Source organism: Lycium barbarum, chromosome 5 (assembly GCF_019175385.1).
Source record: "Lycium barbarum isolate Lr01 chromosome 5, ASM1917538v2, whole genome shotgun sequence".
Taxonomy (NCBI): Eukaryota; Viridiplantae; Streptophyta; class Magnoliopsida; order Solanales; family Solanaceae; genus Lycium; species Lycium barbarum.
The window spans coordinates 10,863,534-10,924,481 of record NC_083341.1 but is presented as its reverse complement, the minus strand read 5'-3'; the positions used below and the strand labels follow the sequence as shown (position 1 = coordinate 10,924,481).

Sequence of the window (60,948 nt, the reverse complement as noted above, 5' to 3'; positions counted from 1 at the left end):
AATGGAAATCTACCATCTTACGAATGGAGAATGTTCCATTCGGTAGGTATTTGGGTAGTTAATACCCCTTTTGTGTACTCTGTTTTGATTAATGAAAATGTCCTGCCACTGTGATGGGAGAAATAAAAAATAAAAATAAAAATCAATTCTAGACAATATGTACATAAAATATCTAATTTAGTGAAAAAATTATGGATTCACGTGCACCATAAATTCTATAGTAAATTCGCCCCCTGATATCGGGTGAGGAAAAACACTAGTACTACTACTACTCTTGACTGAGAGAGGGCAAGTAGTATTATTAGTACAACCTTTCTTTATTATAAAGGATGGAGTGAGCCTTGTAGACTGTCTATGAATGAAGAAGAGATGAACAAATGTTCTCCTGTTCATTATTGTTATTTCAGTCTTTCTTTGATCTAAAAAGTCTCTTCCTTTTTCATTTTTGCCTTGGGTTGTAATAAATTTTTTGTTTTACCCACATGAATAACAAAAGAAAATCTAGTTTTATGATTTTGTGAGAAAATGAAGAGATTATGAATAATCATAAATACTCCCTCCGTTTCAATTTATGTTTATCAATAAAATTATCAATAAAGTTTTAAAAATTTATATCAATTTATGTCACTCAACTTTAGTTGTTTATCAATAAAGTTAAAAAAGATTTTTCTCTCATTAAAGCCATTGAACTTTACCTAGGGTATTAGTTGTCTACGAGATCTAGCGAAAGTACAATTTCCAGAATAGGTTTATAATAAAGTGAAAGAGATTTCGAACTTGATAACTAAATAATTTCTTTTATTATATCAAAATGTTGGTGTATAAAAAAAGTCCAACATTTTACTTGATAATCTCTCAAATTCCTCCAATCCTCAAAATAAAATTAAAAGACTTTATAATTGGGGAGAGAAATTGACATTTGATTTGTAGATTGCTCTTGGCTGCCAATCCGCAGGAATGACATTATCAGCTTGAACCTGATGTTTATTCTGTGAAGTTAACCTAACAGAGAATGGAGGTTTTTGTGTGTTTGGATGAATATTTGCAGACCAAGTTGCTCCAAACATTTGTTGCATGGAAAGCCACTTATTGGAACTTGTTGGTCTTATCTCAACCGAAGAGAGTTCACCATCTCCATTTTCAGCTTCAATTACAATAGCAAAGAAATTAGGGTTGGATCCCTTTTCAACCTTAAACATAATATTTTGCTTGTAGTCGCATGCCACCCTGAAAAATCCCAAGAGGAAGTTAACTAAAGAATAATATATGGGTCAATAAGCTAGCTATATGAAAAATAAAGCAGGCAACTACTAAAAACACGCCAAAATCGATAGAAAATTTGACCAAATTTGGTTGACTTTTTGCTTTCTTCTGGCAAAAAGGTTCACAAATATAAAAAGTCGATCGACTTGGTCGGTTTTTAGTGTCAAAATCCCATAAATAGAAAGTCGACCGACACGATCGGTTTATTATTTGAAATAATTGAAAATAACTTTCAAAACCTACCGACGCGGTCAATTTTTGGTCAGATCTTCGGTCAACTTAGTTAAAAGAAAAATCGACCTAATTACCAATCCGAAAAAAATGAGCTTGAACAGTATAAATTAAAAAAATAAAAAGTCCTAAACTAACAAGCACCAATGATCTGGTGGTGAATAATATCCTACAAAATAAATAAATAAATAAATAATAGTACCTACCACAGTTAAGACGGGGGTTCAAACCCCGAATGTTGCTTTTTATAATTTTGTAATTTAATAATCGACCGATCGATCATTTTTTTGGTCATGTGTCAAAAAAGCCAATAAATTTAATATTTTAAAAAACAACTGAAAAATCGGTCGCTTTTTTTACCGACGAGTTCCTTTCCAACAACTCATTTTCGGTCGGGTTTTTCCTAAAATCGATTCTCAGTTAGTTTTATCACTCAGAGAAGACAAAAAAATTTCAAGATAGCAAACATTCTCTAGAATTTCTCTTGTAGTCTAACTTATTATAACACGTAAAATTACTTATATAACGCAATTTTTGTAAGTTAAATTCATAAAATAATGTACATTTTTAGTTTATTATGAAGAAACTCACTCACCTTTTATAGGAAATATCGATTCTTCCAAGTTTACGCAATTGGTCTGCTTGGCCAGATTTTGACATAGCTCCAAAGGCAAATCCACTTAAATCAAAGTGAACTGGATCATCATTGCATGTTCCTGGACACTCATCTGTAAGAGCTACTGTTATTGGATTACCTGAGCATTCTTGATTCTGATTGCATAAGACCTGAAAACAGTTCCATTCTTTACAAACATATAAATTGATACTCTGAATTTTAATAAGTACAACTATATTATGTGTTTTATTTGTTCTTTATGCAGTTTCTCCCCCCACCCTCCCCACCCCGTGTTTGCAACAAATTTTTGATGTGTGAAAAATAAATTGTAAAGCACAAATAAAATATGTTGAAATAGGAATTTTATTGATGAATATTGCGGGTACAAATTTGTTTGTTCTCTCGATTCTTCTCACCTAATATTTCTCCGTAATTCGAGGGTCGTTAGTAGCGTATTTCTCGAACGTAGGATGACTTCCTTGTGATGTATTTGATCTCCAAGAACGTCGGACAGAGATTTGAAAAAGACACTATTTGATGCCTTGATCTCTTGTGAATATCCACGAGTTTATGGGATATTCGAGATATTGATCTCTTTGTGTATATCCATCAGTTTATGAGATATTCGAGATATTGATCTCTTTGTGAATATCCATGAGTTTATGAGATATTCGAGAGCGTAAGTTAGGGTTTAGGGTAGAGTAGCCTCCAAGAAATCCTAACCGACCTTAGAGTTTGAAGTTGGATTGAACTCATCTAGTATAGTCCTATTTCAAATTCGGTAAAATTTTGTTGTTCACAAATTCCCCGTACTTCAAGGCTTGTCGAAGTGTAGACTTGCAGAAACTCAAATATGAGACTTGAAGTACCCATATTATGGAGCTTCCATCTTGGCGGTTTTGTGACTACATATTTTGAAGATTTGATTTGTGAGAGAAGAGATGAGGGCAGATTTTGTCCCACTGGGGGTGCCAATTTGTTTGCAACAAATTTTTGATGTGTGAAAAATAAACTGTAAAGCACAAACAATATATGTTGAAATTTATTGATGAATATTGCGGGTACAAATCTGTTTGTTCTCTTGATTCTTCTCTCATAATATTTCTCCGTAATTCAAGGGCCGTTAGTAGCATATTTCTCGAACGTAGGATGACCTCCATGTGATGTATTTAATCTCCAAGAACGTTGGACAGAGATTTGAAAAACGACATTATTTGATGTCTTAGCTTGATCTCTTGTGAATACCCATGAGTTTATGGGATATTCGAGATATTGATCTCTTTGTGAATATCCATGGGTTTATGGGATATTCTTTTTATTTATTTATTATTATTTTTTAACCCCTCCCCCCCCTCCCCCCCCTTCCCCCCCCCCCCCCTTTGCTCCCTTGGTGACTCGAACTCGCAACCTTCGGGTAAGGGTGTCAAGTGGGTCGGGCCAGCCCGAACCCGGCCCGGTAAACCCGGCCCACCACCGGCCCGGCCCAAGCCCACTAATAGGTGTAAGGGGCTGGGCTAGGTGGGTTTTATAAGGGGGCTGGGCCGGACAAGGTGGACAGCCCACCAGCCCGGCCCGCCATAAGCCCGGGTGATGGCCCACCGGGGCACCGGCCCGGCCCAGCCCGTCCCACTTCAAATTAAAAAAAAAAAAAGATAAGTATTACATTTATTACTAATAATAAGTATTTTAAAAACATTGTATCCCAATAAAATAGTTGTAGCTATAATTGTGGGATTCTTAAAATTTTGGAAGCAAATATATGAAATATTTATTAATTATTCAAATCATAGTTAGAATCTTACTTTAGTTAATTAAAACTTAACCATTAATTTTAACTCATGTAATGTGTCTCTTATTCAAGTAAGAACTTGAGAAAAATGGAGACAATAAAAATGAAGAGGAATCGAATTCGTTAATATTTAATTGCTACTAAATGAAAAATAATTTACCTCTGAAATTGCTGATGCGTGAAATAAATCAAATACCCCTTTTAAGTTACTATCTTGTTGTTGGCTTACACAAGTTCAAAAATATTTCAATAGGTTATACAGTATACTATATAATAATATAAACTATTAGTTATATATATAATAATATATTAATATATTAATATAATCTTATTAGTTTCAAATATTTTATATATAATAATAATTAAATATTTTTTAGCATATTGAAATGTCTCCACCGATGATGGAGACGTGACAATCTGCACATGACATTAGGACTTAGGATCAGATGAGATAATTAAATTAAGAACTTTGGTTTAGTATCAAAACTCATGTGCATTGTTCCCATTTAGTTCCCATTTAGATGAGTAGGAAATTTAGAGAAAGAGGAGAGTAGGGAATTGTGAGATAATATGGAGAAGAATGAATGGTATTTATAGTTTGAAAATAGGGCCAAAGTATAATTTAAGGAACTTGAAGGTTAAAATAAAGTTGACAACAACTAGATTTTAAAGTATTAAACTTAATAAATTTTAGCATTAGAATTTTTTTTTAAAATAATTAAAATCCGGCTCGGCCCACTAACTAAAACCCGTCCCGGCCCACTAACTAAAACTTGGCCCGGCCCACTAACTAAAACCCAGCTCGGCCCACTAACGGGCCCGGTTAGCCCGACGTGTAGCCCCTATCCGAGGTGGGCTGGGCCGGATACCCTTTCCCTCTCCAAGCCCGGCCCCCAACTCGGCCCGCTTAACTTACGGCCCGGCCCGGCCCCGACCCGGCCCCTTGTGGCCCACATTTAAATGGCCCGGCCCGGCCCGACCCACTTGACACCCCTACCTTCGGGTTGAAAGTGGAGGGCGCTTACCATCTGAGCAACCCCCTCTTGTCAGTTTATGGGATATTTGAGATGTCTTTCAAGGGAATATATGTCCCTTTATACAGATGTAAGTTAGGATTTAAAGTAGAGTAGCCTTCAAGAAACTCTAACCGACCTTAGAGTTTGAAGATGGATTGAACTCATCTTCTAGAATCCTATTTCAAATTCGGTAAAATTTCACTGTTCACACCCCCCACGCCCCAAAACATGATGTATATTGCATAATGACCATTGAAAAATAGTATGTTCTGAAATGTATGTCTTTGTTTATGACCACAAAGTGGTCCACTTTTAATGATAAGTCAAATTATAGTTTGCCAGGGGCACTAGGCCTAACCTCTGCATTACCGAAAAGACTTACTGCAAGACAAAACAAAAAATAAGTAGAGAATGGCTACTCCTGAAATTGGTGTCTTAACTCTATTTATACGTGTGTTTTTGCACAACCTATTGTTCGATTCGCCAGTGTTGTTGAATACAAAATATTTAAGTAAAACTATGAGTAAAGTTTGGACCTGATAGCATGAGCCACATCCTAAACCATGTTGGAACAAAACTTGATTTCCAGCAGTTATCATGGCGTTGTATGGAGCGTTTGCTACATCATCTTCCAGTCCACAAGCCCCACCTAAACACGAAAAAAATAATTATCGGTAATTATTTATTTTTTAAAAAAAATTATCGACCTGAAAAATAAAGCAATTACCTATTACATAACATGTTAGATTATACTGATTGAGCATAGGTATTTTACACCATTAGTAGATAAGTTAAATCCAAAAAAATAAGATGAAAAAAAATCCAAAAAAATAAGAAAAGAAAGGATCTTAGCTAGAGACTTTACCACTGCCAGCTCCAGTAGGATCTCCATACCAAGTTGCCACCGCTGATGAAAATCCACCAGTACTATCTAAACTAACATTGAGTAATCGGCAAGAACAAACACCAACCAAATTGCAGAAAAGAAAAACAAAAATGCAAATAGAAAGAAAATGAGGAAAATTAGAACCCGTGGCCATTAATAACTTAATAGAGTACCTTGCTATTTTGCTAATCGCTTATACAGATGACATGAAAATGGTTCTATTTATACTAGAAAAATTGAATACATGTAGAGGATTTTAATAAATAATGGGAGAAATATTTTCTTAACAATTTCTAGATTATTTTTTATCTGCACGTTGCGTATCCACTAATTTAGATTTTATTTTGGTATCTAGTAACAAATATCACTTAACAAATCTAATGAATATTTATAAACGTCAGATTCGAACTTTCTAGGTTGATTTTGTACTCCTAGTTTGTAGTATAAGGCTAGGATAAATGTAGATAGAACTAGTTTTTTGCTCATAGAATATTGGGAATGACCAATTCTTAACATAACCTAAGGTGATGGCTTTTAAGTAAAAAGAACAAAAGACTTAATATAAATTAAATTTAGGTACGTTTTATATGTGAAATACATTACAAAATTGTTGTGACCAATGCTTTCAAGGTTTATGCTTTTAGGTAATGAGTAATTATAAATAGTTTTTTCTTTTGAATTTGTAAAAACAAGATGGACTGAATCAAATATGCTTTTTAAACAAGGATAATATATACTACTATTAATTAAACATAATTAACGTTCAACATTACAAGATATTGGGTCCGTATGGACTGAAAACCTTTTGGCTATATAACTATATTAAAGCTTGAATTAATTAGTAGCGTACAACAGGAATGTTCTTTTCAAAAGAAATGCCTAACATGTCTAGCCAGAAGGCACCATAGGCAAACATTGAAGGAACTGCCATAAAGATTTATAATAAAGTAAAATTGAGAATTTCGATCTTGATATCTAAAGAATTTTCTTTAATATATCATATTGTTGGTATGCAAAAGAAGTCCAACATTTCACTTTGTAAACTCTCAAACTAAAGACTTTATAATTGGGCAGGGAAATTGACATTCGATTTGTAAATTTCTTTTGGCTGCCAACCAACAGGAATAGCAGTATCAGCTATAACCTGATGCTTATTCCCTGAAGTTAACCTAAGAGAGAAGGGAGGTTTTTGTGTGTTCGGATTAATATTAGCAGACCACGTTACTCCAATCATTCGTTTCATGGGTAGCCAATTATCTGAACCTGTCGCTTTTATCTCAACCAAAGAGAGTTCACCATCTCCGTCCTCAGCTTCAGTTACAACCGCAAAGAAATTAGGGTTGGATCCTTTATCAACCTTGAACATAATATTTTGTTTGTAATTGCACGCCACCCTGAAAAAATTCCAAGTAGAAGTTAAAACGAATGATACTAAAGTAGGTAACATGTTATAATATGTTAAGTTATGCTGATAATGTAATTGTTTTAGTTTGTTATGAAGAGACTTAATAATAACCTTTTGTAGGAAATATCAATTCTTCCGAGTTTACGTAGTTGATCAGCTTGACCAGGTTTTGCCATAGCACCAAAGGCAGTTCCACTTAAATCAAAATGAATTGGATCATTATTACATGTTCCTGGACACTCATCTGTAAGTGCCACTGTTATTGGATTTCCAGAGCATTCTGGTTTCGAACATGAGACCTGAAAAACAATTCCATATATATAAAAATATCATTATTTTGTAAAACGACAAATCATGAATATTGTATTTGCCACTGATATTGTATACAACAAATTTAAGTAAAAGTTATGAGAAATCACTACTAAAAAGAAGGAATTCGCAACGGGGAAATTCTGTACCTAAGCAACAAAATTTCCTTCACTTATCCTATTTAATTTAGCGACGGATTATCAAAAAAATTATGTTAGATACGAGCAATTTAACGACAGATTAGCGATGAGGTTCATAGGCGATTTCTAATTTTTATTTTGTAGTGAATGTGTGCACCTGATAGCATGCACCACATCCCGCGCCATGTTGGAATAAAGCTTGATTTCCAGCGGTTATCATGCCACTGTACGGAGCATTTGCGACATCATCTTCTAGTCCACAAGCTCCTCCTGGACGTTAAAAAAGATAATTACATGTAATTGTTCACAAACAAACGGTATTATTAACCTAAAAAATAAAGCAGTTTATCTATTGCACAACATGTTATACTATATATAAAAGTTAAATCTGAAAGAATATGAAAAATTCGATTTTAGAGACATTACCACTGCCAGATCCAGTAGGATCTCCATACCAAGTTGCTACTGCTGGTGAAAATCCACCAGCATCTAAACTACCATTGAAAAATCGGCAAGAAACTAAATCCGATAAAAGAAAAACAAAAATGCAAACACAAAGAATTTGAGGAATATTAGAAGCCATGACCATTAACTTAATTGAGTAGTTTAATTTACTCTTTTGCTAATTGCTGATGCAAATGGCATGAGAAATGGTTCTATTTATACTAGAAAAGTTGAATACTACCCAACTAAGGATATTAAAATGTAATTTTATGAGGATTTCAATGGATAATGGTTGAATTAATATTTGTAACAACTTCTTGTTTTTTTCTTATCAGCAGTCACCCATCCACTAATTTAGATTTCATATGGGAATCTTGTAACAGAATTAATCACTTAAAAGAATTAATGAATCTGTTAGAAACTTTAATGTCATAATAAATTGTAAAGAGTTTATTTAATTAGATTCAAACTTGCTAGGCGGGAAAAAAATTAACCAATCTCGTACACACGAGGATAATCAGGTTCCTTAGCTAAATTAGTTACAGACAGCTGAGACTTAGTTAATCACACAGTCACATTATAACATGTTACATAATTTGGCTGAACTGTATTGGATGGCGTAAATTTAAATTAGTTGAGCAAATCCTAAAATTACTTTACTACTATTTAGAAGCATGAGGAATTGGAGGACCAAGGGCAAAAATGTAATTTCAGAGCTAACATTTTGACAGTTTCAATTGTTATTGTGCTTGAAAGGTGTCGTACTAAAATGTTTTGTAGGTGTACGTTTTCCTTAATTGGACCAAAAACCCAGATGCCCATTGCACTGCACGTGGGTTCCATATTCTGTTCACACCTTGCAGCGTTTTCAATTTACTAATACCCACATGGCTATTTTACTGACAGTGTATTTTATGTTTGATAGCTATTTATAGTGTATTTTATGTTTGATAGCTAGTTATAGCAATAAAACAAACAAATACAGTACGTACTATGTAGTAAAACGTAACCAAAACCACTACAATGGATCTCCACCATTATTAGCGCAAATAAATGTTTCATTTTTTTTATCAAATAATATTTTATTTTATTAAATTATGAGTTACTTTTTTATTTGAATTATATATTTATTGTATGCAAATAAATACATTATGCACATTCAGATGTTGGAAAAAAAAAACAGTCTTAATCATTCAGATGTGCATTCAAATTCAAATGTCTTAATCTTAATGAAAACAAATGAAGCCGAATACTCACTACATACAATTAATGTAACATTTCTGATGAAGATGAGAATCAATTATTATTCTATAAAAATCTTTGCATTCTATTATTTTAATTTTTTAGTTAAAAAAAAAAACTCTTCTTCTTTTTTTATATTACTTAGGATAGTCCATTCGGTCCCAAAACAGGATTTTATACATAAAAGCAGTACTCATTAACTAATGCATAATAAAAGATACTCCCCCCCCCCCCCCCCCCCCCGTCCCCCCTTAGTTCAAAAAGAGTGTTCACTTAGCTTTTATGTTTTGGTTCAAAAGGAGTGTGCAAATGGTTAAGTGAATACTCTTTTTGAACCGAAGGAAGTATATGCAATCTCTAAAAATGTCTTTCCATGCTAATTTGCGTTTATTACAAAAGCTGAGCTATAGAATAACTTAACCAAATACCTTTAATTAATGTTATCGACTTGTTTCTTAATGAAAATGAATGCGCTAGAGTTAAAGACGTATTCTTTTTTAACTGAAGGTAGTACATAACACAAATTCTAGCACGGGCCAATAGCATCTAGTATGCAACAAAAAAACTAAATTAGATACTAAAAGGATAATAAAAAAAATAGCTAAACTTACGCCTTAAAAATCCCACCAGACTCTAAAAATAAATAAAAAATAGCATCAACCACAAAAATTGTACCTCTCTAAATATAAGTTCTCGCTAATTTCCTTTTTTCATAGTCCTTCAAATCGAACAGGCAGAAAATTCACAAGAAAGGATGAGTACTCTTCTTAAAGACGACAAAATTAGGCCCAGAAAAGTGTGCACATACGACACATTTTTTTGCGCAGATTTCCCTTCAAGCGCACCGGTCTTTAATTTTTGCTCCTCACATATACGGTCTTCAATTTATTTTTTTCCTTGTTACTGTTGGGCTTTAAAGACACTAAGTGGTGAGCTTTAAAGATGAAGTGTGAATTGGAAATTGAGGGAAATGAAATTTGAAAAAGTAACTTTTTCAAGTGAGCTTTATACCACGTTAGTGGTGGAAAGCAACATTTGTATGCTTATATGTAGAAGCATATCCGCTAACTCATAAAGAGTTGAGAAGAGGGGCTCCCCTCGTGCCGTCATCGTCGCTAGGCTCAGATATCAAATGAATTGATTGATAATCTTTTTGGATCAAAATTTATTTTCCATTTTCATTATTTAATTTTCCTGATATTAATTGGAGCGAAATTTAATTCTTTAGTTTAATTTTTGAGGAATTATTTCCCAACGGGTGTTTACGAATTTGAACATTTGCGACATAAATAAAAAGTCATCTTCTTCCCGAACAGGTACCTTTGGCACCTGTTAGTAGGCTATAAATTTTCAGAGGCGTCGCCACATTTTTTAATTTTTTTTTTTTAAATTACATAGGGGTAGGGAAAGGAGAAATGGGGAAGGGGATTACAGCGTGGGAATTCGAACTCTCACCAACAAGGTGAAAGTTCAGGTAGCCAACCAACTGAGCTACTAGATCCCTACTAGCGTCGTCTCATTTAAAACACAAAAATCACGAAAAATATACTCTCTGAAAATCAATCTTTTCATCCCCTCTTCTACATCATCTTTCAAAGACAAAAGTAAGTGTCATGTGATTACTGCTGTTTGTTGAGTTCACTGAAGTTCTACAATTTCGATTGCCAATATAGCATAATAGAGTTTTGTTATATCCTGGGAGGAATTAACACAAACATTGGGCAGTTATGAGGGGATTAAATTCATTAAGGAAACACAGTTTTCTGTGGGCTCGCAACTAAACTTTTTTTTAACTTTTTCTGTTTTACAGTATGTAATTTGATTACAGGGATAACATTTACTTATTTAATAAAAATAGTCAGATCAACTTCTAAAGGCATAATTTCTATAACATTTTTATCTTTGGAAAATGAACTTTTGTCTCGCTTGACATAAATTCTGTAGGAATTAAATTATGCAGCATAAGTTTTGTAGTATTTTTCAGATTATGTTGAATGCTGAAAGTTTTGCCTTGTCCGGCATAATTTTTTGTGCGGATGTTATGATATATATGCTGAAGTTAAAGGTAAATTATGCCTTGCAAAATCTAAAATTATGTCGTTATTTCAGATTATGTTGAGTGTTGAAAGTGTTGCCTTGTCCGACATAATTTCTGCGGACGTTATGATACATATATCGTAGTTAAACGTCAACTATGCATTGTGAAATCTAAATTATGCAGTACCAAAAATACTAAACAACAAAAATTAAAGACCACAAATTTAAGGAGCAAAAATTAAGTGAAACTTACACAAATAACTACCTTTTAATAGCTTCTAACAATTTATAGCTACAAGTTGAAAAATTACAATTCGTAACTGCTTTTGGCTGTATTTCCAGTAAATTTCGTGTTTTCGAAATACAGAGAAATACAGCGTCGATGTTGAGTAAAGAACGACTCCATTTAAGGCAATAAAAATCTTTTTCAAAGCAAATGGTAATTTGTATTAATGCTTCCATGAATCACACAAACCTTATGAGGTTCCATAACAGCTCACGTCTATCAATCAAAATCACTTCATTCAAAAGTTTTTGAATTCAAAAAAACTCAACAAAATCACTCCATTCAAAAGTTGTAGTATGCATATTGTCATACCCCATTTTAACCGGAGTTAAAGTAGAGTACAATATATTGGAGATTCCTATTGGTTTTATTTCAAGGAGTCGTCACCTAATTATTTATGGTGAATTAGGACACCTAAAGTTTATCAAAGTTATTTTCTAAAGTTAGCTCTGTTTTAAGGTCTGCGAAACTTAAGATTCTAGGTAAAGGTTCAATTAGTCTAAAGGGAAGGTATTAGGCATCCTTTGAGACCCATTAACAATGGTTAACCGACCGGACTTATAATTAATTAGGCTAAGTGTAAATATAGTATTATAAAAAAAACGTAGCTTTGTAATTATGTCTAAAGTTATAGATAGACATGTAAGAATGTGGTTTAAAATAGGATTTGTAGAAGATAATAATTTGTATAAAAGAGTACTTCCAATGCTATTTTGAAAACACGACTTATAAATGTTATTAGTGCTTTAAACGAAAGTGTAATAGTGTTGTTTAAAATAATACTTGTAGAAAAACATAATAATTTGCGTAAAAGAAGATTCTAAATGTTAAATGAGACTCAAAACATTGCTAAGGCTTTAAATGAAAAATATAGTAATGTTATTCGAAAAATAAGATTTGTAGAAAGTAGGATAATTTGCGTATGAATAATAGCCTTTTAAAAGATGATTTGACAAATGTGATCTTTAGATAAAATGATGTTATATGAATATGGTGGCATGGGAATACCTAGACTTATATTCTTAAATATGATGAAAAGGCCATAAGTTTCTTTCTATTTTTTATCACTCTTTGATTTAACCAATTTCGGCTAAAGAATATGTACAATTGGATGAAGCTTAAGAGAATGTTTAGAGAATATGCTTAAATTTATATATACGTATTAGTGATGTTTTGAAATTTCTAATACGGTAAGAATGAAAACATGATCTTAATTCAAAATATGTGTTTGTGGCTTCGCCCTTGAAAATGACATTAATATAGATAACTATTATAGGTACTATAAATAATTTAATATGAAAGAAGGAAATGAAACTAAGGAATTAATTATTGTTTCTTCCTACCCATTTTTGCTAAAATCAAACCCACTAACTCCGCTAAGGTTCACCTAATCTAAACAAATAAAAAACAAGTAAAAGTGTTAGTCATATAGTACAAATTAAATCCACGAAGTAAAATAAAATAGAGGAGTGAAATGATTTAAATGAGTTTAGCCCATTTAGGGCTGCTGCTGTTCACTGCTACTGTTATGGGCCTCGGCCCAGCAGATTTTAGTATGTCGCTGAGGATGGCTGACGGGATGACTCGAGAGAAGTTGTGTTGGGCCTTTAGCCCAATACTGAATGTGGAAGATGATGAGTCCCGAATTGGGACTCCATTTTTTCTTCAATGTGTACATGTAAAAATATATATAATAAAGATTAGAAACGTACATAATTGTTAAATAAGGCAAAACACATATAATATTAAACTTCCAAATATGCATGTCAACAGCAGGCATAAAGACAGTTGCTCAATGTGAGCCTAAATAGGAAACATTAGTATTAAGAAATGTATGGAGCTCTCATGGATAATAGCAAAATGTTTCATGGTTTTAAATATCACAACTTGGTTCAACCATCTCATAACAAAACCAGAACTTCCGGAAGTAATCAGAAACCAAAGACTTGTTAATTCTAAACATAAAAATCTGGAAATCCAGTATTAACTAGGCGTAGCATGTGTTGACACCCAATTTTGTCCCTCTTTTATCTAATTTACTCGAGCTTTCTAAGTTTGCTGACGAGCTAAATACTTTATTTTCACTACTATTAATATCGCTACTTTTATTTTTCAACATTATAAGTATTACTTTACCACAAATTTTAAATGATTCGTCATCATTTCATTTTTTCGGGTTTGGACTCGTTAAATTAATTATAGGACAACATGTTGTTAAATCCTTATTTTTTTTAAAATATTAATTATTAATTGTCTTCATATAGTATATATTGTACTAGTTGTTAAATTAGAAGCCCAACAATAATAAAATAGAGGATGAAGGACCAACAATTTTCAGTCAAATTAATGACTTAAAATACAATGTTATTCCCCTACCCAAATAATCAGCCCACATTTTAAATACCCAGCCCATTACCTATCGAAATAAATCAGCCCACTTATTCTTTTTGCCCTAAATCTCTTCCTCTCTCTTTCTCTTACTCTTTTCCGCCTCTCTCCCTCTTTCTCTTCTTTCTTCATTTCCTCCGCCTCATCTCCCTCTCTCTCTATACTCTCCCTTCCCCACACAACGCCGCCGCACCCCACACCACGCTCCCCTACCCCACCTCACTCCTCTCTCTACCCTACCTACGCTCCCCTCCGCTCCTCTCTTTCCTCACTCTATAAAGGAGAGGAGCAAGTCTGGTTAAGGGGACCTGAAAAAAAAATAGCTTGGATTTTCGGAGCAAAAACCAAATCAACTCAAACAAAACAAAAACAAGATCGGAGAGGGACCCGAAAAAATCCCACAGTTGCTTGACATCGATTAGAAATCTTAAACATTTCATTTTTTGTTTGCTGTGTTATTATTTCGAAGTCGAGTTATAAAACTCGAGAATTGAACACTGATCGGACACGGATTAAAACACTTTAATTTTTTGACTCGAGTTTCGAATCTGTCAATACGAGAGTAGATTCGAGGCCTCGACGCCCCATTTCACTGCGCCAACAAAAGGTCAGTGCAATCCTTCCTTCCACTTTTTGGTTCGCTTTGATTTCTGATGTCTGTTTGGATTCTCTGTTTGCATATTTAAAGTGATTTTAATTTCAAGTTGGTGCTGCGATAAAGTTTTATACCTGATGTCATAAAATAGGGAGTTATATTTATCTTTTGATAATGGTTGATGCTCATTGAGTATATTCAGTGTTCTTCGTTTGAAAATATGGCTTAAGGTCTTTATTTGATGTTCATACGAATTATTTTCTGTGGTTAGTGAAGCTTAATTTAATTTTTTGATCAGTGTAGCCCTATGTTCGTTTAGTGTATTAATCATGTTGTTGCTGATAGTTGGTTTAGATGAGACATCGAACCTGCTTATATGTATGACTAAGTGTATCAGGTATTAACTAGTAATGATAGTCTTAAAGTCATGTCGCTAGCTTACAGGTATGTCCTACTTTGAAGAGTATGATAAAATCATGTTCGGTTAACAATGCTTTCACGAACGCAAGTCTGGTTAAGGGAGCTGTTGGGCATGTTAATGATGTTATTACCCCAATTAGGTATGCGTATCTTGAGTTTAGTCCTGTCCGGGTTTTGTTTATTGGTCGAAAGGTCCAAATTTGTTTGCAAAAGGTTCTGTAGAATCAATATATGATCATAGTGGCCTAAAATGTGATTTGTGTGACTAAACTGATCCTGTATACTTGAGAATTAAGATCTAAAGGAAGTTGTGAGTCATCATATTGAAAAAATGAAATTTGCAAATGATTCATGCACAGTGTAATATCCTGTAATTCCCCTCTTCATCTCTGTTTGTCTATGCTTAACAAATTAGTCCTGAAATCCTTTGAATTGTTCCACACTTGGATGTTGGTTTGTTAGCAGTTAGCTTTGATTCAACCATTGCACTGTTTTAAAACATCTTACTCTACCTACATTCTATGTGTATCACCTTGTGTGTCATTGCATTATCCATATCATGTCTTCATTCGCTAAGCTCCTATTTCCTGTTAATAATATATCCATGTTCCATGGCTCGCCATATAATTCCCTGTAGTTCAAAATTTCTTTTCCAGTATTCTTAACTAATTCCATGGCTTGCCTTGCTTTGTGTTTGAAGTTTCTCTTTTGAAAAAATGATACTAATCTGCTGCACATCTATGCTGCCCTGTGCTACTGTTTCCTTCTGATTTTTGGCATAGCATTCCTGCCCCTTTGTGACTTGTTTTTTCTGGTGTCCCATTTCCTCTCCTGCTTCTTGTCCTAGTTAAGACACACTGTATGTTTGTTCTACGCAATCACATGGCCTCCACGGCATTCCATCTTGCTTAGTATTGTGACCTGCTTTTGATCATGCATCCTATGTTTAGAAATATTCTCCAATTGTTCTTCTTCTCTTTTGTTTCTCTGAACATAAACTGCTGAACCTTCTGCCCAATTCTCACGATTGTGGTTGTTTTACCTATATTCCAGTCCCTTCTCTTTGTTCCCTCTCTCATCCTCTCGAATGCTATATATTAGTTAATCTATCCTAATTATAGCAATCTATCATGTCTGTTTGTTTACCTTCTGAGCCTAATGTCATTATATGATAGCTCTTATGCTGGTTATGTTTAGAATAGAGTATGATCCTTTCCTTCTATTTTATAACCTAAATATATTCTCAGATATGCTTAATGATGATTTGTGCTTAAGCCTACTACTCTATTAAAAGCCGATAAAATAGAGTGTGGATTGTCTTGGAGTATTTTAACACCAGGTGCCTAATAGCTAAATGTATCTGTGTTGTTTAGTTTTGTTCAAAATCAAGTTTAGTATCAGTCCGCTGTTTAGAACACTAATTCCTTATCTTTTTTTTTTTTTTTCTCTTTTGATGTATGAATGAACCTGGTAGTAGCCTTCTTGTGTGACCTGAATTTGCTTTCAGTTAGAGCTTCAGCCTGTCTATAAGATGCTGCTTTCATAATGTTTTCAATCTGTCGCTTGGTTTGGAATCTGCTGAGTCCTGTTTTCATAGTATATTCAATCTGTCATTAAGTCTGAAATCCGTTGAGTTTTGTTATGTAAATAACGCTCAGTTTGCTCTTCCTTACATTCGCATGTATTGTCAGTACATATATGTGGTAGTTGAAGATTTATATTAGTCCTAATTTGCTTTAGTTTACATTCTTTCTTTTCGTGTTTGACAATCAGATTGCTTCTCTAATGCTTTCCCTGTTTTATTTTCTTTGTTCACATGGTGTATGGAGCCGCAAGGAGTCCCTCTATTAGGACTCGAGGCCACAACCTGCATTGCTCACACAATCTTCATCTATTGCCTACTGGGCATGGCTTAATCCAGCATTCTTTTGTGCGTAAACGGGATCTAATACGACAGTGGTGAAGCTGAAACCCATAGCAACAACAGCAGGCAGCAACATCCCAAAATGGGATAAACCCATTTGAACTCCGTTCTATTTCCGCGATTCTATCATCTTGGTGTATTTGTTTGTCTGACTAACACTTCCTTTTATTTTGTTTTTTCCTTAGCTTAGATGAATTGTAGGAAATTAGTATGGATAGTTTTAGAAGTCATGGGTAGTTAATTTAAGGAGAACCAACGATTAATTCCATAAATTTCATCTCCACTTTTTTTTATGATAAAACTACTTATAATACCTATACTGTTATTTCAATTGATTTTAAAAAAAAACAGCACGACTACATATTTTGGCTAAAGGAATCATAATCCATGCTTACTATCTTAGAAGTTTAAAACGTCACAAAGCTTATACTAACGTTAGCTTATTCTAAAAAATGAAAGGCAAACTAGTTTCAACGGATAACTCTTTCACTTTAGTTCCTTTCTAACATTTGAAATACATATTTGTTTAAAACAACCTTCGCACAATATATGTTGAACTAATAGTCTTTCTATAAAACTTTATTAAATAACTTTTAAATTTGTTAGTCATTTTCTTCAAATACATATAAACATTACACATCCTGTTTCTATTAACTCATTTATAACTAAACTCTTTTATACGACTATTACTTTTCGACAAGTTTTATTTTAAATAACATTCTATTACTATCTATAACTTTAGCAATACTTATAAGATATTTTTTTTAAATATTTAAATATTACATCTACATATTTAGCTTTAATTAATTAATCTAAGTCCGGTCGGTTAACCATTGTTAATGGGTCTTAAAGGATGCCTAATACCTTCCCTTTAGACTAATTGAACCCTTACCTAGAATCTTAAGTTTCGCAGACCTTAAACAGAGTTAACTTTAAACATAACTTTAATAAACTTTAGGTGTCCTAATTCACCATAAATAATTAGGTGGCGACTCCTTAAAAACAACAAACAAAAAAACAGGAATCTCCAATACGTCATACTTTTACTTTAACCTCCGGGTCAAAATGTGGTGTGACAGCATGTCAAAAGTATAGGGATCAGATTCTGCCTAAATTCTAAACACCACTTAAGACCAAAGCCAAGTTGGATCATCCCATAGGTAGAAGTTAACAAAAACAGAACCCGAAACCATCTATATGGAAATAAGCTTGTATGCGTAGATGTATACATTCAATAATACTTCAATCTAAAATGTTTAGATGCTGAACTTTCCAATGATCTAAGTGACACTATGCATATGGTTTTATCATCCTTAACACAAGTAGTAGTAAACTTGATCTATATCATGGGAACAGAATTCATGCAACCCAAATACACTTGAAGAAATCGCAGGACATAGAGGGGCAGAACCAAATTTTTTTAAAAAATGGTGAAGGATAGGCAAATACAACTCATACAGATTTTAGAGAGTTGAAAGAGGAGATCATGCAAAGTTAAAGTTAAGACACCCTTTCATTCTCTCTGAAACAGCACTGGATTTATACTTATTCCGCTGATCCCCACTGCTTAGAATACGCACTAGGACAATAATTTACGCTTAAAACTCATGCCTATACTGCTATTATTAAACAAACAAAAGAGGACCAGATTATCCACAAAACAGCATATGCATACTAAACTTAAGCCAAACATGAACTAAACCAATAACCAACACCAATTCACACAAAACAACCGTATTCAACAAGGATATTCATATCTGTAAATGGACATATTTAACAAACATGGAGATGAAGACATGACATAGAGTAGGTTGGTTACGGAAATGATTTTCGATCGCTTAAGTTAACTCATTTTGAAATCGTCATAGCACACAGCAGCCCAAAACAATGCTCAAAATCAATCACTATTCTTTTAACATGGAACGGACTCATATATACCTGTTGTAATCAGCAATATTCGCACACGCACAGATTGACTAAACCAGCTTACATTAAGAAATTGAGCTAAGGCTAACCCAAGATCGAAAAAAAGCGTAACTATCAATCGATATGTATTCTAAACCAACACCGTATAACCAAGTAAAATTGAAAACTAAACTAAGGTAAGACACAAACATATCAATGCTGTTAACTTTTAAACTGAAATTAAAAACGATTGCAACAACAGCATATATGAACACATCGAAACTTTTATTATTCGAAATAAAGCAAAGAAAAACACACTGACCTTTTGTGGGTGCAGTGAACGGGGTGTCGATGGTATCGAATCTACTCTCTCGTATGAGCAACTTCGAAACTAGAGTTGGGTGAGTCGAACCCCTTTGGTCACGGTCAAAGTTCGCCGGAAAAAGGGAAAATCAAGTTTTAAGGTTGATTGTGTCCCTTAAAACACTGAATAATTCCTAAAATCTGAAAAAATGGATCCCCCCCCCCCCCTTTTTCGATCTTTTCTTTTGTTTTCTCTCCTTTTCTCCCCCCTCCCCGTTCAACTTCGTGTTACATTTATAGGGTTTCGTTTGTGTACAAAAGGGAGTGGGGAGCAGAGGCATGGGTGAGTGGAGTGATGTCGGGTGAGTGGAGGGGAGCATGTGTGGGGAAAAGGGAAGAGGAGCGGCGACAGTGGGGAGTGAGACGAGGGAGATGAGGCGGATAAAGAGGAGAAAAGAGAGAGGGAAGGGAGGCGGAGAAAGCAAGAAGAGAGAAAGAGGAGAAGAGAAAGAAGTAGGGTTAGGGAAAGGAATTGGGCCGGACCTGGGTCGGGTAAAAAAATAGAATTGGGCTGGTCCGTTTGGGCTGGCCCATTAATTTAAATATGGGTTGAAAATGTGGGTTGGGTATATAAATGTGGGTTGTTTTGTTTGGGTAGGAAATAATATTGTATTTGTATTTTAAGCCATTAATTTGCTGAAAATATTGATCCTTCCTCCGCTATTTTAATTATTTCCGGGCTTCTAATTTAGTAACTAGTACAATATTTATTATGTGAAGATAAATAGTAATTAGTATATAGAAAGTAAGGATTTACAAAGTGTTGTCTTGTAATTAATTTAACGATTCCAAACCCGAAAGTGAAATGACGATGAACATTTAAAATTTGTGATAAATTAATACTTGTAATGTTAAAATAAAAGTAGCGAATATAAATAGCAGTGAAAATAAAGTATCTAGCTCGTCAATAAATTTAGACGTCCGAGTGAATAAAATTAAATAAAGGAGGGACAAAATTGGGTGTCAACACATATATACAATGAAATATAATAAAATACAGTGAAATACAAGAAATGCAAATCACTAGAGAGTAAAATCAGGACCTATTTATGGAATATCTTTTTTTTTAAATCTGGGATTCAATTTAAAACTTTCCATAAATCACGCATAACGGCTAGTCTTCCATAACAGCTCACGAATCTCTCTCAACTTTTATCACAATCAAAACTTTTTGAATCCAAAAACCACTAAAGATCTAAAAACTTCCAAATACAGAAAAATATACACTGGGATACAATAAAATATGGTTGATTGTTTAAGAAATATAAAGTTATAGTATGCATATATACAATGGAATATAATGAAATATATCAGAATTGTTTCATAAATTAGAAATACAAAATGCAGAAATACATTGAAATACAGTGAGATACAAAATCGTGAAAACAAAGTGGAACAAAAATAGGCTATATATTTGGAACATTCACTATATTTACGCCAAAAAAAAAAAGATAAATACATTGAAATACAGCGAAGTAATACACTAAAATATACTAAAAATCAAATATACTGTTTGTTAATACACAGAAATACACTGAAATATACTGAAACATTTTATCAAACACTTGGTGGGCTGAAACTCTACAACTCTCATCAATGGTGTTTCTATACCAACAACCTATTCTTTTGTTCCTAGATGATGCTACACCACCTAAGGAACTATTAACACTGTAATAAAACATGTTTCAGCTCTCCATTTTCTCTTATTCGACATCTCTATTTCCTTGGTCATCCAAAACAGAAATCCATTAACAACATTGTTTCTCCATGACCTTCATATTTTCTCTTTCCCTTCACTAATTTCATCAACTACTCACTTAAAAAAGAATTGTTAGTTGCTCAAATCTTCATAATGAGAATTGAAAAACGGATATGAGAATTGAAGATGTGATAGAAACTGATTTGAATAATGAGGAGATATGGGAGAGTGAAAAACGGATATGAGAATTGAAGATGTGATAGAAACTGATTTGAATAATGGAAGAAATTGAGAAAATTGGGGAGTTAATTGTCGTGTATTTAGGAAGAGAGATAAACATGTAGCGTGTATGTAGTGATATGGGGGCAACACAGTTAATTAGTAAAAAGTGGAGTAGCTATCAATTGTAAAATTTGAATAATATAGCTACTAAATTTAAATATTAAAAAGGACAGTTACTATCCATAAATAAGTCTTAGAGATAGCTACACCAAATAAATTTCCCAAAAATTAAAGACCAGCCTGAAATAGGGACATTTGTGCGAATGACCCCATACGACCTTACACGCAGTAACCTTGGGCCTAGTCCTCTTGTCAATTCACTACAACAACCGAAATTTTAAAAAAAAAAAAAAAAAAAGGACGCACGGATTTTAGTGACAGATGATACTATTTCTTAGCTAATGACATCAACATAACAACGGATTATGATTTTTTCACTATATAAAAAGATAATGAAAACACATGTAATATATCGATGAAAATGAATCAGTCGTTAAATTTAGCGCAAAAGTTTGCAACGGAATATCTGCACTATCATATTTATTGATTTTAACATTTTAGTATTTTTTTTTTAATTAATTTAACCCGAGGTTTGGGTTTTGAGCCATCAGATTGGAAACTTAAATTCTGGTTGGAAGCACTTCGATTTTTAGTGGATCCTATATAGTGGCACACGAACCCAAATTAGTGGGGCCAGTGATCAGTTCCCAACACCGGATGCATAATAAAGCGAGAAAAGAGCTAATTCGAAAATTTAGATGTTAGGAATTTAGATGTTGTATGACTTTCTCAATGAACTAGACATAGTTAAGTGACTTTATGGTTAAGATATAAAGTTAATTGACTTTCTAAGTGAACTAGCCATAATTGCGTGACTTTCTGGTTAGAAACCAAATTTAAGTGCCTTTCTGAGTGAACTAGCCATAGTTGAGTAACCATATGAGATATTATCTCCATTTAATATGCAGAATTTCATGGCAATCTAGTTTTGCTTTTACACCAAACGAAACAAGCCCTACCGATATTTCATATATATATTTGTTTCTTCTCAAAAACGAATACAATATCAGATCTCTCATCGATCTCTTCTTCTTCCTCAATGCTTTCAAACCATTTGCGAACGTGTTCTAGTGGAAATTAAAGTTATTCCTAAATTTGTATTTCGGTTTTGACTTTGTGAAATTTTGGAGTAATTCTACCATAACTCGGCAAATATGTAGTGGTAGACTTAAATTTCTTAAGGATACAACGACGAAACCATCAAAGTCGAAACTTTTTATTCCTCACAAGGCTAATTTTATCCAACAAATGAATTCTCCGTATAACTTTAAAATCATCATTGGAATTATTTCCTCTTCTCGAGCTGCTTCTTGTACTTGTTGATCCTTACTCCTTAGTACTTATGTTTTCCATGCTTTCTCACGTTGTGATATCTTTAATCGGAAATATAATTAAGTAAATAAAAGTATTTTATCTCTAACAACTAAACTTTGTATGAGACGGACACACACTTAAACATAGTATTAGAGTAGATGGAGGTATTGGATTCAAATCTCACCACTAACCATTATGAGAAAGAATTACCACGTACATGCATGACACGTGAGGGGGCCGACGTGTTGATATAATTATTAAGTAAATAGAATGTGATTTCTTTAACAATTTAAGCTTTTCGATCACATAGATACACACCAAGAAATATGTTGTAGATATAATTGTGATTTCTTTAAGGGTTCGTTTGGTTCAAAAACAAATTACGCTGGGATAAGTTATGCTGGGATTAATTACATTGAGATAAGTTATGCTGGGATTAGTTATTCTTGAGTTATTTTTTATTGACTGTTTGGTATATTGGACTAAAAGTATTATACATTGGATAATTTCTAAAAAGAAGAGGTTTCTTCCTTATCCCGAGATAACTTATCCTGGGATAACTTATTCCACCCTGTGGCAGGTATAAGTTATCCCAACACTATTTTTACTCCTGGGATAACTTATCTCATGATTACTAACCAAAAGAGGGATAAGAAATTGCTAAATTTTTATTCCAGGACTACTTATATTTATCCTTCGTACCAAACGACCCACAACAGTATAAGTTGTACACTTGATTGGTCGATGTTGAAAAGTCTTTGAGAATCTGGTTCTTTAAAGTAACAAATGGGCAGACGTGAAGAAGCAACCCAACTTCGGTGTGCTTTAGCTTTTATTGTGAAACCTCAGCTTTCTCTTTCTTGTTAAGTAAAACATTACTCCCTCCATTTCAATTTATGTGAACTTATTTGATTAGACACTGAGTTTAAGAAAAAAAAAAGAATTTTTGAACTTGTGGTATAAAATGAGACACATATATTTTATGTGGCTATAATCATTGCAGAAAGGTAAATTGTTTCCATATATGGAAAAGGATCATTCTTTTTTATGCAGACTAAAATGGAAATAGGTTCACATAAATTAAAACAGAGGGGATATTAGTTAGGCAGAGTTGTTGCAGGAGTTTGGCACGGAACAATTCACATTCTTCTTGGATGAAAAATTAGCCTATAACATGCATAATCCTAGATTCTTTCGTTTAATGTTACTCATGACGAATACGTTTCAACAAGATGGTCGTTGAAGGAAAGAAAAGAAATAACAAAAGAGATTCTCTACAGTTTGCTTTCTATACTATTATATCTATTCCCTTCAATTTAATGATAGGTTGAACGTTTTCCTGCCTAAGAAATATTCTGCTGTTAATATAGTTTGGGTAATCCTTGTCTCTTGAGCTAGCTTTTAGAGTTGAATTAGGTCTGAGATTCATTTGTTTACATGATATCAGAATAAGACTCATCCTAATTCTTGTTCCCCATATGAAATTGTCCACGCTCCAGATGTCCAGCTCTAGGTCTGGGGTGTGCGAAGAGTCCCACATCAGTCCTCTAAGGGATGGGCAGTTTCTTTAATATGGCTTGGACAAGCCGCACCTCTTGAACTAGCTTTTCTGATTCAGTTAAGCCCAACATTCATTTCTTTACCCAAAGTGTTTTCAATGTTGTAAAGAATCTGGCAACAAAGTCAATAATTTGAACTCCTTACCCAGTAATTTCCCCCTTAGAAAAAGTTTAAAGAACACTTTCTTTTTGGGCAAAACAACAATGCTAGAACAGGGGATTTAATCATAAATATGACAATGTTTAGCTTAGAATTGTTACAACTCTTGTAATTATATATACTCCTTTTGTTTCAATTTATTTGATATAATTTGACTCAGTGCAAAGTTCAAAATAAAAATGAGGGCTTCTAAAATTTGCGATCTTAATAATTATCATAATATGTGTGTGTTTGTAGTCTTAATTTTAAACATATCACACCATTTGAGTGCCTATAGAACTTCTCATTATAGAACTGTGATATTCTTTTTGGATCGTGTGAAAACAATGCCATTTAAAATGGGACGGAGGGAGTTGTATGTTCTTGAGTTAATCATCAGTTAAAAATTATTTAAAGTGTAAGTTCCAAATAGTCAAAATTCTTGATAAATTATCACTCATGATGCCAAAAAAAAAAAAAAAAAAAAAAAGGTGGTCCATATACTTCCTCAGAACTCTTTCCATTAGGTTCTGCATATGATTATCTTGAAAACCAATAACTTCTGAATTTATTCTATTAAGGATGCTATTAATTGACTGGTCCCAAAGTTAAAGAATCTATAAATATCCATTCAAAGTATTACCTTGTGCAATTTTTTCAACTGATACCTTTATTCCATTCATGAAAGTAAGTTCAATTTCACCTTTTACATGTTATATATATCTAATCCACTGACCTTTTTTAGCCCTGAGAATCTTTCTTTTCACAATCCATTAGTCTATAAATACACATATAATTCCATCACATTATTTCGTATACAGACAGTGAAATTAAAGCTATGGCTAATACTTGCAATTTTCCTGATATATACTCCTGGATTCAGAACTTACCACCATTTTCTCAATGGAAAACTGACACAATTTCAATTTGCATTTCTCCTTCATGTTCATCTCAACCTTCACTCAAACTCTCCGTAGCCAAAAATTACCATTTTTCCATTATTGCGGATTATAATCTTCCTATTTCCCTATGGACCTCGAAACCACTAAAAATAAAGCACCATTCAACAAAATTATTAGATGACGAGTCAGTATTCAGTCTCTTTATCAATTTCATTCAGGACGTCCTTCATTATGGCCGGAACAAAAATTCTTCGTCCTTCCTCAAGATTCCACGAATGGATTTGAATAATTCCGGTTTTAAGGAAATTTTCAACTTCTCATTTTTAACTCTGGCTTTCATAATTTGTATATATGAAGCGCCTGCTGATCTCAGGTCCACATGTATTATTTCCCTGAAGAATCAATTTTCATGTTCACAATCTAGGGAAGCGTCAAAATTGATCGTGAGAATTTTGGGAACGAATACTGAAGAACAATGGATGCGTTCAGTAAATTTAGCGATAACTAATTGGATCATAGAAATTCATTCTTCTTCGAATCATCCTATGAAAACGCCATGTCGGTTGTTTTCATACTCATTTTCGACACAAGGGCTATGGAAAGTCCAGTTGTATTGCCCTGTTATTGCAATGGAGGTTGAAACATCTACTGCTAGTAGTTTATCTGATGATTTGAGGTTTTCACTCAACTTTCACCAGCTTGAAGGAGTGATTCAATTGAATTATAAAGTTATAGTTCGAGAAAAGTGGATTGAAGTGATGGTGAACACCGATAATATTAGGTAAGTTTGTTTTCTTGAACTTGGAGGGAGTTTCGATAAACTTATAATCTTGTCAGATAACTTATAAGTACTTCCTGACTTATTTATGTGCCTAGTGAAAACCAAATTACCAAATGTACCAGAAGTCATAAATTGGTCGTTTTCAACTTTATGACTTTTCAACTTAAAAACACATTTATTTTAATCAGTAATTTTTTACTATTTTATTCCTATTTTTTTTTTTTTTTTTTTTTTTGTAATTTTAAAAATACCATTTCCAAAACAAAGCCTCAGGCGCCCTCGTCATTCAACTTCAGTCATTCATCCTTTTTAATGATGTTCTTTTATATTTATATTTACTGTAAGAAGTTTAAGGGCATCTCAGAAGAAGTGCATACTTATCAACATTCTTTTACTAAACACATAACTGTTTATTATGAGTTTGAGCGCACTTCTATCCAAATATGTAACAGCTGAACACTTAAAAAGTGATTCTCAACACTTGATGTTTATTGACTACTTTTAATCAGCTAATCCAAACAGTATGTAATTTGACTGAACAACCATAATCTCAATTCTTTTTTATGAAAAGAACAACCTAAAGAGTGAATTTTAACTTGATCTGAAAATGCATCTTCATGTAGGTGTGATGTTGTTAGGCTAGTGAATGAATCACTAATGGCAGAGAGAGGAGCTGGGATATCAGAGAAGCATTTCCCTTCAAGAATTTCATTGCAACTAACTCCAACACTTCAATCCAATGTGTTGAGCATATCAGTAAACAAATCCTCTGATAATCCCTTAAGAGAAATTAACATGGAAAAGACCATTGAAGCAGGATTCGATCCACCAAACTCCTACATGGGCCTAAAAGTCTCCGCGGGAGAGACAGTTGTTACGAGCATGAAGCCTTGGAAATTTGAGCAATCTGTTAACGGGGACGGTGCAAATTTGAATTGGTTTCTTCATGATGCGGGGAATGGGAGAGAGGTATTTTCGTCAAAGCCTTCTGTTTTTTCGCTTATTCAACCAAAGGCTTGGTTCAAGAACAGATATTCAAGTGTTTATAGGCCATTTACTAAGCAAGGAGGGGTAATTTTTGCTGGAGATGAGTATGGGGAAAGTGTGTGTTGGAAAATGGACAAAAGGGCTATAGGGAAAACAATGGAGTGGGAATTAAAAGGGAGAGTTTGGTTAACTTATTGGCCGAATAAACACATAACTTCTTATGCTGAGACTAGAAGGTTGGAATTTAGAGAAGTGCTTCATCTCAATCTTGCTTAGTCATATTTGTTGTATTGATTATCAAAATAATGCTTGTGTCGGGGTAGGCTATCTACTCACGTCCTCTTGAAGTGCGTTCCTTCTTTGGATGTTGTGTGAACGCGAAACACTTCGTACGCTAGGCTGTCCTTTTATTGATTATAAAAATGTATTTGTGTGTTGCATAGTCATATTTGTTGTATTGATTATAAAAATGAAGCTTGCATCAGAGTAGATGGTCTATATTACATTCCCTTGAAATGTAATCCTTCGTGTGAACGCGAAATACTTCGTGCATCAAGCTGCCTTTTTTATTGTTTGTCAAAATGTGTTTTGAGTGTGCATAGCTATATTTGTTGTATTAATTATCAAACTGTATTTTTGGTGAATTTTGCATGGTTGGAATCGTAATTCTTCTAAAAATTATGAAATATGGTTTCTACATTTATGGGTCTATTTTATCTTTTTAGTTTTTCTCCATGGAATGAATGAGACAAATGATATCCATTACAACATAAAAAAGTAACCATTTTCCTAATTTAATCATATCATCATATTATACTAAAAGTGAGAAGCTTCAACTTTCAAAGTTGGATTACAATTTTTCCCCTACACTAAATCAAAATGTAATTAAATATCTAAATATCATAATAAATCTAATTAAGTAGTTATTTTATTTACGTAAAGGCAATATTAGAAGTTTAGCAGTTGCACTTTATTTCTTTAGTTATGGCATTGTTAATTCCCTTAATTATTACTACTAATTAGTGCAAACGTTATTTACAGGCCACAACCTCTTACATTCTTATGTTATGTGGCATTGTATACATCATTATTATACAAAAATGAAAAAATACTCATAATTAGGATAAGCAGGCTTTTACTGCTCCTCGCACTATCTGCTATGACTAAAACGTTTCCATCCCTATTTAAGGTCTACATTTGTCAAGAAACTGATGAAGACTAATGGTCAGGACTATTAAGTAGCAAAATTGATGAATCTTTTATTTTTATTTTGTGGCTAAATTTGGCCGCATTAATATAGGTATGAATGAATTCTAAAGGGGCTCCTAAGTGAGCAAACGTTTTGCTTGCCCCACATTAAATAACTTTGGTAAAATAAATTTCATATGTTTTTAGCAGTTTAAAAGTTAGTTTTTGTTCATATACTCTACAGCTAAATAATTTGCTGGTAGAAATAGACGCACAGAGGGAAAGATAAAGAGGAAACTTTGAGAGTTCATACTAGATCTAAGTTTACTGACCAACAAGGTATGTGTTGAAATTTTCCTAAATTCATGATCTAACAAGTTCTCTATGCATATTGCCATGAATTCTCGAAGTTGGTAGTTATTTGTAATAGTTTTTTTGGGTCAAATGAAGCAAAAGTTAGTTTTGTGAAAGTGTAAGAGATAATTTTGTTCAAGTAACTTAATATAATAGATTAGATACTACTAAATGTGAATCCATGAAAAATTACTATCACAACATGAGTTAGTGAATGATTTTCAAATCAAAATCTCAATATTGTACTATATTCATTTTTCCGAGGAGAAGTGGTTTAGATAGCAGAAAGAACAAGAAAGAATTAAACTTTTTGTTGATTTGTGCCAAGTAATTAGAGTCCTGGCTAATTCAATTGTCTCTATATCTTTTTTTTTTTTTTTGGTTAAGGAATATATCAATTGTCATGATTACAAGATGGAGATTCTCCAAATATGAAATTGTACGTGAATTTTACTTTTCAAATCGTTGTCTTCTTGAGTTTTCAGATATTATTATTTTTTCGTAATTGCTTATTATCTTTTCACCTTCTCCTTTTGTGCTTCCTTAACTTCTTCTTCTTTTAATCCATCTTTAGGTATACATACACTAATTGAAATTTGTATTCATTAAATATTTTGGAGGTACATGAATCTCACATGATATTTTTTACAATCAATCCTATAAAAGGTATACTTTTTCGCAATTATTTACCGTCATATTCGTCGTTCTTAGAAATTTATTTACTTTTTAAAATTATTTTTGTCCCTTTCCGTTATTTTCTTTGTGTAGTAATCTGAAGATTACTTAAGAACAGTTCAAGAAGATGAACTTAGACAGATGAAGAAGAAATCTGAGAGAGTAATTGAAGGAAGAAGATGAGAGATTCTTTCATTAAGATAATATGATCTCATAATGATACAATGCTGTGAGATGTGTATATATACATACAAAGCTGAGCCTAAACGGTTGTAATAGAATTAAACAAAGCTAAGGGACTTAGACTAAAAACTGTCAAATGTAACTAACTTAACTAACTTCCTAACAGTGTATACCAAGTGTATATCCTGTGTATATATTTCGTATATCTGAGCTTATTCAACACTCCCCCTCAAACTAGGTAGTGAGAAAATGTCAATAAACCCTAGTTTGGACTTCAGATATTCATGTTGAACTCTAGGCAATCCTTTTGTGAGAATATCATCAGGCTTCTCATTTGTTGCAATATATTGAGTGGTGATCACACCTTGCTGAATCTTTTGTCTTATGAAATGACAATCAATCCCTATGTGTTTAGTTCTTTCATGAAACACAGGGTTGGCTGCAATTTGCATTGCTGATTTGCTATCACTATAGATGACACTTGGTTCAGAAATTTTAATTCCTATTTCCTTCAATAAGCCAAGGATCCAAGTTAACTCTGAAACTGTAATAGCCATACTCCTATATTCTGCTTCTGCAGAACTTCTTGACACCACTGTCTGCTTATTTGACTTCCATGAAATGAGAGAATTTCCCAATTTAATTAGAAATCCAGACACAGATTTTCTAGTTATTGGACAAGTAGCCCAGTCTGCATCACAATAGCTAGTGATGATATTGTTAGAACTGCTAGATAGTAGCAGACCTTGTCCAGGCTAATGTTTGATGCACTTTACAATTCTCAAGGCAGCATCCATATGTGACTTCTTGGGACTTTGTAGAAATTGACTAAGAGTTTGTACTCCAAATAAGATGTCAAGTCTAGTAACAGTTAAATACAACAGTTTACCAATCAACCTTTGATATGCTACTTGATCAGCTGCAGGATCTTCTTGAACTTCAACTCCTTCCCTCTTAAGACACTCATCATATAACTGAGAAGTTAACTTCACATTGGTGTCAACTGGTGTACCTGATGGCTTTGCACTTGCTAAACCAGCTTCAGAGATTAACACTAGAGCATATTTTCTCTGATGCATTGTGATGCCTTCTTTGGATCTGGCAAATTCAATGCCCAAGAAATACTTCAACTCACCAAGATCCTTCGTTTTGAATGCCATCTTTAGCGAATCCTTTGTTTCTTCAATTAATTGTAAGCTGCTACCAGTGACTAACATGTCATCCACATAGACTAAAATGAAAATAATTCCTTGATCTGTGTTCTTGATAAATAATGAGTGATCAAATGGACTTTGCTTGAACTGAAAACTGATCAAAGCTTCTGATAACTTAGCATTCCATTATCTAGGTGCTTGCTTTAAGCCATACAATGATTTGACCACTCTACAAATTGATCCTTTCTCCCCCTGACTGGCAAATCCCTTTGAAAGCTCCATGTATATTTCATCAAACAAATCACCTTGGAGGAAGGCATTATACACATCCATTTGATGTATATTATATTTTTGAGATGCTGTAATGGACAAAACTGTCCTAACTGTAACCATTTTCACCACAGGTGAAAAATTCTCTTGGTAGTCTATCCCCTCCTTTTGACTATATCCTTTAGCTATTATTCTTGCTTTGTATCTTTCCACTTCACCATTTGCTTTGTATTTTATCTTGTATACCCACTTACAACCTATTGTTGTCTTTCCTGGAGGCAAAGTAACAATATCCCAAGTCTTGTTATCTTCTAAGGATGCTATTTCTTCCTTCATAGCTTGAATCCACTTAGGATCTTTGCTAGCTTCTGCATATGTCTTAGGTTCAGTTGTTGAGGAGAAAGCAGCAATATAAGCTTGATATTTAGGTGCTAGCTTGTCATAGGTCAAATATTTGTGCAAACCATAAGGACCAGTGTCATGTATATTTAGTGAACAAAGTCCTTCATCCATATTGGTGGTTTCCTTCCTCCAGTGGACTGTCTAGTACTGACTTGTTGCTGTTGTTGAGGTTGGTTAGGCACTTCTGGAGCATTTTGAACCACATCTGGTAGTTGCTTGTGTAAGTCCATAACTTGTGGAACATGCACAGGTGATGGCATACTAGTTGGAACAAGATCCTGAACCTCTTGAAAAGTAGTAATTCTGTTGTTTGAACCAGCATTATTAATATCAAGTATTGAGTTGAACCAATCTCCCTCATGTGAATCTGAGCTAGTATCCATGAATATTGTTTGTGGTGTTGTATCTCCCTTATAAAATGGAAATATGTCTTCCTTAAACACAACATCCCTATTGACAAAAAACACAAAATCAGTAAGATCATCTAATACATATCCCTTTTGAAGTTCAGAATATCCCTTATGCACAACAGTTCTAACTCTAGACAATATTTTGTCATGTTGAGTCATATCCTTAGCATAGCATAGACAGCCATCACTCTTAGATGATTTAGACTAGGCTTTCTGCTGTAGAATTTTTCATATGGTGACACATTGTTAATCACAGAACTAGGCAACCTATTTATGATATAGGTTGTTGATATAGGCTGCTGCTACAACACAATGACCCCAGAACTGTATAGGAATCTTTCCTTGAAACCTTATTGCTCTTGTTACCTCTAGAATATGTGTCACGCCCCGAACCATGGCATGGGCGTAACACGACACTCGGTGCCTGACTGCATGTGACCGAGCGAACCACATGGCTTGTTGAACTATCATGAGGCATACATGAGCGGAAATATAACGTGAATACATGATGAGCCTTTATAAAACGTAGTAAGTCATAATACTTAATAAAAACACTTGTTCAAACATGAGTGCGGAAATAACATGAATGAGCCAAAAATGGCTATACGACTCCGAATGTCTGACATAACATAACTGACTTATCTAGCCTATGAAACTTCTATCATGAGTCTGACTGGAAAACATACTTACTGGGACAAGGCCCCCAGCATACCTTTAGATGCATAATTAATCATAAAATAAAAGTTGACTAAACCCCGAATGAGATGGGGCTCACCAATAAGCTGATACGAATGTTGTCCTACTGAGCAGATGTGTCGTCCTGTATATCAGTACCTGCATCGTGAAATGCAGGCCCCCGGGCAATAAAAGGGGACGTCAGCACATTGAATGTACTGATATGTAAAGCAACCGGAAGAAACAACAGGGGACATGGAATAACATGATAAGAACTGAAACTGGAAACTTGGACATGAACATGAGCATGAGCATGCGTACATATACGTATACATAACATGAGTAAAACATGATAAGTAGGGAGAGCATTTCATAAACCGACATATCATATCATATCATATCATATCACCACGTGGGTACGTGGAGTCTGGTACCTCGCCGGACCAGCAGAGCCCCTATACCTTGCCAGGGTATAAGGTAGTAATTTACCACGTGGGTACGTGGAGTCTGGTACCTCGCCGGACCAGCAGAGCCCTCATACCTTGCATGAGGTAGTAAGGTACCTGATGGATCCATTCAGTGTAAAATTAAGGTATCGTCTTATCTGGGCGGAGCGATCCTTGTCCTACGGTGGCTCCGTAGTTTCAGGCTATCTGAGCCTTCTCGGTAATTTGTGCAACTCCCAAAAACATGAACATAATATATTTGGCTAAGAAGCCCATGACTTTCGTGAATTTACTTGTACTTGTCTTGAAATCATGATTTCATGAAATGACTTGTAAACATGGTTTCATGAAATAGCTTGTAAACATGGTTTCATGAAATAATCTTGTAAACATGTTCTTGATTCATGAGTAATACAATAGTTCATAATCATATATTTGTAGTTGACTTGAAAACATGTTTATAACTTGCAAAATAACTCATGCAGTTTCATATGAACATAATGAGAACACATGAGGAAGAATTCATGATTCATGGATTAAGCTAGGATCCCTAATGTCCGTAATGGAAGATTAAGAAATACAATAACGAACATAGATACGGAATTCGTGTACATACATACATAATTACGGGCTACCAATATGTTGGGTTTAATGCCCTAGGATTTGAACTTCATAGATTTTACGAAACGGATCATGGGGAAGAACGTAGAGGTTCCCACATGTGGATGGAAGTTCTACATACCTTACTTCCCGCTTTTGAGCGTATCACAATGTCCTTCAATCCCTTCAACTTCAATCTATAGCAATACAAGCCATAGGGATTCTATATTAGCAACAATGTCCATGTTTTGTTCATCTAAGCATTTTATCAAACACTTAGTGGGCATGAAGCTCTATAACCCTCATTAATGGTGTTTTCTTCACCCAATCCCCATTCTATTACTTCTAGCTAATTCTACAATATCAATTAGATGTAATTAACATCATTCTTCATCAACCATATGAATACAACAATCCCAAGTCAACAATCCAACAACTCTAGCATAGTTCATATAATTCTCTTCATCAAACCCAATTATTATTCTTCCAAGAATTCATCAATTCACAACCATAAATGATTAGGGAGTAGAAACATTACCTTTCAAGAGTAGTAATCACGAAATCAACACCCCCAAGTTCGATCCTTAGCTTAGAATGACGGCAACAACTTGTACTACACTTTATCCTTCACGAGCTTCGGGATTCGGGGCCTTAAACTTTGTTGATTTTCTACTTTCTCTCTCTAATTTCACCTCTCTCTCACTTCCTTTCTCTAAAATCTGAAGTTATGGGAAAAATAGGGCAGCTAGGGTTACATTTCCCTTATATACCAAGGGGAAATGGGTTTGACCCAACTTGAAAACGGGTTGGAACCTTTCTGTCTTAAAACGTCCATATCTCTCTATCCCGATGTCGCCTGTGAACCCACAACCTATGGTTGGAAAGGTATTTCAATTATCTACAACTTTCGTTCTTTGAGTTTTCCCAAATTCCCAAGTTATGATAGGGTTATGGCCTCCCGAATTCAGGTGACCCGAAACGTACATACGGACCAAGATACGGTCACTGTTACGGTCCCGTAACACGAGGTACGGACCGTAACTTGGTACCGTACCTTGGTGAAAATTTCCAGTGAGGTTATGGAAATTTTCGGGACGTTACGGTCCACTGTTACGGCCCGTAACACGTGTTACGGTCCGTAACGTCACCGTTACGCTGGCAGAATTTCCAGCGATCAGGCTTCAGTAAAATGGGCATAACTCTTTGCACAGATGTCCGTTTGACCCCCGTAAGATACCGTTGGAAAGATATTCCAAAGGGCTACAACTTTTATCAAGGAAGGTTTCTCAAATTCCCAACGTAGTTTCATGAAATGTGACTGGAAGGCAGACGTATCAAAAACTTAGCCGATTCTATAGGATTTCAAGTGTCTTACTATTAGCCATATTGAGACGATCATATCTCCTTGCTCCGATCTCTGATTGGCATGGTCCTTATATCGTTAGAAAGGTATTTCTACGTATTACAACTTCATTGATAGTACCTTCCAAAATTCCAAACCGATCAAGGAGTTATTGCTGCCCGAACTAGGCCTATCAACCATTTTCGCAAAACGTTTAAACCTTCAATGTTTCCACTAGAACTCTAATAATATGAGCTTAAACTCAGTTCCAAGATGCGGGGTGTTACAATATCTCCCCCTTGGGATCATTCGTCCTCGAATGATGGGTCATGGTTAAGAATATGTCTGGACATGGCTTGACTACATGAATATAAGGAAACTTGACATGAAACATGGAGACTGAACTAACATGACATGGTTACATGGAAACGTGAATACTGAGACACGAACATGGGCACTGGATAGCTGACATGAGCGTGGATCATGTGACATAACATGACATGGGGCATGGAAACTGACATGACATAGTTTCATGAAAGTGTCAGTGCCTAAACATGGACATGAGTAGCGAATACATGAACTTGAGCGTGAAACGTGAGGCATGAATACATAAGGGACATTATAACCCTTCTCCAAAATGTCATTAAGCCATCATTATGTCGATACTCGTAATTCTTGCCCGACACGCAACATATACCTTGCTTTCCTTAACAACTTTCGTCTCCTACCTCAAATGTCTTTGAAATCTCATTTGGAATCATTAAATATTACTTCTTACTCGTCAACATGTCGTATACGTCATACCCTTCGTGGGTCTATTCGCGGTATGCTAACGGAGAAATTTCCTAGGTACAACATTCTCTCCCTCTGTTGGAACATACGTCCTCAGATGATAATATTCAGGATTCTACAAAAATTTCGCCAGAGTTTCCCCTGTAATATGGCACTACCAACTTGTCACAATAGCCTATAATATCATTGCCTCACAGGGCTACATCACAATAGCATTATAAATTGTCCACACACGACCAAAAGCATGAAAAGAAAGCTTACATACCTCAAAATCTTGGTGTTTCATCATAAATCTCTTCTGCGGGCTGAAACAAGTGCGGGTACATGGATTTCATATCCTCCTCGGCTTCCGATGTAGCTTTCTTAACTTTCTGACTGCTCTACAGGACTTTCACTGAGGCTACTTCCTTAGTCCTCAACTTGCGAATCTGACGGTCGAGAGTGGCTATGGGGATCTCATCATACGTCAAACTATCCTTAACCGTTATAGTATCAGTAGGAACAACCAACGACAGGTCTCCTACACACTTCCTCTATTTGGACACGTGAAACACGGGACATACAACAGCCAAACCTTGCGACAACTCAAGTTCATAAGATACTAGTCCGACCTTTCGTAGAATTCTGTACGGTCCAATATATCTGGGGCTGAGTTTGCCTTTCTTGCCAAATCTCATGACACCCTTCATGGGTGAGACTTTAAGGGACACCCAATCAACTAATGAAAATTTTAAGTCCCTTCGCCTCACATCTGTGTAAGACTTCTGGTGACCCTGAGCCATTTTCAAACGCTCCTGTATTAACTTAACTTTCTCTATAACCTGGTAAACCAAATCTGATCTTAACAACTATGCTTCACCAACTTCGAATCAACCAATTGGTGATCTACACCTTTGCTTAAAAGGGTTTCCAACAGTGTTATCCTAATACTAGCATGGTAGTTATTTTTGTAAGTAAACTCAATAAGAGGCAGGTGGTCATCCCAATTACCATTGAAATCAAGGACACATGGTTACTGAACTAAATGAATACATGACTACTAAACTGCTGAGATACTAAATTGAATGTCTATTGAACTGACTGGAGACTGGCTGACTGAATACTGAGCTAACTGAATACTGGATTAGCTGAATACTGAGCTGGCATGAATACATGAGTACTGGACTGATACCTGAGTACAAAGCTGACATAAATATCTGAGTATTGAACTAACATGAATATCATAACATGAGATCTGAATAGCGTATCTGTCTGACCATTTGTCTGAGGATGAAAAGCTGTGCTAAGGTTCACCTCCGTACCCAAATCCTTTCTGAAAGGATTTTCAGAAGTTCGCTGTGAACTGAGTACCAAAATCTGAAATAATGGACACTAGGGTCCCATAAAATCCGGAAATTTCATTAACATATGACTTGGCATAATCTTCTTGTTCAATCTGTGGTCTTAACTGGCAAGAAGTGCGCTGACTTCGTAAGTCTGTCCACAATCACCGAAATTAAATCTTGCCTCCTAGCTGAACGAGGTGGACCTGATACAAAGCCCATATTGATCATTTCCCATTTCCAGACAGGAATATCAACATTCTGAGTCAAGCCACCAGGCCTCTGGTGTTCGGCTTTCACCTGCTGACAATTCGGGCACTTAGCTACAAAATCTGCCACATCCTTCTTCATATCGTTCCCCCAGTAAATCTCCTTGATATCATGATACACCTTAGTGGAACATGGGTAAATGGAATACCTGGAATTGTGAGCTTCTGACATGATTCGCTCTCTGAGTCCATCAACATCTGGAACGCATAATCTGCCTCGATATCTCAAGGTACCATTATCTCCCTCCTGTTCAAAAGCTAAGGCTTTATATTCGTTAATCCCCTCTTTCATCTGCAACAAGTAGGAATCACCAAACTGCTTCTCTCTAACTTAAATGACCAAGCAGGAATGCCATGTTCTGGGCAATAACTCCACCCACTTCGGAGTCTGAAAGTCGAATTCCTAGCTTGGAGAAGTAGTGAAATTCTTTCACCTTAGTTCTCTTGTCTGCCTAAATCATGAGTTGTACTTCCCATACTTGATTTTTTTTTTTTTTTGAGATACTTCCTAAAATACTCATAGTACGGTGGTGCGCTAAGTCTTCCACGAGCACCTTAAAGATTAAAGTCTTGTGCAATGGCACTACCCGTATGACACATAACTGGGCATGATCTTATAGCTTTTCTGTGATCGCCTAATCGATAGTAATTGAACTTGACAATATTCGTTCGACGATCATTCTACTCAATTCGGATTTCCTCTAAGATGAGGCATATTCCTTATGGAGACTATCTCATTATGCCAACTTAACTGAACTGAGGTTCTTCATGTCTCATACTAACCATTCAGGTCTTCAATTATCTCGCTGGACTTACTAGCGATTTATACATCTCCCCCTTAGACCAAGGCTAACATCTTATACTTATAAATTTTTCTCTTCTGATGGGATTGCAATTAACATTCCTTATCTTCTGTAATTTCTTTGTACTCTACAACACTGACGATTTTTTTTTTGACTCACATCTGAGCAATTTCTCATGGGGAAAAACTAAATTTACTTACATGAACGGGTTGCTACTGTATTCATAACTGGCATACTCCATCTTAACGACTTAACTCTGCTCACACTGCAAATATTAGGACAACCCCTTTTTGACAACTCTTAAAGGCTATTCTTCTGTAGTTTGCTCTTTTACGGCTTAGCTGATTTCTTCTTCCACTAATCACTCTACTCTGAACTTAACTTAAGCCCTTGGTTTCTAACACACATTCGGATGTATCCGAACTGTCACCCACTCAAGGTGTTCATCTGAATAGGAAATCAAATTATATTTCTCAAGGTCAGCCGTACTCGTAACTTCATCAAATCTTATCATTACTGTTGACATGGCTTTTCCTGACATATTACGAACTTAAATCTTATTCTCCTTCTATTTCTAGGAAAAAATTTGGCAGAGTTTCCTCTGTATTTCTTACTATCCCAAAACCTGCACGCAGGAAATACCAACAATGCCTCACAAGGCCAACATATATACATATATCATATCATATCGTAGCCATACAGGGCTCCCAATTTCGACAACAGTATAAAAATGATGAACTTACCTCATATGTCCAACTCAAACTGTACCTGTTACACTTTCCTGTTTATTTTCCCTTTAAATCTTTAACTGCAGATGGAGTGGGTCCTGATGACTTCCGGTAGAAAACTTTCTACCACCACTCCCTTGAGATCCTCCATGATTTACCTTTTTCCTGTTGACTTAGCTCCTTTTCTAATTTCTCTGATATCCTCTCCCTGTTGTATTCCATTCTCCTTTCTCAAGAACATCATTATCATTCAACATACCATTCATTCCACTACACCCCCTCTCGGGCAACTTACATTGTATTCCACTTTCAATAGCACTTGAAGTCTCATTCATTACCAGTAAGTACTGCACAATTGTACCCCCTATGGGTAAACATCCTTACTTGGACCTTGAATTTTCTGTTCATCTCCTGCGCATTCGAAACTTACGTAATTCGAGAGGAAAAGAAGTTTCTTATTGCTCTAAGCATCATAGCACGATCTAGAGTAGAAAGAAATGAGACAATCCTGAATGTCTTGGTGGTCAACTGTTTATATGTGTGGCGCACACACACATATAAAAGTGACCCCGCTGGACACGGTTTCATAGACTCCCTAAGACACTTGAACCTAGGCTCTGATACCAAGCTTTGTCACGCCCCGAACCATGGCCTGGACGTAACACGGCACTCGGTGCTGACTGCATGTGACCGAGCGAACCACATGGCTTGTTGAACTATCATGAGACATACATGAGCGGAAATATAACGTGAATACATGATGAGCCTTTATAAAACGTAGTAAGTCATAATACTTCATAAAAACACTTGTTCAAACATGAGTGCGGAAATAACATGAATGAGCCAAAAATAGCTATACGACTCCGAATGTCTGACATAACATAACTGACTTATCTAGCCTATGAAACCTCTATCATGAGTCTGACTGGAAAACATACTTACTGGGACAAGGCCCCCAGCATACCTTTAGATGCATAATTAATCATAAAATAAAAGTTGACTAAACCCCGAATGAGATGGGGCTCACCAATAAGCTGATACAAATGTTGTCCTACTGAGCAGATGTGTCGTCCTGTATATCAGTACCTGCATCGTGAAATGCAGGCCCCCGGGCAATAAAAGGGGACGTCAGCACATTGAATGTACTGGTATGTAAAGCAACCGGAAGAAACAACAGGGGACATGGAATAACACGATAAGAACTGAAACTGGAAACTTGGACATGAACATGAGCATGAGCATGAGTACATATACGTATACATAACATGAGTAAAACATGATAAGTAGGGAGAGCATTTCATAAACCGACATATCATATCATATCATATCACCACGTGGGTACGTGAAGTCTGGTACCTCGCCGGACCAGCAGAGCCCCTATACCTTGCCAGGGTATAAGGTAGTAATTTACCATGTGGGTATGTGGAGTCTGGTACCTCGCCGGACCAGCAGAGCCCTCATACCTTGCCTGAGGTAGTAAGGTACCTGAGGGATCCATTCAGTGTAAAATTAAGGTATCGTCTTATCTGGGCGGAGCGATCCTTGTCCTACGGTGGCTCCGTAGTTTCAGGCTATCTGAGCCTTCTCGGTAATTTGTGCAACTCCCAAAAACATGAACATAATATATTTGGCTAAGAAGCCCATGACTTTCGTGAATTTACTTGTACTTGTCTTGAAATCATGATTTCATGAAATGACTTGTAAACATGGTTTCATGAAATAGCTTGTAAACATGGTTTCATGAAATAATCTTGTAAACATGTTCTTGATTCATGAGTAATACAATAGTTCATAATCATATATTTGTAGTTGACTTGAAAACATGTTTATAACTTGCAAAATAACTCATGCAGTTTCATATGAACATAATGAGAACACATGAGGAAGAATTCATGATTCATGGATTAAGCTAGGATCCCTAATGTCCGTAATGGAAGATTAGGAAATACAATAACGAACATAGATACGGAATTCGTGTACATACATACATAATTACGGGCTACCAATATGTTGGGTTTAATGCCCTAGGATTTGAACTTCATAGATTTTACGAAACAGATCATGGGGAAGAACGTAGAGGTTCCCACATGTGGATGGAAGTTCTACATACCTTACTTCCCGCTTTTGAGCGTATCACAATGTCCTTCAATCCCTTCAACTTCAATCTATAGCAATACAAGCCATAGGGATTCTATATTAGCAACAATGTCCATGTTTTGTTCATCTAAGCATTTTATCAAACACTTAGTGGGCATGAAGCTCTATAACCCTCATTAATGGTGTTTTCTTCACCCAATCCCCATTCTATTACTTCTAGCTAATTCTACAATATCAATTAGATGTAATTAACATCATTCTTCATCAACCATATGAATACAACAATCCCAAGTCAACAATCCAACAACTCTAGCATAGTTCATATAATTCTCTTCATCAAACCCAATTATTATTCTTCCAAGAATTCATCAATTCACAACCATAAATGATTAGGGAGTAGAAACATTACCTTTCAAGAGTAGTAATCACGAAATCAACACCCCCAAGTTCGATCCTTAGCTTAGAATGACGGCAACAACTTGTACTACACTTTATCCTTCACGAGCTTCGGGATTCGGGGCCTTAAACTTTGTTGATTTTCTACTTTCTCTCTCTAATTTCCCCTCTCTCTCACTTCCTTTCTCTAAAATCTGAAGTTATGGGAAAAATGGGGCAGCTAGGGTTACATTTCCCTTATATACCAAGGGGAAATGGGTTTGACCCAACTTGAAAAGGGTTGGAACCTTTCTGTCTTACAACGTCCATATCTCTCTATCCCGATGTCGCCTGTGAACCCACAACCTATGGTTGGAAAGGTATTTCAATTATCTACAACTTTCGTTCTTTGAGTTTTCCCAAATTCCCAAGTTATGATAGGGTTATGGCCTCTCGAATTCAGGTGACCCGAAACGTACATACGGACCAAGATACAGTCACTGCTACGGTCCCGTAACACGAGGTACGGACCGTAACTTGATACCGTACCTTGGTGAAAATTTCCAGTGAGGTTCTGGAAATTTTCAGGACGTTACGGTCCACTGTTACGGCTCGTAACACGTGTTACGGTCCGTAACGTCACCGTTACGCTGGCAGAATTTCCAGCGAACAGGCTTCAGTAAAATGGGCATAACTCTTTGCACAGATGTCTATTTGACCCCCGTAAGATTCCGTTGGAAATATATTTCAAAGGGATACAACTTTCATCAAGGAAGTTTTCTCAAATTCCCAACGGATTTTCATGAAATTTACTGGAAGGCAGACGTATCAAAAACTTAGCCGATTCTATAGGATTTCAAGTGCCTTACTATTAACCATATTGAGACGATCATATCTCCTTGCTCCGAACTCTGATTGGCTTGGTCCTTATATCGTTAGAAAGGTATTTCTACGTACTACAACTTCATTGATAGTACCTTCCAAAATTCCAAACCGATCAAGGAGTTATTGCTGCCCGAACTAGGCCTATCGACCATTTTCGCAAAACGTTCAAACCTTCAATGTTTCCACTAGAACTCTAATAATATGAGCTTAAACTCAGTTCCAAGATGCGGGGTGTTATAATATGCCTGTGTTTCCTCTCAGCTACACCATTTTGCTGAGCAGTGTAAACACAGGTTTTTGGTGTATAATTCCCAGTTTGAACAAGTTATCACATACTGCCTTAATGAATTTTGTGTCATTATCAGTCCTAATAATTTTAACAGTCTTATTGAACTGATTCTTGATTAAGCAGAAAAATTGTTGCAAGCATGCACAAACATCTGACTTGTTCTTTAGTAGAAATAACCATGTAAATCTTGAGTAATCATCTACAATAGTAAGAAACAATTTGTTTCCATATAAATTTGCAGTGTAAGAACAAAAACTACAAACTAAAATTAAAATGAGAAAGTTTTATATAATAAAATATTATAATTAATAAAAATACAAATAGCTTTCATGTTTAAAGTGTAGGAAAATTATTACTAGTAGTGGGTGAAGTGCAGGATTTTAAAATATAGAGGGTGTAAGTATAGAATTTCTATAGTATGGGGGTTATAAATATTTAATTTTATAAAATACAAGAGGTGTATTCAATAGTGAGTCATATAGGCGAGGTTAGTGGTTTAAAGTTAAACTTAAGAGAGTGTCTTATAACGGCCTAAATTTGACAAGAAAAATAAAGTTGAAGCCGAGTGAGCATACAACAACAACATATCCGGTGAAATCCCACAATGTGGGTCTGGAGAGGATAAAGTGTACGCAGACTTTATCTGTACCTTAGAAGCTGAGTGAGCATAATTCGCTCAAACAGCAAATTATGCTGGTCGAATTACTATTTTACAATCCTTTCATATTGATGGCCGGAGGAGTTGAAGCTTTTAGGTTGATAACCACTGGACATTACTACAAAAGAAAATTCTCAATCATCAAATGATCAAACGTAAAGGTAGCAATTGGACTTGTTAAGGTAGAAAAAGTGAACAACTGATAGATCAAGTGCGTTTTGATAAATAGTTGATAATAGTTTAGGTAGGAAACTTATGAAAAAAGTGATAATTCAGGTGTTTTTTATCATTATTTTTTTTTTTTAAGCATTTAACCATCCTACTTTATGGTTGTATAGTACTCAGTATAGTATAATGATCCGCATATACCTTTTCTTAATGCTGCTTCCTTGTATGATCATCGTTATATCTTTAATTTCTCGAAAGATTTCTTTTTCCAATTTATGCGGAGGAGTAATTCTTACTGTTGATTATTTTTCTTGTCTTACGTTGTACATTGTAAATAAGAGATTTTAATTTTGTACTAAAATCAATTACTAAACTCTTCTATGTTAATTGCACTCGAAACGATACACTGCTTTAGTCTGTGAATATGCTGGCGTAATTCTAACACAAATGATGAATTCAGTTTCAACTTTGGCACCATCATGACTATCAAGAAAGCAATAAGGAATTCAGTTCTAGGAAAAGAGGGGAAAATTGTAGTGAAGCAAAAAAATAGAACTAGTCTCAAATGGGATATCTTTAATTTCTCGAAAGATCTGTCTTTTTTTCCATTTTATACAAAGGAGCAATTCTTACTACTAATGATTTTCGATATGCAATGAATCATGCCAGGTCTCTTTCTAGTATATGCAGTTCATAATTGTAGTACTGCTTTTGTGGAATGGTCACCAAATTTAGCTCAAACTCAAACAAATTCTTCTGTGTAATTTCGCGCGTAACAATACAATTGCTTTAATTTGGGAATATGCTGGCTAAATTCTACGACAGATGGTGAATTCAGTGACAACTTTTGACACCATCTTGACCTGAAATTCTAGGAAAAGGGGGGAAAATGTAGTAGAGCAAAAACAATGGGAGGAACAGTATCACTTAGAATGACTAAAACAATTAAGTTGATTTCTCTAGGGGGATTTTGTTTTATGTTGCTTGTTGCAGTCCTCAACAGACAGGAAAGTCTACTGGAGGAGCCTCCAATGATTCCAGTTCACTAACTCCATTTTCTACGATGAACACCATTGCCAGACCCCATGTAATGTGAACATCCAAGTGACAGTGCATTATCCACGCTCCTGTTTAAGCTAATATTGTTAAGTTTGCACCATAGAAACGTGACATGGTATAAAAAAGAGTTGTGAATATTAGGAGATATAGTACTTGTTTCCCTATTATTTCTCTTACCTGGATTGTCAGCGACAAATCTGATGACTGTCCATCCATTAACGGGTACACTGGCCGTGTTTCTGAGAGGTGGATCAACAAGGTTGAATTTAGCTGTATCTCTCTTTGGATTAAAGTTACCGAACCCCTCTGCAATGATGTAAAAATCATATCCGTGAAGATGAATTGGGTGGTTTTCACCTGTGAAGATACTTGTCCCTTGTAACACAACTTGCACTTTTGCCCCATATTTCAGCTTGTACAACTTAGTTCCTCGAATAGGTTGCCACAGCGACCTGCTTACGTTTCCAGTATAATCAAATTTTGTAGGTGGCACAGCTGGGAAATCAGTTGAGAAAACACCAGGTATGCCCTGGTGATGGGCTTGTAGCAGCGAAAAGTTGGATGGTAGCACAAAAGAAACATTGTTCATACTGGCAGCGAATCGAGTTCCATTTGGACCTTGACAATTTCTGGAGCTTGCACCTCTTGGGCAGTTCTTGAGTCCCAGCCCGACTGTGAAGAATAGATTTTCATCGATTTCAGTGGGCACCTCAACCTTTCTTGGGCTTCTGAATTTGGTTGTGAAGGCTGTAGCAGTGACTGTGTCATTATATGCTGGTAAAGATGGGAAAACTGGAGTAGTCTTGGCACAATTAGAAGAACAAGAGGATGTCTCGTACTCGAGGATGGCAGTGGTTGTGGTATTATCAAACGGGGCGCCTTGAGCGCTTGCGTATGCACGCGCTGCCATGTAGTATCTGGCTGGTGGTTGGTCAGCTTTGATCAGGACATCAGTTGTCTGGCCTGGTCCGAGCATAAGGACTGATGTTGTGAAGGGTTTAACATAAGAAGCATCTGCTCCAACAACAGTAAGCTTGTGGTTGGCCACAGTAAAGAAAAGCTGTTGGTTCAGTCCAGCATTGATAACTCGAAGGAGGTTGGTTTTGCCGGAGTTCACATGGACTATGGTGGTATCTGCATAAATATGATCTCTATGAAAACATGTTCCAAACAGGTAAGATATCATACCATAGTTTAGTGAACGCTAGTATAATTTTGTTAGGCAGAAATTAGTCGTTTTACTATGTATAAACTTGCTTCCATAATTGGATCTTTTAACAGTATTAGATCATTTCATTGTCTTGAGCATCTGAAAAAAAATCTTTTTGCTTTCTGAAGTTTTCTTGACTGTACAAAAGAGTCGAGATGCAACATCTATAGGTCTTCTTAAATTTGTGAGTCAAATTTCTTGGTACCCTGTGTCAAGTATTCTGTGAGATTGGAGCTAACCTTGTTTGGAACACTTGTAGAGATCACCTGGTTGACCATTGATGGTGTATGCATCAGATATATTAGGAGCTGCCCCAGTTCTTGTAGCTTGTCTTACAACGTCAATAGGGTTTGCATCCCACCACTCACCTGATCAGCATTTCCGAACTATCATTTCAATGAAGTTCTAAGGGGAAACATAATATGAGTAAATGCATAACCTGTATTTTCTAAATGATCAAAGTTTGTGGTATTAAGAGAAGGTAGAAGTAGTACCTAGCAGAATTGGTGTTTCTCTTTTGGGCTTAGGAAATGGATAGTTTTCTCCTTCTTTTGGGTGGATAATTATAGCTCCATAAACAGTAGCCCTTAACGATGAGCTGTGGGCGTGCCACCAAAGTGTCCCTTCTTGTCCTTGAATTGTAAACCGGTAAGTATAGCTCTTTCCTGGTCTAATTGGACACTGAGTGACAAATTCTGGTCCATCTGCCCATCCTGTTCTCATTTGCCTAACCCCATGCCTTTTGAAACACAACAAAATAGTATTAAAAATGTAAAAGAAAGTCATGAAATATAATCATGTAAGATTTGAGTTGTGCATGCATGAATTTACCAGTGAATGGTGACATTGTATCGAGCTCTATTGACAACGTTAACCACCAGAGTATCACCATTATTTACTTCCAATGTTGGTCCGGGGAATTGTCCATTCACCGTTACGGTGTTTTGGGTTTTGCACAGCCTCTTCACTGGTGTTGCTTGAACCTGTTCCAGAAAAACAGAGGTCAGTATCTTTGGAGTTCCTAAAATTTACAAAATGTTAGCAAATAACAAAGTGAAATCTTGAATAGCTTACAACAAAGTCATGGTAATGAGTTTTTGCAGATGCTGCATTCACCAAGAGAAGCAAAATGCATATAACAAAGAAAGAACTCGAAGGGTTCGCAATGCTTTTGAAGGCCTCCATTGCTTTCGTTTTCTTAGTAGATATGCAAATCAGTGTTTGCTTATGAAAGATTATAGAGTTGAGGCTTTGCTTTTATGGGGGAAGAAGTAGAGGGAGAGGTTGAAAGATGTTGACAGATTATGTTCTCAAAACTTTGTTCAGCACAGTAGAACTAATTGGTTCACCAGCTTAACCTAAGTAGCAACAATTTTCATGAATAATACTTACATTATAAGTCTTTTTCTATGAGTTTGTTATAGTTTGAATATTCAAGGAAACATCATTTTTATGGTTTTTGCTTAACATTAACGATGTGCTGTTATCCAACAAACTGTAGTTTGTTGCTATGATTATATACCACCTATCTTCGTCTCTCTCACTGACTCAAGGAAACAATAAGCTTTAACCAAAAAGGAAATTGTATGTATTGACATCTCCAAATCAAGGAAGTGGTAAAGTAAAATTAGTTTTTAAGAAACGACAAAAAAAAATTGAAGGTTAGACTGATGAAATCAAGATTGCATTATTTGATTCATTCTGTTTTTGAGCAAGAGATCAACATATAATGCACAGTGTCTCTGTTCTAAAGTACATTATGTTGGAGTTCCACTTGTCAAAGCTTCGAGTGCACGAGTTGATCTCCGTTTAGCAAGGGTTATTTTTGTCCAAATGTTATTTCCGCGTAAAAAGTGCCTATAGCTCAGTTGCGTTTCAAATGGTGACAAATTATTAACAAGCGATCACCCGAGCTAATTTTAGTACTTATTTTTCTTTTGTTGGAGATGGACTCGTATATAGTAGAGGAGGTGAAAATCTTTTGGTGAAATTAAAATCCTACACCAAAAGTCACTGAATGGAGGATGATTAAAATCTACAGAAAGTGACAGTTTTGATTGTTAAAGACTAGAAATAAAATATAATAAGAACACAGAAATTGGATGAAGATAAAGGTAAAAGCAAAAAGTCTTCTTTTGTTTGGTGTGTCTATTAGAGTAATCCCTTAGAGATTTGATTGGGTATGAATTCTAACTATAAATTCAGTTAGAGAAAACCTACAAAAACAAACTTTGATTTGATTTGTGATGTCCTTATGTAGGGGTGAGTATGGTGGGGTGGATACCGATTACCATATCAAAATCAAAAAAAATTATACCGCGGTTTAAGTGTTATGGTATTTGGTATGCATTTTAGAAAATTTTGGTATTTGGTATGGTACTCAGTATTTAGAAAAAAAATACCAAAATATATAGTTACATATACAATTCATATATCTCAATATCATCATCATACTAGTAAATTTATCCGCGCATCGCGTGGTCATGAATGACCTCATCAAAAACTCTTTTTCTGGCACCCAAAATTCTAAAGTAATTACAAAGTACATTTTGTGAAATCTAAAGTCTTCTTTAATTTTTTTGTTTTCATTAGATAAACCAAACGTATATGTTTATACATTCAGCCTATATGTATTTTTCAAAAGTTAAATTAACATCACCAACATCTTTTAGTGAGATAAAAAGACATATGCACGGAAGCACAATAACAAAAAGGCTAAAATTAAAATCTCAAAATATCTCCAGTGTCATCAATAGTGTCCGTTTGTGTATATTGAATGATCAATTTGTCTCGTTTGGCTTATATTAGCCTATTTTTAACTAATAAAATAAATGAATAACTAATCAACTATGCAGTAACAAAATGTATGTCATATTAGTTAAAGCATAATTTACTTTCTAAAATATTTCATTCTTATTTTAGAAGAAATACTGATTATTTTTTAAAAGCTTTAGTGAACCAAAAATTTCACGACAGAGTGACTTAAAAGATTTTATAAAAAATAATACTCATAGAATTAAAGTAAAGAAGATAAAAGAACTTAACCAGTGGAAATTTTCATTGTGAGACCGCACCTTCTTACTCACCCTTCTCTCATTGGCAAGAAAGATACTTTCGATAAAGCTCATGAAATACATTCTAATCTAGTCAACGTGTATATTCGTTTACTTACAATAAGTTTATCGAATTAAAAAAATTATTTGAACAAAATTCACTTTTTTTTTTATTGGAACTAAATCTTGAAACTTTAAATATAACCAAATTAAGCTTGAATATTTTTCTCAATTAATTCTTTCGGTATAAAAGAAAAAATAATTTCATTTACCTTATTTTTCAAAGACTAAGACCCAACCGCAGCTTCTGCTATTTAAATAATGGCAATGAAAGAAATAGTCAACTAATGTCTAGCTGATGAGAGAATTTTCTTTTCAATATCACTATTTGTAATACTTACAAAAAATAATGAACAAAGAATAAATAGAAAACAAAATATCAAGGGGACAATATGTAGAGAAATATAGCAGAAGAAAAGTAAATTGGGGAGACCTTCTGCTAGACCAAGATTGTTAACTAAGATCGGAAGATTCAACTAAAGAAGAGGAAGCTATGGAAAGAAAAAGTTTACTTGAATTGGCTTGTATTAGTAGTATTAGCTTACAATTAGGGTTGATTACAAATGACTAAGGTCACCCCTATTTATACTTGTGTAGGGATGGTTCTAGATTTACTTCTAGATACCTCTATTAGAAAAATTTAGTCATCATTATCTCCTACCACTACTCTAGAATATCTTGATATTATTCTAGATACAAAAGGATCTAGATAATTCTATCCTCAACTATAAATATCTAAGTGTCTAGAATTTCTAGACATTTCCTAATACAATATATTTCAAAGATATTACATTATAACTTTCTAGAAACTCTTCTAAATATCTATGATATTTATTCTTCCAAAAAATTAACTTTAATTTTTCACACAATACATATCAAGTACGTTGTTTAAATACCTAAACTATAAAGTAGAGGAAATACGTTTGCATGTGGTAATTTTAGTAACCCATATTTTATCTTGATGGAGATACGCGCAACATGAGTGATAAACTTTGTTAGAGACACTTCAATTTTACCCAAAATCGTTCTAGCACTAATATTTCTTCTCCAAAAAGTATACAACTAATAAAACACATAATGTTAGGAAATACTCACATATTAAAACTAAATTTACAATATACAAGAGAAAGAAACATATGAAAAAATTTAACAATGAACTATATATAACAACAAATGGACTGAACATGTCTACATAATTTCAAGAACGTATAGGAAGGCAATGATAAGTTACATTTCAAGGAGTCAGTAATGAAAATTAAATAGGCAAGTAAATGATTAGAATTTAATGGCAAGTAACGTACACAAAATGAAAAAATGACGGCAGCATAATTCTTTCAATATGGACTCTTTAGAACAAATAAAATAAAGGAAAAAAAGGTCACAAAAATGAGATGAATAGATGATATAGTAACGTGGGGAGGGAAAAAGGTTGGATAATACATAAATGCATATTAAGTTAAGTTATTTAATAAAGAAGACAATAGATAAATGGAGGGAAAAATGTCAAAAAAGGGAGAAAAAAGATAAATGGTATTCTAGGCCATAGAGAGGTACCACATCACCTTGTCTATGCCTGGATGAATAACTTAATTTTTTTCCCATGTGTGGATTACTTTCGGGGATCTGACAATGAATTTCAAAGTGAAGAATACGAATTCCTAAAGACAGAGGGATGGATGAATGATGCTTTTAGAGTTCTTCAGGATTACATTGAAAGACCTGAACTTTTCGGATTAATAGAAATTGCATAGTAGCAGTCGTTGAATTTAAATTTTTAGCTTCGTCTATTGTAAAACAACCTTTTTGAGCCTTTTTAACGACATAGAATGTAGATGATGATAATGCTATTGGTTGTGGGCTTGTGGCTACCACGATTGGCTATAATTGTCAGGTTGTTGATAATGATTTGTAGTTTCATGTAAATGTACTCTCTTTAATATATATATATATATATATATATATATATATATATATATATATATATATATATATATATATATATATATATATTTCCTCGGCAATTTGATTTTACAATGAAAAGTTATAATTTTGTTGATCATTTTCCTTATGTGAATTGTTCCCTTGGAAGGAAATCGGTTTCTTCTTCCATTTGAATAGTACTAGACAAGTGAGGATGATTTTTGGAGAAAAAAAAAATAGTACTCGACAGTTTTAATGACTTAAAAATGGTGGAAATATCAATTAATTTCCCAGGAAAATAGAACTTCGTCCAATGACAAGCATGAAAATTTGTTTCCCTTTTGCACTGTTATTTTGGCGTTTAATCTATATATTTTCTACTTATAGCTTCCGAAGTTAAATCCAAGTCCATCAATTATTCTTAAATATCAACTTATTTTGACTTGAATTATTTACGTTCTTTATTAACTTTTGGAGAATTGAACCACTTGTATCAAACTAGGAAGAGAATGAAATTGATTTCGAATACTAAGCTTGCATTTGAAATATGTAGCCATTGCTATGTTATCAAATATAGTATGTGCTTTAGTTCTCAACTATTTACTTACATCCTCTCCCAACCCTTTATATCCATTAATCTACTTATTCAGCTAGGAAAACTTTAAAAAGTGCAAAGAAATGGGGTGTTGCATTAATCCCAAAAGGTTATCTTGAAATTGGCAAAATACGATTAATCGAATTTATCTTGGAATAAGTTTGCTTCTATTCGCGGTCTTATTGCACCGACTGATTTTACTTTTTCTCTTTTACTCTTTATTGGATAATGATTCAATAACTATGCATGATTCTTGCTAAGATGATTAGCATAGGATGTTACTAACCATCAAATATCTATTGAATTATAGGGGATTCATCTATCAAAAGCTTGGAAATTTTTTAGTTGAACTTTTTTTATTTTTTCTTAAGGACCGCGCAAAGCGCGGGTACATAGGCCCGCCACGTGGCACCTCTCATCAATCAGAAAACACATTTTTCTTTTTTCTCATAATTTTGGGTTTAACTTCTATTTTCCCTATTTATTTTTGTTTTAGAAAAGAACTAGTATACAGGCCTGCGGGCATAAAAAAAATCAAAGCACGACTGGGTATCAAGACAGGAGGGATGTTTTTTTCCTCCATAAATATGAATTTGAAAAGTTGCAACAGTCCATAAATAATACTCCCTCTTTTTCGATTTATATGAACTTATTTCTTTTTTAGTCCGTGCCAAAATGAATGACCTCTTTTTTAATTTGAAAATAAATTCACTTTATGAAATAATTTACAGTCACACAAATATTCAAGACTTATTTTGAACCATAAGTTTTAAAAGTCTTCCCTCTTTTTTAAATATCGTGTTCAGTCAAATGAATTCACATAAATTGAAACGGAGGGAGTAGAATATGAAAGGCGATAAGATAACAAACATCTTTGAGACGGTTCTTTCGCTAAAGTGTGAACATTATTTTTTTTTTTTTTTTGGTACCAAGTGTCAAAATTTACGGCAGAAAGAAAAGAACTTCCAAAACCTTTTGGCCAACATGGCCCTATACGGCTCACAAGGTTGGTAATACAGGAGCCGGGTTGCACGACTCCATTTGCAAACTAACTACTACATTACTCAAGAGTAGAAGTTCATATTTTGTAATGCTTTTTTGATAACTTAGTCTACATATTTGCTCTACAAAATATCTCCTGTATTACCAACCTTGTCAATTTGTGACCGTGGCGGCCCTTCTCTGTTTGTCCTGAAAGACTCTATAATTCATTTCTTGCCATATGTTAAGCCACAACCCATTTCTCTGCAAAATTTCAGCATTTGCAGACTTTTATTTTTGTTAAGCCACAACCCATACCAGTTCTTCGTCCCATTTTATATGAAGGTGTTTGAATTGACACAGAGTTTAAGTAAGAAAGGAAGACTTTTGAAACTTGTGATCTAAAATAAGGCATTGAGAAATGTGTGGCTACAAATCATTTCATTAAGGGTAAAATGAGATATTTAAAGTTACATTATTACTCAATATAGAAATGTGTCATTCTTTTTTGGACTAACTAAAAATAAAAGAGTTTCATGTAAATTGGGACGGAGAAAGTATATATACATATATAGTGATATTACGTCAATAGATTATAGACGGTGGTAATCATAGCTAAACCACCAATCAAAGAATGCACAATCTGCAAACATAAAGATGTCAGTAATATTAAATCAAGAATATCAAATAGGCGAAAAATTGGATCTTGGCTGGTAGAAAGAAGGGGAAGAGACTAAGGGCAATAACAACAATGAACACATGACTTTTCATTTTTCTGTAGTTGAAGACGCAACTCTGGTTTTTTTCCATTTTTTAAATAAAGGGTAGTTTTTTTTTTTTAAAAAAAAAGGAATAGGCCAAAAAATTGAGGAAAAAAATTAAGAATAATGATAAAGAAATCTGATACACAAAGAATGACTAATACACAAGTCTAATGAAGAAATGCAGACCTTTTAGAAGTTTGAAAATCATCCATGGAGTCTATTTCAAGTTCATCCATCTTCTCTACAAGAAAGAGATCTCCTACAAGGAAGTGATATTTATTGGAATCACTTGCACCATTTGCTTGCACTCGTAAATCACAATTCCTTTGGTAACTTAATCTTAATTGCAATGTAAATTCTCCTTGCGTGACCCTGGTTGGAATCCTCCATCATGAATGGATATATACTTAAGAAGGGAATGCAGATAAATTATAGAACTGCAAAGGGGAATATAGGTATTTGCCGTTACAAGTGATTAAGGTGAGTAAAAGGTGTCCTTTGGAACAGGTGTCATTAAAAGGACAATAAATTGGGGGAAAAGGCCAAAAACTAATAAGTTATTAAGAGGGGGTGATAAAGTGCCTTTTGGAATAGCTGCAATTAAGGCTTTTGCTGAAGTGTCTTTTAGATTTTTAGCCGAACAGCATTAACAATTAATTGGGAAAAAATTTAAAAAAAAAAGCTAAAAACTGAGAAAAAAGATAAATGTGTTTTTTTATTTGAGAGAGTGTCGTATCATCGGGCCTATGTATCTCTTTTAATTATACATAGATATAGATATAGATAGTCACTTCCCTCGCATCTTTTCCTCATTATTTTCCCACTCATCGCTTCACTTCCTCTTCCTCTTCCGTTACAACCCTTACGCTCAGACCGCTTCTTCCTTGCATTCTCTTCTTTCTGCTTTATCTCTCTGTTGCCAAGGTATTCTCCTCTTTTAACTTCTTCAGATTTTTAGGTTTCCTTTGATATTTCTATGGCATCTATTCTCTAGAATCCTCTTTTCCCAGATTTGTAGGCTTTCCCTCGAGTTGCTGTTTTTAAAATTTGTTTTCTATCTTAACATTCATTCTCCGTTGTTGATTTTTGGATTTGACTGTAGGTTACTTGTAGCAATCAAATTTGCATATCTTTGCTAAATATTTTGTCCACTTTGCAAGATTCAAATATTACTCTTGAAAGACGAAAAATATGCATAAATTGTGTTCTTACACTTGGAGGATTTAAAATTTGTTTCAATTTCAATCGGAGTTTATTGAAAATAAGCCGTGTGATCCTGAGAGACAAACTTTTCAGGTCCTCCATTTTGTTCAACCAAAAGCACAGACAATCTGTTGCCGGAGACGTAAACAAAAATGTCGAAACGTTTGGATTTGTTCATGAATTTCTTTTTCACTATAAAGAAAAAGTTTTACCAATCTGTTGCTGGAGATGAAAAAAAATTGCAGACCGTCTGGATTTGGTTTCTCACTTCACTTTTCTTTTGAATTCCTCTGCTAATCTCTGTATTATTTTATCCTTACCATTTTACATTTTCTTTTATCGTACTCCAGTTACTTGTGCTTTGGTCTATTTATTCCAGTCCGTTGCATCACATCAGTGCAGAGGAACTACTACATCACAAATTGTGCCCAACTTAATTGTGGAAAAATAGGAAGAATACGAGATACTTATTATGACGCCCATGAACTGTTCGAAAAGATGCCCTATAGAGATCTTGCCCATGCCTTCAGAGAAAGGTATTAATTACTCAACAGATGAAAGATGCCCTATAGGGACAGCTTCAGGAAAGGGTATTATTTATTCAACAAACAGGTCAGTAATTCTTTGAAAGTAAATCTTTACCTATATGTGTTCTTGGGTTATATTTGCAGCATGTAAAATCTACACCTTTTTAGTTTAACAACTAATATATTCCACAATTACACTCAACCTGGTTCAACGCCTAATCTAATGGTGTAGGTGTTTTCCTTTTCTTTTTCTCTGTTAGACACTTTCTAATATCACCATTGCTAAGGTTTTGTACTTAGGTCCCTTTGCATCCTAATGATACTTTTGAAGTCAGCATAACAAAGGAAGGATATGGACCTAATATAGTAAATTAAGTTATATACAATGGTAGTACAATGAACTTGTATACTATCTGTGTAACTTTAACATATTATTGCAGGTTATTTACTCTTTTATAAACTATTTGTTGTAAAAAGTTACATACCCCTGCAGGTAACTTAACCTTATAGTGTAAAAAAATTATACATCACCACCATGAGTGCACAAAACTTTCTCATTTAAAATTAGGTGTATGTATGTGATTGATGGAAGTTAGTGTAGCAAAGGTTCTCCACTGTTAAAACTAAGAAACTCATTGTTTTTTTCTACCTGTCGATGGACAAAGGTTCTCCAATGTATCAAAAAATTCGGCGAATGATTTGGAAACATGTAAGAAATCGGTAGTGTCAGGAATTGGTAATTGAATAGCCAACGTCGATATCTATGTCTTTCGATACTATGGCTCGAGTTCTTATATTGGTTATTCTCCTGCTCCGGCAAACAATTCGTTTCCTCTGGATATGAAGTCAGCATTTTCTTTCTTACACTGTGTATTAGAGATCGGTAAATTGGTTTAATTTCTAAGCGCTGAGATTTATGTCATTCGATGACCGTAAGTCGAACGAATCCTTATGTTGATTCTCCTGCTTCTACCAACATTTTTTCGGCCTTCAGTACTAATACAATGTTTTCTTTCTTAGTTCGCATAAATATACCGTATACTAGAGATTGGTTTCCAAATTGGTTCAAATTATATTTGTTTTAATAAAAAAGAAACAATATGAAAAAGAAGAGTAATGCACTGATTTGCATGTAGCTAACAGATGCATATTGTTAATTGTTAACGGACCAGAATGTAGTTCTGTCTTATTGGATGTTGTTTTACCATTTCAATTGATAGCTATGGAACTTTAGTATTCTTTCTATTTTTTGGAAAAAAAGATAAGTAAAGTAACTTTTTTGAGTAAAGAAACAGCATCAAGAGAATGCTGGCAGTTACAGCCTACAAGTATGGAACTTTGCTTTCCTCATAGCACCTTCTGGTTCCAGCTGGACGTTGTGATTTTTAGCCTACGGGTACGAAACTTTGCTTAATTATTGTTATTTTGGTTACAGATTTGGTTATAGATTTGTGTCTAACAGTCTAAGTAATATATGTACCTAACTCTTCAAAAAACAAGAATATTGACTAGCACACTTTCTAACCTGAAGTTGAAGAACATAATTTGTACTAATGATATAAGTGATCATGAAGATGAAAAGGATACTGAATAGAGCCACATTCCCTCGGAGAAACAGAAATTTGCCCCCAGAAAGAGACTCCTGCTTCTTAATCCTGGTGGTGTTCTGATTCTTAAGGTGAACCGTCAAGACCGTGGCCACTGTTCTAAGCTACATCACAGACTTGGTTCGCGGAAGCTTTACATATTTCTCTGTTTTCTTTAAACTGTCTTCTCTTCTTCTTTTTCCCAGATATTTAGTACTTACGTCTATTAGATACACTTTGCTGGACTTCCCGATCTCTTTTGTAATCTTGATAAGTGAAATTCGTGCACAAAAGAATATGTATTACGAAGTTATAAAGACTGTCTAATGCTTGTGGTTTGAGGAGAAAAATCGAGTAACTGTTCAGTGTAGTGAAAAATTTAAATATAAAGTGTGGGGGGGGTGTCACGCCCCGAACCATGGCCTGGACGTAACACGGCACTCGGTGCCTGACTACATGTGACCGAGCGAACCACATGACTTGCTGAATCATCATGATGCATAACATAAGCGGAATATAACATGAATGCATGATGAGCCTTTATAAAACATAATAAGTCATAATACTTAATAAAGTACTTGTTTAAACATGAGTGAGCCGAAATGGCTATGCGACTTCGATTATCTGACATGACATAACTGTCTGTTCTAGTCTATGAAACCTCTATCATGAGTCTGACTGAAAAACATACTTACTGGGACAAGGCCCCCAGCATACCTTTAGATGCATAACTAATCATAAGATAAAAGTTGACTAAACCCCGAATGAGATGGGGCTCACAAATAAGCTGATACGAATGCTGTCCTACTGAGCAGATGTGTCGTCCTGTATATCAGTACCTGCATCGTGAAATGCAGGCCCCCGGGCAATAAAAAGGGGACGTCAGCACATTGAATGTACTGGTATGTAAAGCAACCGGAAGAAACAACATGGAACATGGAATAACATAGTAAGAACTGAAAACTTGGACATGAACATGAGCATGAGCATGAATACAAAATCATGAAAATTTAAAACTGAAACTGAGTACTGGAAGCATGAGATAGTCTGTAGTAATCTGTAATAATCTGTAATACCGACATAAACCACCACGGGGAGGAGCGTGGAGTCTGATCTCTGCCCGATCAGCTAAGCCATCTCGTACCTTGCCGGGGCACGAGACATGAACATAACATGAATGGATCCAAATCCCTCAATGGGGAACATATAAAGGAATCGTCCTACTGGGCGGAGCGATTCTTATCCTACGTTGGCATACGTAGTTTCAGGCTATCTGAGCCTTCTCGGTATTATTACAACTCCCGAACATGAAAATAATATAGTTGGCTAAGAAGCCCATGACTTTCGTGAATTAACTTGTACTTGTCTTGAAATCATGATTTCACGAAAGGACTTGTAAACATATTTTCATGAAATAACTTGTAAACTTGATCATGAGAAATACCATAATGCATAATCATACGTTTGTAGTTGACTTGAAAACATGCTTGTAATTTGTAAAATAACATTTTACAATTTCATATAAACATCATGAGAACACATGAGGAAGAATTCATGATTCATGGATTAAGCTAGGATTCCTAATGTCCGAAATGGAGGTTTAGGAACACAATAACGAACATCTATACGGAATTCATGTACATACATACATACATAATTACGGGCTACCAATACATTGGGTTTAATGCCCTAGGAGTTGAACTTCATGGAATTTACTAAACGGATCATGGGGAAGAACATAGAAGTTCCCACATGTGGATGCAAGTTCTACATACCTTAACTTTCTGCTTTTGAGCGTATCACAATGTCCTTCAACCCCTTCAACTTCAATCTATAGCAATACAAGTCATAGGGATTCTATATTAGCAACAATATCCATGTTTTATTCATCTAAGCATTTTATCAAACACTTAGTGGGCATGAAGCTCTATAACCCCCATTAATGGTGTTTTCTTCACCAAATCTCCATTCTTTTACTTCTAACAATTTATACAATCTCAATTAGGTGTAACTAACATCATTCTTCATCACCCATATGAATACAACAATCCCAAGCCAACAATTCAACAATTCTAGCATAGTCCATATAATTCTCTTCACAAACCCAATTATTATACTCCCAAGAATTCATCAATTCATAACTATAAATGATTGGGGAGTAGAAATATTACCTTTTGGGTAGTCACCACGAAATCAACACCCCCAAGTCCGATCTTGGGCTTAAAATGACGACAACGACTTGTACTACACTTTTTCCTTCACGAACTTTGGGATTCGGGGCCTTAAACTTGGTTGATTTTCTACTTTCTCTCTCTAATTTCCCTTCCCTCTCACTTCCTCTCTCTAAAATCTGAGTTTTGGAGGAAAAATGGGTTGTTAGGGTAATATTTTCTTTATATACCAAGGGGAAAATGGGTTGACCCAACTTGAAAACGGGTTGGGACCTATCTGTCTTAAAACGTCCATATCTCCTTATCCCGACGTCTCCTGTGAACCCACAACCTATGGTTGGAAAGGTTTTTCAATTATCTACAACTTTCGTTCTTTGAGTTTTCCCACATTCCCAAGTTATGATAGGGTTATGGCCTCCCGAAGTCAGGTGACCCGAAACGTATATACGGACCAAGATACGGTCACTGTTACGGTCCCGTAACACGAGATACGGACCGTAACTTGGTACCGTATCTTGGTGAAAATTTCCAGTGAGTTTCTGGAAATTTTCGGGACGTTACGGTCCACTGTTACCGACCGTAACACGAAATACGGCCCGTAACGTCGCCGTTACGCTGGCAGAATTTCCAACGAACAGGCTTCAGTAAAATGGGCATAACTCTTTGCACAGATGTCCGTTTGACCCCCGTAAGATACCGTTGGAAAGATATTTCAAAGGGCTACAACGTTCATCAAGGAAGGTTTCTCAAATTCCCAACGGAGTTTCATGAAATTCGACTGGAAGTCAGACGTATCAAAAACTTAGCCGATTCTATAGGATTTCAAGTGCCTTACTATTAGCCATATTGAGACGATCATATCTCCTTGCTCCGATCTCTGATTGGCTTGATCCTTATATCGTTAGAAAGGTATTTCTACATACTACAACTTCATTGATAGTACCTTCCAAAATTCCAAACCGATCAAGGAGTTATCGCTGCCCGAAATAGGCCTATCAACCATTTTCGCAAAACGTTCAAACCTTCCATGTTTCCACTAGAAATCTAATGATATGAGCTTAAACTCAGTCCCAAAATGCGGGGTGTTACAATATCTCCCCCTTGGGATCATTCGTCCTCGAATGATGGGTCATGGTTAAGAATATGGCTAGACATGGCTTGATTACATGAACGTGAAGGAAACATGACATGAAACATGGAGACTGAATTAACATGACATGGTTACATGGAAACGTGAATACAGAGACATGAACACGGGCACTGGATAGATGACATGAGCGTGGAACATGAGACATAGCATGACATGGGGCATGAAAACTGACATGACATAGTTTCTTGAAAACATCAGTGCCCAAACATGAGACATGAATAGCGAATACATGAACTCGAACGTTAAACGTGAGGCAGGAATACATAAGGGACATTATAACTCCTCTCCAAAATGTTATTAAGCCATCATTATGTCGATACTCGTAATTCTTGCCCGACACACAACATATACCTTGCTTTCCTTAACAACTTTCGTCTCCTACCTCATACGTCTTTGAAATCTCATTTAGAATCATTAAATATTACTCCTTACTCATCAACATGTCGTATACGTCATACCCTTTGTGGGTCTATTCGCGGTATGCTAACGGAGAAATTTCCTAGATGTAACATTCTCCCCCTCTGTTGGAACATACGTCCTCAAATGATAACATTCAGGATTCTACAAAAATTTCGCCAGAGTTTCCCCTGTAATATGGCACTACCAACCTGTCACAACAGCCCGTAATATCATCGCCTCACAGGGCTACATCACAATAGCATTATAAATTGGCCACACACGACCAAAAGCATGAAAAGAAAGCTTACATACCTCCAATTCTTGGTGCTTCATCATAAATCTCTTCTGTCTCACATTTGTGTAAAATTTCTGGAAATTCTGCGTCATTTTCAAACGTTTTTGTATCAACTTGACTTTCTCTATAACCTGGTAAACCAAATCTGATCTTAACAACTCTGCTTCACTAACTTCGAATCACCCAATTGGTAATCTACACCTTTGCCTAAAAGGGTTTCCAACAGTGTTATCCCAATACTAGCATGGTAGTTATTTTTGTAAGTAAACTCAATAAGAGGCAGGTGGTCGCCTCAATTACCATTGAAATGAAGGACACATGGTTACTGAACTGAATGAATACGTGACTACTAAACTGGTGATATACTAAATTGAATGTCTAGTGAACTGACTGAAGACTGGCTGACTGAATACTGAGCTAACTGAATACTGGATTAGCTGAATACTGAGCTGGCATAAATACGTGAGTACTGGACTGATACCTGAGTACTAAGCTGACATAAATATCTGAGTATTGAACTAGCATGAATATCATAACATGAGATCTGAATAGCGTATCTGTCTGACCATTTGTCTGAGGATGAAAAGCTGTGCTAAGGTTCACCTCCGTACCCAAATCCTTTCTGAAAGGATTTTCAGAAGTTCGCTGTGACTGAGCACCAAAATCTGAAATAATGGACACTAGGGTCCCATACAATCCGGAAATTTCATTAACATATGACTTGGCATAACCTTCTTGTTCAATCTGTGGTCTTAACTAGCAAGAAGTGCGCTGACTTTGTAAGTCTGTCCACAATCACCGAAATTAAATCATACCTTCTAGCTGAATGAGGTGGACCTGATACAAAGCCTATATTGATCATTTCCCATTTCCAGACAGGAATCTCAACATTTTGAGCCAAGCCACCA

At 35.1% G+C, this 60,948-nt stretch overlaps 4 protein-coding genes and 1 long non-coding RNA gene across 5 annotated transcripts; 2 read left to right on the top strand and 3 right to left on the bottom strand.

Annotated features, from left to right (window-relative positions):
* Positions 1–777: 777 nt before the first annotated feature.
* LOC132642280 (expansin-B4-like) lies at positions 778–6,616 on the bottom strand. The gene is made up of 4 exons (XM_060359526.1): positions 5,781–6,616; positions 5,452–5,564; positions 2,090–2,280; positions 778–1,227 (listed from the first exon to the last, which is right to left on the bottom strand). Exons 1-4 carry the CDS (start codon positions 5,953–5,955, stop codon positions 894–896), a joined length of 813 nt encoding a protein of 270 aa, XP_060215509.1. The 5' UTR covers positions 5,956–6,616; the 3' UTR covers positions 778–893.
* A 153-nt stretch (positions 6,617–6,769) lies between these two features.
* LOC132642281 (expansin-B4-like) lies at positions 6,770–8,297 on the bottom strand. The gene is made up of 4 exons (XM_060359527.1): positions 8,082–8,297; positions 7,813–7,925; positions 7,318–7,505; positions 6,770–7,195 (listed from the first exon to the last, which is right to left on the bottom strand). The coding sequence occupies exons 1-4, from the start codon at positions 8,242–8,244 to the stop codon at positions 6,862–6,864; spliced, it is 798 nt and encodes a 265-aa protein (XP_060215510.1). The 5' UTR covers positions 8,245–8,297; the 3' UTR covers positions 6,770–6,861.
* Positions 8,298–25,108: 16,811 nt separating this feature from the next.
* LOC132640431 (uncharacterized) lies at positions 25,109–27,564 on the top strand. The gene is made up of 2 exons (XM_060357021.1): positions 25,109–25,995; positions 26,619–27,564. The coding sequence occupies exons 1-2, from the start codon at positions 25,151–25,153 to the stop codon at positions 27,256–27,258; spliced, it is 1,485 nt and encodes a 494-aa protein (XP_060213004.1). The 5' UTR covers positions 25,109–25,150; the 3' UTR covers positions 27,259–27,564.
* Positions 27,565–43,614: 16,050 nt separating this feature from the next.
* Positions 43,615–46,664, bottom strand: LOC132640430 (laccase-12-like). The gene is made up of 6 exons (XM_060357020.1): positions 46,411–46,664; positions 46,168–46,319; positions 45,831–46,075; positions 45,576–45,704; positions 44,304–45,260; positions 43,615–44,194 (listed from the first exon to the last, which is right to left on the bottom strand). Exons 1-6 carry the CDS (start codon positions 46,519–46,521, stop codon positions 44,064–44,066), a joined length of 1,725 nt encoding a protein of 574 aa, XP_060213003.1. The 5' UTR covers positions 46,522–46,664; the 3' UTR covers positions 43,615–44,063.
* A 5,809-nt stretch (positions 46,665–52,473) lies between these two features.
* Positions 52,474–56,342, top strand: LOC132640429 (uncharacterized). The gene is made up of 2 exons (XR_009582234.1): positions 52,474–53,633; positions 54,263–56,342. It is a non-coding gene; the product is annotated as an uncharacterized LOC132640429 (long non-coding RNA).
* The last annotated feature ends 4,606 nt before the right edge of the window (positions 56,343–60,948 follow it).

Excerpts from the sequence above, each read along its gene's own strand:
- LOC132642280 (XM_060359526.1), bottom strand. The coding sequence starts at position 5,955 with ATGGCCACGGGTTCTAATTTTCCTCATTTTCTTTCTATTTGCATTTTT. Across the intron at positions 2,281-5,451 it reads GATGTGGCTCATGCTATCAG|GTCTTATGCAATCAGAATCA; the intron begins GTCCAAACTTTA and ends AACTGTTTTCAG. Across the intron at positions 1,228-2,089 it reads ATCGATATTTCCTATAAAAG|GGTGGCATGCGACTACAAGC; the intron begins GTGAGTGAGTTT and ends GGGATTTTTCAG.
- LOC132642281 (XM_060359527.1), bottom strand. The coding sequence starts at position 8,244 with ATGGTCATGGCTTCTAATATTCCTCAAATTCTTTGTGTTTGCATTTTT. Across the intron at positions 7,926-8,081 it reads TCCTACTGGATCTGGCAGTG|GAGGAGCTTGTGGACTAGAA; the intron begins GTAATGTCTCTA and ends TTTAACGTCCAG. Across the intron at positions 7,506-7,812 it reads GATGTGGTGCATGCTATCAG|GTCTCATGTTCGAAACCAGA; the intron begins GTGCACACATTC and ends ATTGTTTTTCAG.
- LOC132640431 (XM_060357021.1), top strand. The coding sequence starts at position 25,151 with ATGGCTAATACTTGCAATTTTCCTGATATATACTCCTGGATTCAGAAC. Across the intron at positions 25,996-26,618 it reads GTGAACACCGATAATATTAG|GTGTGATGTTGTTAGGCTAG; the intron begins GTAAGTTTGTTT and ends ATCTTCATGTAG.
- LOC132640430 (XM_060357020.1), bottom strand. The coding sequence starts at position 46,521 with ATGGAGGCCTTCAAAAGCATTGCGAACCCTTCGAGTTCTTTCTTTGTT. Across the intron at positions 46,320-46,410 it reads CTCATTACCATGACTTTGTT|GTTCAAGCAACACCAGTGAA; the intron begins GTAAGCTATTCA and ends TTTCTGGAACAG. Across the intron at positions 45,705-45,830 it reads AGAAACACCAATTCTGCTAG|GTGAGTGGTGGGATGCAAAC; the intron begins GTACTACTTCTA and ends AATGCTGATCAG.